The sequence below is a fragment of the Arachis hypogaea genome, chromosome 6, assembly GCF_003086295.3.
Source record: "Arachis hypogaea cultivar Tifrunner chromosome 6, arahy.Tifrunner.gnm2.J5K5, whole genome shotgun sequence".
Lineage (NCBI taxonomy): Eukaryota > Viridiplantae > Streptophyta > Magnoliopsida > Fabales > Fabaceae > Arachis > Arachis hypogaea.
In genome coordinates, this window is record NC_092041.1 from 97,329,581 (window position 1) to 97,401,669 (window position 72,089).

Sequence of the window (72,089 nt, forward strand, 5' to 3'; positions counted from 1 at the left end):
ATATATATATATATATATATGTTTAAGACGGTCTGACAGGTTAAATAGACTATTGTATAAGTCTAAATTTGATTTATTAAAAAATTTAGGCTTTCAAAATAATATGGATCTAAAATTATTTTTTATCAAGTCAGGACAAATCAGGCTAAACACAGGTCAGTCCGCAAGTTTCTAACAAGGTGTTTGACACTTTAATCTTTTCTCATCCCTAATCACACTGATATGTATGACAATTCTAAATTTTGAATCTTATTGTATTGCTAGATAGTCAAATATTATACTATACTTCTATACAATAGAATTTTGGATGCCATCTAGAGTTATGATAATTTAGTTCCAATCCATACAAAGTTCATCATCTTCAATGGCAACTACACAAACACATCCAAATGTGGAGCATAGCTCAAGGAAGTGACATCTTTTTTGCAACTCATTCACATGAATATCGGCATCCCTACCTAGATCATATTCTGCATCCCTACCGAGATCATATTCTGCAATTAAGGACATTGCATCTTCTTCAAATAGGTTGCATGGAAATTTGTAGGCTTCAATGGATAACAATTTTGATGTAGTACTTTATCGAGAATAGAGAGAGACCCGTCCTCTCCCATGCAACACTAGAGACTGTATTGATATGGATATGCATAGCATCTTCGTACAAATAAAAAAAAATGTTTATGCCAATAATTAAAGCAATATAAGGTATTTGTATATGATCTAAATTATTTAAATAAAATTTATCACTTAAAATAAATCATTATGAATTACTTTATTGCTTTTATTACATCTTATGAACACTTTGTAATTCTTCACAACTTTGACAGATTTACATAATATATTGTAGAAATTTGGTAAGCATAAAATGACATAAGGACTTATAATTTATAAACTTACATGAGTAAAGATTTTTTCCTTTTTTTTTCATCCACTAATGTTCTCTTCATTGTTATCCTCCACCAATCACCGCTACTATCTCTTTCGCTTTAGGTGCCCAAAATTTTTTCTCACTCTGAATCCTCTCTTTTATGCCATCTTTCACCAAGCATTGTCATTGTCTCCTCTAAATTTTTGGTACCCAAAATTTTTATCTTTCAACTTCTCCCTCAAATTTGGGGAGATTTTTTTTTAAAAAAATGTTAGAATGCCATTAGAATTTATTATTTTTGGCCATCACTTTTAGCCATCAATCCAATTCCTTTAGTTTAATAATTCAACAACATACTTTATTTCATATTTTTAAATATTAATGGCCAATTGATGGTTAAAAATAATAAATTCTGATAATCCTTTAGCATTCTTTTTAATTTTTTTGTTATCCATCTTCTTCACAATAGCCAAGTGGGTCTTAACTCACTCAAACATGAATTGTGACAGAATTTGAATGTATGGTGCTCTCTACAAGTAAATCATACTAAGGTGATAAGGGATTGCCCCTAAATGTAAATCACAAGAATTCGAGGTTATTTACACTTTAACCAAAATTTAATGTCTTCCAATAATTTTTGTGAAAATGCGTATGAAAGTTAATTTTGTCATAAATCTACAAAATTAGCTAAAGTAATGATATAGGTAGAAGAGACAAAATGGTTAGAAGAGGGGTCATAACGAAGAAAACACAAATACAAAGAATCTAACTAATTAGTGAAAAAGAATAACAAATAATGAGGAAGGGGCAAAGAGCAATGTATCATGCAATGTGAGTATTCTTTTCAATGTTATCTTTTTTCATTCTTCTCTATATGTTCTCTATCTGTGACTGAACTAGTACCTGATTGTGTAGGTGATTGAAGACCTTTGGTCATCATACTTTATTTTTCTTCTTTTTTTACTTGATATGCGCCCATTTTTCCATTTGAACCAGAGAATTGGTTACTATTTTTACTTACATATAATTTTTTCATTTTTATTTTATTTCCCAAATCAACAGTAACCTCTATCATTGGTGCTTTCATTGAGAGTTTGATGCTAGGAACATGAGAATGCAATCGATGCAGGTGGCTATTAACTGTTTAGCCGAGCTATTCGATAGTAACCAGGAGTAACTCGCTGCCATTACACACTCATTGGCGTCGATCCAAGTCCAACCTGCGTAACAGCTTGAGGATTCTCCATGGCTGCAGCCACATCAGTCAGTCTTCATTCTGCCACGTCACATGAAGGTCGATTTCGCTTGTGTTTTAGGCACCGAAGATGTTCTCTAGTGAATTTTTCGGGCGGAGAGGTTCTTCTAGATCTATGACATTCTAGAGGAACAAAAGCCGGATTTGGTGGCTGTCAGCTTAGGGGGAAAGCTTTGGCTTGGTTTCAAATTTGGGAACAACTCGATCAAGTAACCGATTGATTCACTCTTTCTACTGCAATTCAAATTCAGTGTGGACCTTCACAATTTGAGAATCCTAGGGAAGAATTGATGAAATTGAAGCAGTCTTCTTCTATAAAAATTGACTTTGATTGTTTATGATTTGGCTGCTAGAGTTTATGATATGAATGACATATGGCTGTTAGATTGTTTTAGTGACGGATTGATTCTAGATCTTAAGAGGGAATTCAAGTCCTGATGTCTCGCATCCTTAATGCAGGCAGTGTCCCTGGTAAAATTATTTGAACAAAAGTTTATTCCTAGTTTTTATAGATGGTGAAACCCAAATGTCTCGCATTTACCCCACAAAACAAAGCTAACACCACACAACCTGCTAAACTTAATTTCCTACCAACATCTACTCAATCCACCACCCAAACTTCAACTCTACCTCTATTACCTGCATCAAATAAGACTGGAAACTCTCTCCCATTGAGAAACAAGTTCAACGAGTAAAGGGTCTCTATTTTATTTGTGATAAACAATATTCACCTGTGCATTGATGTCCAGCCAAACATTACTTCTTTATACAATCCTTGGAGGAAGTTTCGAGTGAGGAGGTGGTCGAAAAAGAGAAGCCGAGCTCAAACAACCTCTTGTGCCTACAGTAGATAGTTGATGAGCGGATAATTTATATGCTTTTTGCCATTGTTTTTAGGTAGTTTTTAGTAGGATCTAGCTACTTTTTAGTATATTTTTATTAGTTTTTAAGCAAAATTCACATTTCTGGACTTTACTATGAGTTTGAGTATTTTTCTGTGATTTCAGGTATTTTGTGGCTGAAATTGACGGACCTGAGCAAAAATCTGATTCAGAGGCTGAAAAAGGACTGCTGATGCTGTTGGATTCTGACCTCCCTACACTCGAAATAGATTTTTTAGAGCTACAGAAAATAGTGTTTGGAAGTTCAAAAGCATTAACAGTAAATTTGGAATATTAAAGACAGGCAGATAAATAAGTTGGGAATAAAATATTGAGAGAACAGTTAAAGTTTCAGAGTTATCTATTTTTCCAGATTGATTTTTCTTACTAACTATTTTAATCATGCAAGATTTAATTCATGGCAAACTATATGTGACTAGACCCTAATTCCTTAGACCTTTCTAGTCTCCTCTAAAATTCATTAACTACAAATTCCTTGGTCAATTAATTCCAATTAGAGGGTGATGATCAATTTCTAGTTTAGATGCCACAAGAATCCTAATTATCCAAAAATAAGGGGATTATATGTCACGTATCCCGTTAAATACAAACAATTAGAAATTCAGTATAATATATTTTCAAGCTGTTGTTCAAGTAAAGAGCTTTTCCAAGTTTTACAAGAACTCAATTAGAACATGGGTCATACTTCCGTTCCATCCATATTCATAAAATAAAGAACGAAAACAATTATTGAAATATAAATCAAAACATGGATTAAATTAGAAAGATCAAACGAATCAATCCATACAAATAGACAGAGCTCCTAACCTTAACAATGGAGGATTAGTTGCTCATGGTTCAGAGAGAAAATAAGGATTGTCAAAATGTACAGAGTTCCCATCTGATGGCATCTAAATTCCTATTTATAACTAATCCTAATAAATTTAAAATCTAATTATCTAAAATTAAAAATAATATCTTTTCCTAAAAATAAGATTTGAATTTAAATTCGAATTAATTAACAAGTTTTCAACTGATGAGTGGGGACCACTTGATTTGTCCATTCTGCAGCTTCTAATCTGTGTTTTCTGGGCTAGAAACTGGGTCAAAATAGCTCAGAAATCGCCCCAGTGTTTTTTTGCATTTTCTGCACGTGGCGAATGTCACGCGTACGCGTCGCTGGTCTTCTTCGCAAGTCACGCGGACGCGTCGGTCACGCATACGCGTCGCTGAGCAAATCTTCAAATCACGCATACGCGTCAGTCACGCGCACGCATCACCATGGAAAGCTCCAAATCACGCGTACGCATCAGTCACGCGTACGCGTCGCTCTTCGCTACCATCTCCTTTGATTCTTGTGCTGCAGAAACTCCATCAAATCTAGCCGAGTGCTACCTAAAATAAATAGTATTGCACAAAACTCAAAATAGCATCCATAGTGGCTAAAATATAATTAATTCTTGATTAAACTCAACAAATTAGATGCAAATTCACTAGGAAAAGGTAGAAAAGATGCTCACACATCACAAAACCAAACTTAAACTATTGCTTGTCCTCAAGCAACCAAAACTAATATAAGCTTAGGATGTGAATTTGCATGAGAATGAGAGTTCGATTAAGCTCATGTCTCTTCTTATAGTGGGGTTTACAACTGCAATCCTGAATAGTTTTGGCTTTTCACTTTATCCTTTGAAGTTCAGAATGATTGGAATCCATAGGAACTCTGAATTCAGATAGTGTTATTAATTCTCCTAGTTCAGTATGCTGATTCTTGAACACATCTACTTTATGAGTCTTGGCCGTGACCCTAAGAATTTTGTTTTCCAATATTACCACCGGATACATAAATGCCATAGACACATAACTGGGTGAACCTTTTCAGATTGTGACTCAGCTTTGCTAGAGTCCCCAGTTAGAGGTGCCCAGAGTTCTTAAGCACACTCTTTTTGCTTTGAATCACGACTTTAACCGCTCAGTCTCAAGCTTTTCACTTGACACCTTCACGCCACAAGCACATGATTAGAGACAGCTTGATTTAGCTGCTTAGGCCAGGATTTTATTCCTTTTGGGCCCTCCTATCCATTAATGCTCAAAGCCTTGGATCCTTTTTACCCTTTGCCTTTTAGTTTAAAGGGTTATTGGCTTTTTCTGCTTGCTTTTTCTTTTTTTCTTTTTTTCACAAGCTTTGTTTTTTTCACTGCTTTTTCTTGCTTCAAGAATCAATTTTATGATTTTTCAGATTATCAATAACATTTCTCTTTTTTCATCATTCTTTCAAGAGCCAACAATTTTAACATTCATAAACTTCACTATAAAAAATATGCACTATTCATGTCATACATTCAGAATTACAGAAAATACCACCACATTTAAGTAAATAAGACTACTCTTAAAATTAACTCAATTGCTCATGCAATATATCACTTATATATATATATATATATATATATATATATATATATATATATATATATATATATATATATATATATTGAATTCAAGCTCAGTGGGTAATACATGAGACATCTTTTCAGAATTAAAGCATTTAAGAAAAAACTAAACTAGACCTAGGATTCTCACTAATAAAGGATCATGCAACAGACAAAGCAAAAAAGTAGAAAACCGAAACATAACATAGAAAAAGAGGGGAGGAAAAAAATGAAAGGAACTCAACCACCTTAGTTATCCTAGTGGTCGCTTTATTCTTCAGGTTGTGCTCCTCCGTGAAGATGATTTGCCTCCCTTTTGTGCCAAAAAACCCATAAGCGCAGCGTCAACACCAAACTTAAAGGTTTGCTTGTCCTCAAGCAAAGAAGAATTGAAAATAAAAACAAATAGTGAGAGGAAAAAAATATAAAGATAAAAGAACAAGAGAGAATTAGGATTGGGAGAGAGAGAAAGAAAAGTGAAAACTGCACGGCGAACAAGTGTAGTAGTGCGGCGAAGGCGACGCGTACGCGTGCAGCACGCGTACGCATGGGTCGCGAATTTTTTTAATGACGCGTTAGCGTCAAGCATGCCTCCGCGTGCCATGGGTTTTGTGTAATTCGTGCGAAGCCAGCCGTGCGCACGCACAACTCTCTGTTCGCGTGGCATGGGAACCAAGAATTTCATACGACGTGTTCGTGTTATGCACGCGCACGCGTGGAGAACCATTTTTTGCAAATGACGCGCACGCGTCAGAGATGCGTACGCGTGAGTAAATTTGTGCCTCTGGCACGCTTCTAGCCTCAAGGCTGCACAACTCTCTGCCCAAACACTCATTTGCATTGATTTTTCAGGTCACGCGTACGCGCCCGCGTGGATGCCGATAATTGCAAACGACGTGCACGCGTAGAGTACGCATACGCGCGGTCATGTTTGTGAGCCAAGCATGGGTCCATGACAAACCCCAATTTGACGGTTTGTTTTGTATTAAATTTAGAGTGTCTTGATAACCTTTTGTCACATTTAGCCTATGAATTAGCATGGTTTTGTTATCTCTCCCATATTCGTGCTTAAGTGTAAAAACATGCTTTTTGAGCCTTATTTTGATGAATTCTAGTTTCTCTTTGATTCCATAAGATGCCTTGATGTGTTTGCTAGTAATTTCAGGATTGAAATAGGCTAGGCGTGGATCAAAGGAAGCAAGGAAGGAAGCATACAAGTGGAGAGAAGCACAAAAAGCCAAAGAATTGCTCCAGACCATGCACGCGCACGCGCACAAGGCGCTCGCGCGCACATTGCGAAACAGGCAAAGGACGCGCACGCGTACCGTGCGCGCACGCGCCGATAATGGCACATGACCTCACTAATGCAACACGTGCCTGGCGATTTTGGAAGGTTTCAGCAACCAACTTTGGCGCCAAAATGCATATAAGAGCCAAGGATTGAAGGGGATTGATATACATTGACACACATTCACACCCATAGACTAATGAGGGAATAATTAGATAGATAGTTAGTTTTAGGAGTAGTTTTCTAGAGAGAGAAGCTCTCACTTCTCTCTAGAATTAGGATTAGGATTAGGTTTAGGATAATCTTTCTTCTTAGATCTAGATTTAATTCATGCTTTGATTCAATTTTCTTTTATCAATTCTTAATCTTCTCATCTCTCCCTTTCTAGTTATGTGCTTTGATAATTGTAATTCTTCATTTTGTTTTGGATATATTGTTGTTCCTTTGTTTTCTTCCAATAATGCAATTTGAGGTAATTCATGATAGTTGTGATTTCCTTGATTGTTGTTGTTAATTCTTTGCAATAATTGTTGTTAGATTCTCTTCTTGTTGTCAATTTGCTTTGCTTTTCTTTTATGCCTTCCAAGTGTTTGATGAAATGTTTGGTTGGATTTTAGTGTAGGTTTTTGTTCCTCTTGGCCTAGGTAGAGTAATTAGTGACTCTTGAGTTATCTAATCCCTTTGTTGATTGATAATTAGAGGTTGCTAATTGATTTGAATGCCTCTAAAGCTAGTCTTCCCCTTAGGAGTTGATTAGGACTTGAGGAATCAAATTGATTCATCCACTTGACTCTCCTCCATGGTTAGAGGTTGACTAAGTGGGAGCAATGGACAATTTGCCATCACAATTGAGGAGGATAACTAGGATAGGACTTCTAGTTCTCATATCTTGCCAAGAGCTTTGTTAGTTGTTAGTTTATTTTCTTTGCCATTTATATTTCTTGTCTAAAATCTTAAAAACCCCAAATATAACTCACAACCAATAACAAGACACTTTATTGTAAATCCTAGGGAGAACGACCCGAGGTTTAAATACTTCGGTTTATAGATTTTAGGGGTTTGTACTTGTGACAAACAAATTTTTGTATGATTGGATTATTGCTTGGTTTAGAAACTATACTTGCAACGAGAATTCATTTGTGAAATTCTAAACCGTCAAAAATCCGTTCGTCAGTCCAGCGCCACTCCCGCGCAACTCTCTGTCAATTTGGTTTTTCATGCACACATGATTGACGCGTTCGCGTTATTGACGCTGGTGTGTCGTGTGCTCTTTTTTTTACTTGAGGTGTTCGGTTCCTGGAATAACATAGCTGCATGATCAGAAAATTAGTAAGAAATCAATAAAAATAAAATAACTAAGAAAACTACTACTACAAAAAATAGCTAAGGATACAAATTTATCGGGTTGCCTCCTGACAAGCGCTTCTTTAACGTCACTATCTTGACGGTCAGCTCTGCTAGTTCAATAGATGAGTGGACCTCTGGTGATCAATCTCGCCTCCAAGATAGTGCTTTAACCTCTGGCCATTCACTGTAAATTTTCTGTCATAATTCACTTCTTGTATTTTCACATGACCATATGGTGAAGCTTTGGTAACCACAAACGATCCTGACCATCGGGATTTTAGCTTTCCGGGAAGGAATTTGAGCCTTGAATTATATAGAAGCACTCTTTGTCCTGGCTCAAAGACTCTGATGGAAATCTTCTTGTCATGAAGTAGCTTGGTTCTCTCCTTATAGAGCTTGGCTTTCTCATAGGCTGAATATCTGAATTCATCAAGCTCATTCAACTGAAGCATTCGCTTGATTCTTGCAGCTTTTGAATCAAGATTCAAATACCTAATTGCCCAGTAAACTTTATGCTCCAGCTCAACTGGCAAGTGACAAGCTTTGCCATAGACCAACTGATAAGGGGACATGCCAATGGGAGTCTTGTACGCTGTCCGGTATGCCCAGAGAGCATCATCAAGCTTCCTAGACTAGTCCCTTCTTGAAACACTGACGGTCTTCTCTAGAATCCTCTTAAGTTCCCTGTTGAAAACTTCAACTTATCCACTTGTCTGAGGGTGATATGGGGTTGCCACTTTATGACGGACTTCATATCTCTGCAGAAGAGAGTCAACTGTCTGTTGCAGAAATGGCTTCCTCCATCACTAATGAGTGTCCTTGGGACACCAAATCGGCTAAAAATATATCTCTGAAGAAAGCTCATTACCACTTTGGCATCATTGGTGGGTAAAGCCACAGCTTCTATCCACTTGGACACATAGTCAACTGCCACTAGAATATAGTTGTTTGAATGTGAGGGTGGGAAAGGTCCCATGAAATCAATACTCCACACATCAAACAACTCAACCTCAAGAATCCCCTGCTGTGGCATTTCATGGTTGGCAGGGAGATTCGTGACTTTTTCACATTTGTCACAGTGCTTTACAAATGCTCTTGAGTCCATGAAGAGAGTCGACTAGTAAAACCCGCTCTGAAGGACCTTTGTAGCTGTCCTTTCACCACCAAAGTGGCCTCCATACTCAGAACCATGACAGTGCCAAAGAATCTACTATTTTTCTTCATCTGGGACACATCTCCGGATGATTCCATCTGAACACCTTTTAAAAAGGTGTGGTTCTTCCCAAATGTAGTACTTTGCATCAGTCAATAGCTTCTTCACTTGTTCCCTACTGTACTCCCTTGGGATAAAATTCATGGCCTTATAATTTGCAATGTTTGCAAACCATGGAGCCTGCTGAATGAGGAACAATTGTTCATCCAAAAATGTCTCAGTCACAGCTGTAGGTGGTTGTACTCCTGCTTCAGGCTCAATTCTGGAAAGATGGTCAGCTACTTGATTCTTTTACCTTTTCCTGTCTTTTATCTCAATATCAAACTCCTGAAGGAGCAACACCCATCTGATTAATCTTGGTTTAGAATCCTGTTTGGTTAGAAGGTACTTCAAAGCAGCATGATCAGTATAAATAATAACCTTAGAACCAAGTAAATAGGACCTAAACTTATCAACAGCATACACAACAGCTAATAATTCCTTTTCTGTAGTTGTGTACTTCTTTTGGGCATCATTTAACATACGACTGGCATAGTAAATGACATGTACAAGCTTACCATGCCTCTGTCCTAAAACAGCTCCTATAGCAACGTCACTAGTATCACACATTAATTCAAATGGTAGATCCCAGTCAGGGGGAGCTATAATGGGAGCAGAGGTAAGATTTGCTTTCAGAGTTTCAAAATCATGCAAACAATCAGAATCAAAGACAAAAGGAACATCAGCAACCAAGAGGTTGCTTAGAGGTTTCGTAATTTTAGAAAAATCCTTTATAAATCTTCTATAAAATCTTGCATGACCCAAGAAACTCCTGCCTGTCTTAACATTAGTTGATGGTGGTAATTTTTCAATTACCTCCACCTTTGCTCTATCAACCTCAATTCCCTTACTTGAAATCTGGTGTCCAAGAACAATACCTTCTGTAACCATAAAATGACATTTTTTCCAATTTAAAACAAGGTTTGATTCTTGACACCGTTTCAAGACAAGAGATAAATGCTTAAGGCAGGATTCAAAAGAATTACCAAAAATAGAAAAGTCATCCATAAATACCTCAATAAACTTTTCAACCATATCAGAAAAAATTGAAAGCATACACCTATGAAAAGTAGCTGGAGCATTACAAAGTCCAAAAGGCATTCTTCTGTAGGCAAATACTCTAAAGGGGCATGTGAATGCTGTCTTCTCTTGATCTTGAGGGTCCACTGTAATTTGATTATATCCAGAATATCCATCTAGAAAACAATAAAATGCATGACCAACTAACCTCTCAAGCATCTGATCAATGAAAGGTAGGGGAAATGATCCTTCCTCGTAGCAGTGTTGAGCCTACTGTAGTCTATACACATTCTCTTTCCTGTGACTGTTCCTGTGAGGATAACCTCATTCTTTTCATTCTTGATCACTGTCATCCCTCCTTTCTTGGGAACTACCTGTACAGGACTTACCCAAGGACTGTCAGAAATAGGATCAATGATTCCTGCTTCCCATAGTTTTATTACCTCTTTTTGGACCACCTCTTTCATGGTTGGATTGAGTCTTCTTTGTGGTTGCACAACTGGTTTAGCATCATCTTCAAGGAGGATCTTGTGCATACACTTGGTTGGACTAATCCCCTTCAAGTCTCTAATGGTCCACCCAAGAGCTATTTTATGACTCCTGAGCACTGAAATAAGTGCCTCTTCCTCTTCAGGCTTCAGAGAAGAGATAATAATCACTGGATATGAGTCATTCTCACCCAAGAACACATATTTCAGAGAAGGGGGTAAGGATTTGAGCTCAAACTTGGGGGCTTCCTCCTCTGCTCTAGGTGTGTGAACCATAGTCTTCTGGGGTGGTAAATTATCAACTTCAACTAATTTATACTTAGAGATAGGATCCAGAATGTCATCAAGCACCTCAGCTTTCAATACCTCTTGAACAAGTGGTTCAATAACATCTATTTTCATACACACTTCAGAATTATTAGGGTGCTTGAGAGCTTCAAAAACATGAAGGACTACCTGTTCTTCATTGACCCTCATGGTTAATTCACCATTTTGTACATCAATCAGAGCTCTACTTATAGCTAAAAAGGGACTACCAGGTATAATAGAGGATTTTACCTCCTCTTCCATGTCTTATATAACAAAATCAACAGGAAAGATGAATAGTCCTACTTTAACAAGTAAATCCTCAACAATACCCACAGGTAATTTAATAGAAAGATCAGGAAGTTGAAGAGAAATACGAATAGGTTTTACCTCCTCAATTTGAAGCTTTTTCATTATTAAAAGTGCCATTATATTGATGCTAGCTCCAAGGTCACATAAAGCTCTCTGAATGGTGAAATCTCCAATGGTGCAAGGAATGACAAAGCTCCCTGGGTCTGGCATCTTTTCAGGAAGGTTGTATTGAATAATTGCACTACATTCCTTGGTTAACACCACTGTTTCTTGTTCCTTCCAATTCCTCTTGTGGGTCAACAGTTCTTTCATAAATTTAGCATAGAGAGGCATTTGCTCAAGAGCTTCTACAAAGGGAATGTTGATCTGTAGCTTCTTGAAAATATCTAAAAATTTAGAGAACTGCTTTTCTTTGGAAGCCTTCTGAAGTCTCTGAGGATATGGCATTTTTAGCTTGTATTCAGGAGCCTTTGGCAATGTAGGATACGTGTCTAGAGAGTCAGGGAATGGGTTGTCTGCACACTTTGGAGGGGCGTGCTCCACTTCTTCCTTTTTCTCCTCTGGAGCTTTCTTTTCAACTAGCTCTTCATTGGCCCTTGTCTCAGAACCAGCTGTTTTACCACTTCTCAATTGAATAACCTTGCAGTCTTCTCTTAGGTTCACCACTGTATCACCTGTAAATGTACTTGCAGACCTCTCAGATATTTGCTTGCTCAGCTGGCCCATTTGCACTTCCAAGTTTCCAATGGAGGCTCTGGTTTCCTGCATAAAATTCCTCATCATCTCCCAATTAGAATCTTCCTTGGATTTAGAGTTACTCTGCTGAGGCTGAGATTGGCGGTTATTGTAATTGTTCTATTGGAAACCGTCATGAGAATTATTGTTGAAATTCTGAGGTCTCTGGGGTTGGTCCCTCCACCCAAAATTTGGGTGATTTCTCCATCCTTGATTGTATGTTTGAAAATAGGGGTCATTATTGGGATTTCAAGAACCACTCCCCATGTAATTGACCTGTTCAGAAGAGGATTGAGTATAATCATAATTATCATTTTGCACTAAATTTCTTCTCATGTCATAGGAGATCTCTTGAGGTAGATTTTGGGTGTTGATAGCCGAGACTTGCATGCCACCCATGTGTTGAGTGAGTATATTTATTTGCTGAGACATAAGCTTGTTCTGAGCAAGAATATCATTAAGAGCTTCCACTTCCATGACACCCTTCTTCTGAGGAGCCTCAGAGTTCACAGGATTCTTTTTAGACGAGTATAAATATTGGTTGCTAGCAACCAATTCAATAAGCTCAATAGTCTCCTCCGGTGTCTTCTTCTTGTGCAATGAATCTACTGCAGAATTGTCTAAGTATATCTTGGACATTTCACCCAAGCCTTCATAAAAGATATCTAGTTGCGTCCATTTAGGGAACATGTTTGGAGGGCATTGCCTAATCAGTAGCTTGTATCTCTCCCAAGCTTCATACAGAGTCTCACCATCCTTCTGTCTGAAGGTCTGAACCTCCACCCTAAGCTTAGTCAGCTTTTTTGGTGGGAAAAATTTAGGGAAAAACTCAGTAACCATCTTGTTCCAAGTATCCAAACTCTCCTTGGGTTGGGAATCTAGCCATAGCTTTGATCCATCCCTCAGAGCAAACGGGAAGAGCATGAGTTTGTACACATCTGGGTTTACTCCATTTGTCTTCACAGTATCACAAATTTGAAGAAAACTTGAAATAAATTGATTTGGGTCTTCGTGGGGAAGACCGTGATACTGGCAGTTTTGTTGTACCAGGGTGACTAATTGTGGCTTCAACTCAAAGTTGTTCGCAGCTATAGGAGGCACCACAATGCTTTTTCCATACAGATTTGCTGTAGGAGCAGAGAAAGAACCAAGTTCTCTCCTTTGTTATTCATTCCCATTCGGGTTTGCCACATTGACATTATCAGTATTATTCGGATCCATAGTGGATTCTACAGCCATGTAAAGTCTTGCTTGTTGTAAACGCCGCCTGAAAGTCCTTTCAGGTTCAGGATCAAAGTCTAAGAGATGTTCTTTTTCTTTGTTCCTGCGCATAAACAAACAGAAAATAAGAAAGAATGGGAGTCTCTACGTCAGAGTGCAGAGAATTCCCAGTGAGGTAACCTGTGTAAAGAGATAAAAAATACTAAATAAAATAAATAAATAAATAGAAAAAATTAATAAATAGGTAACACAAAACTTAATTTCAGAAATTAAGAAAAATATTGGTGCTATTTATTTATTTAAATTTTTTTTTCAAATTTTTTTAAAAAAATAGATTTTAATAAAATTAAAAATAAAACGCCTAATCTAAGCAATCAAACAAATGATAGTTGTTAATCACTATCAATCCCCGGCAACGGCGCCAAAATCTTGGTACGATATTTTACAACCCACAAACTAACCGGCAAGTGCACCAGGTCGTATCAAGTAATACCTTACGTGAGTAAGGGTTGATCCCACGAGGATTGATGGATTAAGCAACAATATTGTTTGATAGGCCTAGTTAGACAAACAGAAAATAGTGTTTGGAAGTTCAAAAGTATTAACAGTAAATTTGGAATATTAAAGACAGGCAGATAAATAAGTTGGGAATAAAATATTGAGAGAACAGTTAAGGTTTCAGAGTTATCTATTTTTCTGGATTGATTTTTCTTACTAACTATTTTTATCATGCAATATTTAATTCATGGCAAACTATATGTGACTAGACCCTAATTCCTTAGACCTTTCTTGTCTCCTCTAAAATTCATTAACTGCCAATTTCTTGGTCAATTAATTCCAATTAGAGGGTGATGATCAATTTCTAGTTTAGATGCCACAAGAATCCTAATTATCCAAAAATAAGGGGATTATATGTCATGTATCCCATTAAATACAAACAATTAGAAATTCAGTATAATATGTTTTTAAACTGTTGTTCAAGTAAAGAGCTTTTCTAAGTTTTACAAGAACTCAATTAGAACATGTGTCATACTTCCGTTCCACCCATATTCATAAAATAAAGAATGAAAATAATTATTGAAATATAAATCAAAACATGGATTAAATTAGAAAGATCAAATGAATAAATCCATACAAATAGACAGAGCTCCTAACCTTAACAATGGAGGATTAGTTGCTCATGGTTCAGAAAAAAATAAGGATTGTCAAAATATATAGAGTTCCCATCTGATGGCATCTAAATTCCTATTTATAACTAATTCTAATAAATTTAAGATCTAATTATCTAAAATTAAAAATAATATCTTTTCCTAAAAATAAGATTTGAATTTAAATTCGAATTAATTAACAAGTCTTCAACTGATAGGTGGGGACCAATTGCTTTGTCCATTCTGTAGCTTCTAATCTGCGTTTTCTGCACGTGGCGGATGTCACGCGTACGCGTCAGTCACATGTACGCGTCGTTGGTCTTCTTCGCAAGTCACGCAGACGCGTCGGTCACGCGTACGCGTTGATCACGCGTACGCGTCGCTGAGCAAATCTTCAAATCACGCGTACGCATCAATCACGCGCACGCTTTGCCATGGAAAGCTCCAAATCACGCGTACGCCTCAGTTACCTATACGCATCGCTCTTCGCTGCCATCTCCTTTTATTCTTGTGCCGCAGAAACTCCATCAAATCTAGCCGAATGCTACCTAAAATAAACAGTATTGCACAAAACTTAAAATAGCATCCATAGTGGCTAAAATATAATTAATTCTTGATTAAACTTAACAAATTAGATACAAATTCACTAGGAAAAGATAGAAAAGATGATCACACATCAATAGCCTGCTACCATTACTTCAACAGGAGCTTCAAACATTTTAGGTTGAAACTAAGTTTTCAAAAGCTGAACAAAATTCAGGTAGACTCCGAAGGTGCCATTACTTATGGTATTGGGATGATAGGCTTGTTATACCAGTTGCTTCACCTTTGATTCCTTGCTTGCTTCATGAGAGTCATGATTCCACTATTGGGGTACATAAGGGTTAACAGAAGATACTTGCTTACTTGACTGTCTAATTTTTTTGGAAGCATATAACTAAACACATTAAAGAATATGTCAATACTTGCTCTATTTGTCACCAAGCAAAGTATAGTACTCAAACCTCAGCTAGATTATTAGAGGTATTTCCATTCCCAATCCATATTTGGCATGATATAGCAATGAATTTCATCACCGGTCTCCCTTTATCTCATGTTTGCTCTGTTATCTTGGTGATTGTTGATCGGTTGTCTAAATTTGCGCACTTTATTCCGCTTCTTTTGGATTTTATGACTCCAAAAGTGGATAAAACTTTTGTGCGAGAGGCAATGAGTATTCACGGTTTTTCTCATTCCATTGTTTCAGATCGAGACAAAATTTTCACGAGCAAATACTAGGAACAGTGTTGTGGAAGTCAGGGAATTATGCTGGCTTAGAGTTTCGGATACCATCCAGAGTTTGGCGAACAAACAGAGGTCCTTAATCACTGCTTGGAAATGTACTTCCGCTCTTACATGCAAGAGAACCCAAAAGACTTGTTTAAGTTGCTATTGTGGGCCGCATATAGTTACAAAACCTCATACATTCCACTATTAGCATGTTCCCATTTAAGGCTATCAGTTGAGACCCTTCAACCTTCTCAAGTACGAACTCATGTCTGCTGGCACACTAGTGCTACAGGAATAGCTACTACAGCGCTGGAATCTCTCAAAAAGAATTTACAAAAGGCACAGAATGAAAATCCAAGCGAATCAAAAGCGAAGGGAGTTCGAGTTCAATGTGGGTAATTTTGTGTATGTTAAGATAAAGCCATACCGTTAGAACTCTGTGAGCTTGCGAAAGAATAAAAAAAATTATCTATGAGGTATTTCGAACTGTTTAAAATCATGTCACGCATTGAAAATATGGTTTAAAAATTGGAATTGCCTACCACAACCATGATCTACACTGTTTTCCACATTTCTTTACCTAAGAAATGGACTGACAATCCAAATCCTCCTACCATTTTCACTCTACTTTTACTAGATGACCAAGTGTACAAACTCTAACCCCATTTGATACTAGGGCACCGAATAGTCAAGAGACGTGAAAGATGGCAGGAGGAAGTCCTTGTACAATAACAATCTACGACAGATGAAGAAGTTACCTGGGAACCATATCAAGCTTTCAAACTGCAATACCCTTTCTTTGTCCATGAGAACAAGGTTATTTTTTCGGAAGGAGTAATAATACATACAGGTAGAAGAGGCAAAATGGTTAGAAGATGGACTACAATGAAGAAAGATGAAACACAAGGAGCCTAACTAATTAGTGGACAAGAGTAACAAATAGTGAGAAAGGGATAAGGAACAAAGTATTGTCCAATGTGAGTATTCTTTTCTATGTTATCTTCTTCCATTCTTCTATGTGTACTCTCTATTTGTGCTCTCTATCTGTATTGATAAATGGTCAGAGGGTATTTTTGTCATTTTAAAGTTAAGGGACAGAATGGTAATCTCGTCACATTCAAAGATCTAAATACTAGAAAAATTATACCATGCCGGTCTTGGACATCACGAAGATAAAAAGTTCATCTCTGGTGCTGAAATGACGGCAACTTATAAAGCCCATGGGCTATATCAGTACAGCAGGAGGCCCAACAGTGTTTTTCAAGTCCAGTGAAAAACACAAATTAGCTATTAATTTTCGAAATTATTAGGCCTTTATTTTTGTTTATTTTGCTGTTAAAATTTGTTGGAAGATTTGATTTGCTTCTAATTTACTTATAATAATTTTAGGAATTTTAAATTTAAATCAAATCTGATCTAATCTGATAAGATTAAATCTGATTTAAATTTGTTATCATATATATATATCTTTAGAATTTTAAATTTAAATCAAATTTGATCTAATCCAATAAGATCAAATCTGATTTGAATTAGTAATCTTATCTTTAAGAAATTTAAATTAAGTTATCTTATCTTATCTTTTAGTTAGTTTGTTAGGGACCTATTTAAACACCTTTGGTGAGATAATTTACACAATTTTTAATGAATAAATTTTCTTAGTGCTTTATGCACATTTTTTTAGTGTGATTAAGAGAGGTGAGTGATTTGCTTCGCTTGTTGCATGAAGAAGATTGAAAGATCCAACACTATGGTGATTCTGCATGGTGGTTTCTTCAACTTCATCTCTCTGATCTAGGTTGTCAAGGACAAATTCTTTGAAGGTCTAGTAGAAATTCCTTCCGGTGACCTAGGTTGCTAAGAACAGGTTTCTTAGAGGTCTAGTAGGAAAACCTTATCTATCTTTTATGTTTTCGCTGTCTTTTCTGTTGCGTCTTTTCTCCATCTTTTTCTTATTCCTTTATTCTTCGTTCTAATTTTTTCTTATCATCTGGTATCAGTTACAGGTCGTAGGTAAATTCTTATTTACCTATACGTTCCAGGATTCTTGTTTAGTCTCTTTAATTTTTCTCTTCAATTTCTACAAATTTACTTCAAAGTTAAAAAAAAGCAAAAATTTCTTCTTTAAATTTTGTTACTATAATTTCTATATATTAACATCAGCATCTGAAAAAAAAAGTCCAAAAAAATAGTAAGAAAAAAGCAAAAATTCAATTTGTTTCAGCTTTGTTTTAGCTTTTTAAATTTCTTTTGGGTTCCAATTAGATTTAATTTTTCTAGTTTCTGTCATCTTAGTATTACTTATTGTTTTCCTTCCTTTGTTACATACATTGGTTGTCTTCTTGTCAAGTTGAACGTCTCTACCATTCAGATTATCTTAGTTTGGTGTCTCAATTCCTCATTTTCTGAAGTGCAACTTTTTAAAGCAATCTAAAAGTGAAAAAAAGGCAAGAGTGGTGAGCTCAATAGAGGATAAAAATCACATGTTAAGTGTAAACACGAGTGTCCTATTCTGAATGATACACGTGAGAAGAGTGTTGTGAGTTTTTTTTTTCACAAGTTCTTCAGTGATGGCCAACAATGAAGGGAACCCTGATTCACAACTGAATTCCCGCATCGACGCATTAATTGGCGCCATTGCAAGGATTGAACAAAGTCTTAATGACTTGGATTCCTGAATTAATTCTTTTCGAAGAGCGGTCCCAAAAATCTGTTCATATTCATTCTGCGGAGCCTACGGAGGAGGCTTCCTCTAGATCCCAGCATCATAGACAACGGGAAGATGTTGATAGTAACATCAATGCTATCAAAATGAGCATCCCAGAATTTAAAGGCAGAAGTGACCCTGAGGCTTACTTGGAATGGGAACGGAAAGTAGAGTTCATATTTCAGTGTCACAACTACTCTGTGAAAAAGGTCAGACTAGCAGCTGTAGAATTCTCAAATTATGCCCTTGTCTGATGGGCTGAGTTAGACAAAAATAGAAGATGGATTGAAAAATTACCAATTTAATTTTGGGCGAAGATGAAGAAAATCATGAGGAATCGATTTGTGCCATCATCATACCACAATGACCTTCTTGCACAAGTTCGTAAGCTGAAAAAAGGTTCCAAATCTGTAAAAAAGTACCACAAGGAGTTTATGTATTTGATGACCAAGGCTAATATTGCACATTATCTTGATGTTCTTGTGAGGCACTTTCTTATTGGACTTAATAAAGACATTGCAGATAATGTCAAATTTTACCATTGCACAACCATGGAGGATTTAGTCACTGTTGCCATTGAGTTAGAGCAGATGAAGAAGAATATTATAGATCGACATAAGAAGAAGATTTCTTCTAAGCCTATCTCTCATTCTTCTTCCAATCTAGTGACGGAAGAATTTGTTGAGTATATTGTAGAGTTGGAACATAAATCAGATTTGATCTTATTAGATTAGATCATATTTGATTTAAATTTAAAATTCTAAAGATATATATGATAACTAATTTAAATCAGATTTGATTTAAATTTAAAATCCTTAAAATTACTACTAAGCAAATCAGAAGTAAATCAAATCTTCCAAAAAATTCTAACAACAAAATAAATTAAAATCAAATATGCCAATTTGAGTCTTCTACTAGACTTGAAAAACACTGTTGAGCCTCCTGCTGTCCTGACATAGCCCAATAGGCCTTATGAGTTGCCGTCATTTTAGCACCACTATTTTTTAGACGAACTCTTAGTCTCCTTGATGTATGTCCAAGATCGGCATGGTATAATTTTTCTGGTATTTAGATCTTTGAATGTGACAAGATTACTATTCTGTCCCTTAGCTCTAAGATAACAAAAATGCTCTTCTAACCACGTATCATGTACTCTCTATTTGTAATTGAACCAACACTACCGGATTATGTAGATGATTAAAGACTCTTGGCCCTAGTACTTTCTTTTTCTTGTTATACTTGATATATGTCCACTCTTTCATTTGAACTTAAAAATTGACTACTATTTTTACTACATATACTTTTTTCTATTTTTGATTTATTTTCCAATTCAGTTGTATCTATCAAGAAAATACAATATCCAATAAATAATTTATATAAATAAAAAATAGGACATATATGTCTTCATTTTCAATAAGGATAATCTGGTATATTTATATTTTTTATCTTAATTATGTAAAGAAAAATTTTAAAATCACAATGACATCATGTGTTTAATTGATGAATATAAACTTACAATCAATCTGTTAGATAATTAACAAAGATCTAACCAACAATAAATTACAAGTATTTTTAAACTGTACCCCATACTAATTAATTAGGGTTAAGTATGATTTTGGTCTCTAACGTAGAGGTCAAAAATTTATTTCATTCCCGACCTTTTTTTCGTTACAAAATGGTCTCGAAGATTTAACTTAGTTTTGAAACCATCTTTCGGACCAAAGTGCCCCTTTCTCTTCTTCCCCAAAATCAAGCATAAATAGAAGCACAAGCAGAAACAGAACCAGCAGAAGCAACAACAACAATGGATCAACAATGGAATCAAGCAGGAACATGAGCAGAAACAGAAACAGCAGCAGAACAATAACATCAACAATGAATCAACAATGTAATCAAGTAAAAGTAGGAGCAGAACAACAACAATAATGAAACAATGTAATTAATCAGAAGCAGAAGCAACCAAAAGCAACAATAATAAGAAATCAACAACATAATAGAAGCAGAAGCAGAAGCCGACGCGAGCCACCCGAAACCGCCATCACAGCCATCCCCTGTTCTTGTCTTGAACCAAAATTCACTGCCATCGAGCACCTCCGCCGAGCCCAGAGGAGCAGCGGCGAGATCCAGCGACCGGACGAGATCTCTTTCCACGAGATTTCCTTCCATGCCTCGAATCCTAACGAGCGAGTTCGTCATCGCGGATCTACGCGCATTGAGACGGTTCGGTGAATACGGTGCCGCTGCGGTATGCGATGAGGCAGAGAATTCTTTGTGGATGCTGCATCGGAAGGAGCCAGGGTGCGTAGGGAGAACACATGCAGGTCTGATTCTGCTGGCCCTGCCTCTTCACGGTCATCAGAGCACCAGTACGAGCCGCTACCGAGATGGAACGGTTCGAAGAAATCGACCGGTCAAGGAAAAATCAAACGGACAAGGTCGACGCAGAGGAGGGACCGCATAAGTTGGCACGTGTGAAAGAAGGTGGTAATAGAGCGAGAGGTGAAACTGGAACTGGAAGAAACGAAGCCAGAGGAAGAATAAGAAGGTGATGGAGAGTGGGAATTGTTGCAATATCTAGGAGATGGTGAGAGAGATCGGACCAATGGTGCTCTTGATTTTCTAGAAGTTATCGCCATTTTTTTCTGCAGAAAAAGCAGCTAGCTAGAACGAGAGAGAAACAAGGAAAGAGAAGTGAGAAGAGGTTTTTTTGTTTCTTAATTAGGAGTATTTTTGAAATAAAAATTAAAATTTTGATAAAAATGACGATTTTAAAACAAATTGAAACTTTCAATACTATTTTATAGTGAAAAAAAGACCGAAGACGAAATAAATTTTCGGCCTTTATATTAAAAACTAAAATCATACTTAATCCAATTAATTATTATTAATTAGTGATTATTAATTACAATTATTTATAATTTGTTGGTTAAAAATTATTTATCTATACTTTTTCTCTAATTAAATTTTCGTAATCAACGAACAATATCAACCAGTATCATTTGCTTCTGAACAAATTGCTTGTCATGCTCAATATAATTCATTTCACGTGTAGATATATAGATAGATTATTCGGCAACCAGATTCGGATTAATGATCCTTCAAGAAAGAGAATATGTTTATTTGAGAGAAAATTTATAGTGACAAATGCCCAACACATATATAAATGATATTTTCTGTAATCAAGTTGGCCATTATGCTTTAACTGAATTTTGATATGTGTTTGTCCATTCAAGAAAGAAAGAGCAACCTATTATGCTATATCTGATCTATATATATTATTTTGCTTCTAATAATTAAAGAAAATCCATATTAAGCACCGACGAATTATAGACCAAATAACCAGTTTCAACCAAAAAATTATTTGAGAAATTAAAACCTAAAATTTTGAGGTCTATTTGGATGGCTTGATCAAACTAGATTTAACAGGACAAAATCTATTTATATGAGATTTGATAAAATTTTAACCATGTGGAGCTTTTGACATATCACTATACAAAATATTGTATTATAAAAGAAGCATATAAAATTAAATTATAATAAATAAATATAAAAAATGTTAGTTTTAAATTTATTAAATATAAGATATTTTTTTACCTTAGCTTACACAATTTCATGTAAAGTTTATATTAAATGTATGATATTAGTTATTTACTTATATAGTTTTAATTTGGATTTTTTTAATAAATTCAATATTTACTCATATATAGATTTTTTTTAAAATTATTTATATTTTTCCATATTTTATTATTTATCTCATTTATAGTAGGACTGAAACAGGTATATATACACATCTCTTTTACATATAAACGAAATAAATAAAAAATTGTGTTATATATTTTCTTGTGTATGTTGTTGTATATATATATTTCATTTCCAGTAACAACGAGATCAGATATTTGTATAGTATCTCAGTTACTATATAAACAAAATTGTAATGATTAAAATTTTATATCAATATAAGTAGATCAATTATACAATCATACATTTATACTACACCGTCACCAATTTCTCTGATCTCCTTCTTTTCCTCTTCTTCGTACAAATGACCATTAGAGATGGTGTATATCTAAATGCCATAAGGATGGTGAAGACGGGTCTCTTTTGTTTTTACTTGGATTGATGATGAAACTAATGGACAAAGGAAGAGTGTACAAGAAAAAGGATGTGGTGGGGGCACACGAAAAAGATAAAATTTTAGAATTTCGAAAAGAAATTATATAAAAGATTTTTTTTTTTGAGAAAATTGTATACTCTTTTTTTAAGAGGTGCTAAAATAATATTTCTCTCTCTTTTATTTATAAAATGAATATTTTTCTCTCATACAACTTTTAAAAAATCTCCTCTTTAATCAATTTTAAATTTTTTGTGTTAACTAATATTAACTTTATCCACTTTTCAAAAAAAATTATTTTTACAAAAATACCCTTTAGCAAAAAATTTATTTTTTTGTCATTAAATTTTACTTTCCAAAATACTCTTTAATAAATTATTTTTTATTGATTAAATTGTATTTTTGTCAAAATATTTTTTTTTAAATTTTTTAATTATTAAATTATAATTTTACCAAAATTTTCGTTAACAAATATTTTTATTTTTTATTATTAATTTTCAGATATCAATATATATTATGTTAACATTAAATAAAAAAATTTCTTGGTAAGATCATTTTTCGCTATCAATATATATTAATTATTATACAGATTAACAATGGTAAGATTTTTTTAGGGATAAATATTTGTTTTGGTCCCTAAGATTTAGGGTCAAAATCAAATTTGTCCCCAACGTTATTTTGGATTTAAAATAGTCCCAAACGTTTTATTTGTATTAAAATCGTCCTTTGAACTTTTTACGAACAAAAACACCCTTCACCACCACCACTTTTACCACCACCACTACCTCCTTTACTCCCATCAAATACTAATAATCAGATTCAAGAACACAATATTCAACACCAACAATAACACATTATTCAAATTCAGAAACAACAACATCAAATGCAACAACAAAATCAACACATAACAACAACGAAATCAGAAAAATAACAAATCGAAATCAGAAAAATAACAAATGAAAATAAGAAGAAACAGAAGTAGAAGCAGACGTAGAAGCGGAAGAAGTAGAAGTCGAATCGGAATAGAAGCCGAAAAAGCAGAAGCAGAATCGGAAGAAACAGAAGCAGAATCGGAAGAAGCAGAAGCAGAAGTCGAATCGAAAGCAGAAGCCAAATCGAAAGCTGAAGCTGAAGTAGAAGCCGAAGTAGCAGCCGAAGCAGAAGCAGTGAGGTGCAGCGGCGACGAAGACAGTAACAATGCGGCAGTGGCGAAACGCGACAAAGAGTTCTCTACCTGGCAATGGCAGTAGCCGGTACCGTCTCCCCTTCTCCCTCTCCTCTGTTCCTTTCCCCTTCCTTTCTCCCCAGACGCTCTTTCTTTTTTTATTTTATAATTTTTTTATTAGGGATAGTTTAGTAATAAATTAAATATTTTATTGAAAATGACGATTTCAATGCAAAATAAAACGTTATGAACGATTTTAAATCCAAAATAACGTTGGGGACGAATTTAGTTTTGATCCTAAATCTTAGGACCTAAATAATACTTATCCCATTTTTTATTTAATATTAAAACAATATATATTGATATAAAAAAATTAATAATAAAATGTAAAAATAATTGTTAAAAAAATTTTGGTAAAATCACAATTTAATAATTAAAAAACTTTTGAAGGGTATCTTAGAAAGAATAATTTAATTATTAAATTCTTTTTAAAAATATTTTGGTAAAAATACAATTTAATCAATAAAAAAATAATTTATTAAAGAGTATTTTGGTAAGTAAAATTTAAGGGTAATTTATCTAATTAAATAAATTGTGTGAATCGTTTACCTGTATACACAAAACAGAAACTTCTTCTTACGTGCATATCAATTTCATTTTTATGTAAACCGTGGGAGCTAACCACGGTTTCTAGTTTCAACGTAAACCGTTGGAGGCTAGGAGGGTTTATGGTTGGAAGGGATTGGGTATAATCCGTGGCTACCTACCAGGAAGAAAAAAACTTAGGCATAAACCGTGGTTGCTTCCCACGGTTTATGAAGAGGAGGCCTTGAACGTAAACCATTATTCCAACTCTCATTTTTGTTTATCACTTTAATCCATAACTACCATTGTGTTAACTTTTGAGTTATTAAAAATTTGCTAAAGGAACTTTTTTTTCTTCTTTGATTTAGATATCTAGATGTATACCTATTATATAGATCCTTATTATTTTTCAGACTTATTTGTTAAGTCATATTTTATTGCTTTCAGACAAAATTTAAGATATCAAATATTCAGATTTTTTGTTAATCAAATTATAAAATTTGCCAACAATTATAAAAAAATAATATCAAATATTTTATATCTTCTTAAAAGAGTAATATTATATGGACACTACTATTTTAACTACTATTAATATATACAATTGAATATAAAAATATTATATTATTGTTGAATATCTTTCCTATTCTTAACACTTATTTATAATAATTCTTAATATTTCTCTAGATCTAATATGTCAACTTCTATATCTCTAACTAATAAAATTATTAAGATTTTCTTAAAATTTCATTTAATTTCAAAACAAAATTGTAATTTTATATTTTTTATTTTTTTCTAATATTTTTAGGAAATTAATTTTTATGTTTTTTAAATTATAAATTTGAGATAAAAAATAAAATTTTAATAAATAATAAATTATTAATAAATAAAAAAATAAAAATTTTATAAGTTATTTATTTTTTAATGTATAGAATAATAAAATTTTAAGATAATTTAAGTATGATACTAAAATTATTATGTTGTTATTATATGTAATAATTAAGATTAAAATTTATAAATATTTATAAATTTATTTATTTTTTTAATTTTATTTAATTTGAAGCAGATATAAAAATTTAAATTTAAAAAACTATTTTTTTTGCATAATTTTAATTGTTAATTTTTTTTAATTTTATATTTAATATGTTAAATCATTGTTCTATTATTTTTTAAAAAAAATTATTTTCATTTTTATTATATTTTACTATTCTCCATACACATATTTATTATTATTTTTTTAATTAAGTAAAATAAAAATAAATAGAGTATACTACATGTACTCCATAGAACAGAGAAAAAGACAGCATGAGTAGAAGTTATGTGTAGAATAAAAAAGTAACTGTACAAAGAACAAATAAAATTAACTTATAATTACATTTTTTTACTAAATTTTAAGACGACAATTATATTAAACACTATTTATCAAGAAGATTGAGATGAAAAAATGGAAATTGGACACCAAACTCTCCTATTCACTTTATATATTGTTATAGATTGTTATTGTTAGTAGAATTATTCCTGTTGGTATTATTGTTATTTCTATTGTAACAATAATCTCTTCACCAGTTCGAATCTCACTCACATACATATAGAATTTTTCTTCTCATAAACCGTTGCAGTTAATAAAGATTTATGCCTACTCAAACTTCTTCATAAACCGTTATGCCTACTCAAACTTCTTCATAAACCGTTGCTGCTTACCATGTTTTATGTGCATTTGCTTCCCTTAGTAAACCGTAATAGCTTGCCACGGTTTATGATACATTCCATTCACAAATAAACCGTGTCTAGTAGCCACGGTTTATGTATTAAATTGAAACCGTGGTTGGCTTCCATGGTTTACATAAACATAAAAATACACATGCATGTAAGAAGTTTTTGTTTTGTGTATATAGGTAAAAGATTCACTCAATTTATTTAATTAGGTAGATTGCCCAAAATTTAATGACAAAAAAATAAAATTTTTGTTAAAGGATATTTTTGTAAAAATAATTTTTTTAAAAAAATAGATAAAATTAACATTAGTTAACACAAAAAAATTAAAATGAATTAAAGAGAATATTTTTTAATAATTACAAAAGAGGAGAAGGTATATTTTATAAATAGAGAAGAGAAAAGTATTATTTTAATATCTTTCGGAGGAGAGAAAAGTAGATTTTTTTTTTTTCATTGCTATTTGAACACACAAAAACGCATCACAACATTATTATTATTATTATTATTATTATTATTATTATTATTATTATTATTATTATTATTATCAACTGTCTCTATCTCGTTTCGAATCACTGTCTCTACATTGTTATATTTTTTTGTCCACATACAACTTACTATGCAAATACAACCTGATCATTCATAATAGGATGGTAGCATTATCATGTGTTAGGTTGTGTATCTAATCCCTTGTGGGATATGCACTATATTAATACTCCATTCTTTTTTCAGGAAAGTGAATTTGACTACTCCCAACAATATCACAACATTCACTCATATTACATATTCACACACTCAATATTAAAATTGTCATCCACGGTTAGCCACAGTCAAGCTTCGAATCCAAACACACGTATTGAAGAAAAAGTTCATAATCACTAGATTAAGATCTTGCTTGCCAGTTGCCACTATATTAATACTCTAGTTTCTCCAAGAAATCATAATTGGGCCACATTTGGTTTTGAAGCACTAGTCACACCTTGCGTTATTTCAACCTAGTAACATGAAAAAATAGTGACCGGAATAAATACTTAATATCTAAGTGAATAAGTAAAAAATATTGGTCAGTGTAATTAGAAGAACATAAAGAGAAGTGTTTAGTTACAAAATTTGGAGTGAAATAACATCAATTGAGATGAACCATGAACCATCATCGAACCGACAAGTTAAATCCGTTACCTTTTTTTTTTTTTGTCTTCAACCGGTTAGTATTATTATTGGTAAAAGAGTTTATTGTTTGAGTGAACTACCAATCCGGTTCTTGTCTATTTTTTTGAATGACAATGCGACCCCTCACGAAAAAAAAATCTACTTCAGCCCTTGTCCCTTACTTCTGTGACACAATGCAGTTCCTGCGAATGTTTCTTTGTCAACTTCAAACGAAAAACGCTGACCTATCACAATAAAAACGTTGCCGTTTTTCCTGTCCTCTTCTTCTCATACGTTGCCCTCTCATCAATTTATAACTCATTTACTCATATTCATGGATGAACATCATGATCCTTCAGAAACTAACAACAATAATCACAATCTGAATCTGAAAACTATGCCAATTGTCAAACATCATCGGAATCGGAACAACAAAGCAATGCTTGGAAGTGGCACGTGGCTGAAAAGGAACGCATTAACAATCTTACCGCCTCTTCCTGTCTCATCGGAGCACCCTCTTTCTCCACAGCACTGTACCCAAGATCTCATCATACCCACCCCAGCCACCCGCCACGAAAGGACACATGCGACGCATTGGCAGCCTCCAAAGCCGCAATCTTTAACTTCTCATCATCAATGACCGTACCATGTTCATCGTTGCGGTTCATTCGGGTTCAGGTTGTGAGCCTCAACCCATTGTTTTGGGATTCCAAGAGAAAAGGAGAACCTTGGGAAGAAGTCGGAGAGGGGGTGAATTAGTCATTGTTGACGGAGGTTATAAGGATTTGGATGTTCTCTGAGTCGCAGAGCTCCTGCACTGGCGGCAGTGGCCGCAGGGTGTGGCAGAGACGACGAAGGAGGTAAGGAAGCTCTCGCCGTTGAGGAGGAGGTTGGTTACGAGGAACTATTCGGCATAGACGTATGAGAGGAAGAGGATAACTAACCCCCTGACCATTTTGAGGTGTACACGTATGCAGCAAACATCCATCTCAGCAAGGAGAGGTGCCAGCACACATGGTTATTATGACAGGTCAGCATTTTTCGTTCGGAGTTGATGAAAAAACCCCACAGGGATCGCGTTGTATCACAGAAGTAGCAGACAAGGGCCAAAGTGGATTTTTTTCGTGAGGGGTTGCATTGTCATTCGAAAAAATGGACAAGGACTGAGTCGGTAATTCACTCTTATTGTTTTTGCTCAATTAGTTGGTTGTGCAAGTAAATTTATTTCTTTTTTTCTGGTCTTGACATTTATTTCTTTTAATGACTAAATAAAGGAAAATCAATTTATTTTGCCATAGTTATCAAAACCAACTCAATCTAGTCAGTTAAATTGAAAATCTGGTCACTCGGTTTTCTAGCCGAATCAAATCATTCGTTGGACCGTCCAAACATCATACCCACCAAAAATCGGGTCGATTCGGTCAGTGCTCAGTGAAATTGGTGACCCAGAGAGTTTATATAACCCGAATCAAGTCATGTTTAAATTTTTTAATTTAAAAATAAAAATCGAAAACGGCGTCCTTTCCAGGTAAACCCCTCTTAGTGTCCTAATTTGATGTTGAGCGCTTAGTGTCTCTCTTCTCTCTCGTCTCTTTCTCGTCACTCTCTCTTTCAAGCTCAAGCTCTGTCACAGTGTTATATATTTTACTGTGGCTCTCGCGCTTAAGCTCTCTAGTCTCCGATCTCTTTCACTATCCCAATCTCGCACCTGGTCGTCATTGTCGCTCTCTGTATCATCACCGTCTCGCACCAAATCGCGCACCTTCTCTGCAATCATCATCACGGGGGGCAGAAGTAGTAGGTTTCGGGGCTGATCATTGTCATCGCTCTTTGTCTCGCACTTAGATGCGCACCTTCCCTGCGCTCGTCGCCGCTGGCAGTAGAAGTAGCAGGTCCCGGTGCTGGTCGCCGTTGTCATCTTCCTATTTCGAGCCTCGCCGTGAGCTTCCTTTGCACAACCAGAAGCTGGTATCCGGTTTGGTGTGTTCCAACAAATTTTTCTGTTCTTTCTGTTTTAATTTGGTTGCTGTAATTCATCATTGCACTTTAATTTTGTTGCTAAATGTTAAATGTATTGCTAAAATTTGTTACTAATTATCATCGTTGAACTTTGAATTTGTTGCTGTCTTACTAAAATAATCACTTAAATTAAATTTTTTGTCGTTAAAAATCATCACTAAGTTGAATTTGTTATTGATTATTATCAGTGAACCTTGAATCGTTATTATCTTGCTAAAATAATCACTTTGTTAAATTCTTTTATTGTAAAAAATTATCAATGAGTTGAATTTGTTACTGTAAGAATAGATTTGAATTTCGTTTTTAGTTAGTTTGTTAATCATGAGGAAAATGTTGATTAAGTTCTAAATTTATCTTATACATATAGATGTCGACTTTCAGAAAATATTTTATATTAGTGACTAATTTATTATCTTTTTGTATATTATTAGTTATGTCTAATACTCGATACTTGATTGTTATTAATAAATTTATGAAGACATATATTTGATTTTAATTTTATTTTTATAATTTTATATTTTTATTTAATTATAATTAAATTAACTAAATAAATTAATAATTCACCGGTTAAATGACTGGGTCAATTATCAGTTCAATTATCTTATAACTGTAAGTAGAGCCCCATTCGAGATCATTTTGGTTTTTTTTTTTTTCTCAGTTATTCATTTTATTATTTTTGTTGCTTTCGTCAATAGTTTTATTGAATTGACGAGTTCTGGCCAAAAACTTTTTGACAAGTTCCATTATAAATGGGTTTATAAAAACATTTAACCCAACGATATTATTACCTACCACTCTAAACTCTTATCATTCTCCTACTCGTGTGGCTCTCAATTGGGCTAGCCCGACTCGTTTAAGTTTACAGGTTAAACGAGCCAAGTCTATCCTGTACCAATTAGTTTTGTGCCTATAATTTAAAGACCACCTGTTCAGTCCCAGCATAATAAGAAATGAGTTGTACAAAATATTATGAGGAAAAAATTCTATTGTGATAAAAAAAAAACGCATAAACACCAACTTTGTTTAAATCAATATTGGACTAGTCACAAAAAACTATCGATATTGGACTATTGATTAAGGCTTTTTTTTATCTTTTCGGTTGCATTAGATCTTAAGTTAGAATTGGATTGAACTAACTTTTGAAGATACAATTTTCTAAAAAAATAAACGGATTATCCGTTGAGTCCCAAAATGCTTGTTCATCCTGCTTTTTTCGGGTTAATTAAATTGAGCCCGTTTAATTTCTCGTTTTACAGGTTTAATTCTATAGACAAAAATTCATTTGTTTTAAGTCGGGTAAACAGATTGATCCGACGTATTTAGTCTATTTTAAAGGTCTTACTCAAGTGTACTTATATATGATTGGATAATAAAGTTAATAAATAAATAAAATGGTGTAAAATGGAAATTTAACCGTAAGCAAAATGAAAGTTCCTAAAGTAGTTGAATATGTTTTTTTTTTTCCTAACATGTGGCATAACTGTTTACATCAATATGTTATGTTAATATGTTGTTAATGGAAGACATTCGATAAACTAACCTAGGTAACGCAGTGAAAATTAAGAATCTAGGCAATTGGAAACTTTTTGCCCAATTCAATGATATGGTAAAAATTCCGGACCATTTAAAGCTTAACTCGATGAATTATTCACATAGTTTTTTTAAGGGTAAACTATAAAAAATACATTCAAATTATTTTGGTGTTAATAAAAATATTTTCAAATTTTGTTATCGATAAAAATATTTTTAAATAATTTAAAAATATGCTAAAAATGTTTGACCATAATCAAAGATTTACTCCATTAATAGAAAATTATTGTCAAATCAAATCACTCTTTCATTAATGTAGAACATCTCAATTCACGAATGTGTAATTTGTCATATTTTAAAATGATTTAAAGATATTTTTATTGGTAATAAAATTTGAAAGCATTTTTTCTGCAATATAATTTGGGTGCATTTTTAAAAGTTTACTCTTTTTTTATTTAGTACCAATAGCTACTTTGGAATTTGCTTGAACAACAACAACAAATTAAGGCCAATAGAAAGAGGGATCTTGGCAAAAAATCGTTGGTGGGTTAGGAATAAATTTGAAGATTCATTTCTTTTTATATTGTTCGTATAAGTTGTATAAACTTATTGCATATTTATTTGCATTCCATATAAAAATGCTTCCTATAAATCATGTGACCCTACATGCAATTAAAGTAGATATATAATTCCTGAAACATAAATTGTTCTCTTGAAATGGTAATGACAACACACAACTGTATGAACATTTATTTATCAACATGAACTAATCTTATGATCAAGCAGTAATTTCTACATACTTTGGGGGGAAAAGAAGACTACTTAACTGCTATCATTTCGGTAGTACTGTATCTAGCATAACAAATCAAGATATAGTTTAATTTACAAAAAGGAATTAGAAAACAATATACATTAAAGCTAAAACGCTCTCAGTAACAACCTCCAAAGGGGTGATGAATGTAAAATATAAATGAGGGAAAAAATGGTGAAGGGAGAAAAAGACACTTCTCCCATTACTCTACTCTGTCTTCGTTCGTTCGTCTTCAGTTTCAATTGTAGCAAGTTAATTTCGTTAATTGAAAAAAATTTACATAGTTATCTTGTAGTGTATCCAAGGATGTCTTAGTCTTCCAACGCGTCAGCTTCCAAGCATGGATCTGGTAAACTAAAGTCAATGTAAATTGATGGCAGATTGAAGTCTTCAAGCATGGTGGGAGCCGGTAGGAATGATATATTGACTGCAAAACAGTATATAGACGCAGTTATGAGATGTTTTTCGTAATCGATTTCATAGTTGAAGATCAAAACCAAGTTGGAGCCAGTATAAACCCAAAGAAACTAGTTAATTTCCAAAACAGAAAATTATATTGATATCTCCCTTTTTCAAAAATTGAAAGGTGATATGTTTACTACTTATTTCCCTTATTTCCCTTACCTATAAAATGTTCATCATCTACCTCTCCTAGAACAACCAATGTTTCCTCCTTGGTGGTTGAGGCGGTGGTGCAGCTGCGAAAAAGATACGGAAAGAAATCAGCAATACATTTATTTTATTCAATACCCAACAGAATTTAAACTACATATCCGAAGAAGGACAAGATTGTAAGGGAGAAAACCTTGAATTGAATAGAGTGAGTTGTAATGAACCTCAGACCAAAAGCTTAACCACAACTCTGCATCATTAAAAAATGAAGGGAAATAAATAAATAAGAGGATACTCCCATTGACAATGTCAACATAAAATGTCAAGAAGTTTTTAAAGTTCATGTTCAAATAACATCTTGAGGATGCAAGTGTTCGTTTGTTCCAGTTGAATTTCATAATTCACATGAAGGTCTGCAAATTCTCATGTTTGTTCTTTCTGTATCTAATCTTGGTATTTTTGTTTATTTATTTATTTATTCTGCAATTCTGTCCCACATCATTGAAAAATGTAAACTGGTTTTGGAACTATATGTTACTAGATTTAAAATAATTTTAGAGAGGGCCATTTACAACAATTCTAACGCACTTCCCTGAAACTATGTATTAGAAAATTTGAAAAAGTTTTAGGCTGATTTCATCTCGGTTAAGATCTTGATGTACATATTCCTGTAAACTCCTAACCAATTAAAGTTATTGAGGTGAACAATAATGATGACAATCGTACCGCGTTTCGGTGCTTGGTGCAAAGGCATAATTTCAATGAAACAAGTGTCTCTGAATGAAGTCAAAAGGCATATTTTTGCTGCAAACTGCAATCAAGATAAAGATAAGAAACAATATATTGCATGTTAACATTAATATGCAAGAAATGTGAACATATCTTAATAATTCAACAAAAATAAGAAGCACAATTAGTCCAACTATTTGAAGCAACCACAGAAGAGAAACTTGAAAAAGTAACTTTTAATATCTGTTAAGAGATATATCCACATATACTACCGAGTTAAATGTCACTTTCTTGTCAATGAGGTTCATGATAAATGCATTTTGACCAAATCAGCACATGGTTCTGAGTATGCAATCATTTAGTAAATTTTTATTCAAATCTAGTAATTCATATGCATACTCATTTCATTTCTTTAGAAACCAATATATGGTTTACAATCTAAATGACATATATGCATAAATAAGATCTACCAACCTATAAAGCAGATTACAGAAGTAGTTTTTTCAATTCATAGAACAGATAAACCAAATTCACATTAACTAGACAAGTCCTCCACAAAAAGGGGGATATATACAAATTAATAATTTAAGGGACTAGCCATTGACCCCGAAGAAGGAATCTCAGGCATAATAACGTTTGAAGTTATTTAATTCCATGCAGATGTATCATTTAGTTAGCTACTGCCAGCAACAGTTAATCATAGATGCAACTGTGCCATCACAAACTATAAAAATTAATTCATGCATAAAACTCAATCATCACAATTAGCAAAAATTATTTCAATACAAAAATTATAAAATAAAAAGAGGTATTAAAGTCTGGTACACAAGCATCCCGCATAATGCAGGGTCCAAGCAAGGGGCATGCTCAAAGAAGAAAGGGAAAAGGATAAATTAACAATCAGTTGATACTTGATAGCATTACACAGGAAAGTATTGGAACACAGCAACAAACCTTATCAGCAGCTGCCTGCAATGTCAAATGATCTCCCCATTCTCCAGACCTGTTATAGTGGACAGAAGATGAATGAGTAAGTTGGAGGAAAAAAGCCCACTAAATATGACGACAAAGGTCACTCATTGCATATATATATATATATATATATATATATATATATATATATATATATATATATATATATATATTACAACGAATAGTTTGTTCCAAAGATACCTACTTTGCAATTTTCTTGCAATATTTTTTATACTTCATCGGTACATAGCATTCATACAGGGAACGGTGACCTTTTAGCTGGCAAAGAAAACCATTATGCAAATTAGCATCTAAAACCATCAATGTCTATTATTCAATACAACTAATAGATTGCAACATTTTATCATTTATCATTTGACCATCTAACAATTTTATTTATTACAACGCGTAGTTTGTCTACTTCTCTTGAAGACCATATTTACTCTATCAATAGTTAATATTTAGTTATTGCAGGCGACCTTGGTAAGCAAATAAATACTTATCTCAGACATTTAAGAAAGAATTAAAATCTACTACAATCCATACTCCCATCTCACCAGCCAATTTGAGAACACACTCATCATGTATTCATTCATATGTACCTGTTTTACAATATCTTTTCGAACATGCTTGTGATGTTCAGGTGACCTAAAGAGCTGATCCGAAAGTGCACGGAACTGCAATGTAGGTAAAATAATCAAATATAAGTTCAAAAATGTAATGCTTGCAAACTGTTGTTGTAATACACTAATATCATACCTGACAGTTCCCATCTCCAGAGACTTTAACTTCACAAAGACCATAGATCTGCAACCTTTGAAAATGGAAAAGAGAGAGTGAATGATGAAAAGGTATACAATTAAGAAAAGGTATACCTAAGTTAATATTCATTGGAACAAACTACTTTATTTTTCAATTAAGAAAAGGTATACAATATATTTGGAAGCCTACTGATGCTACATACCTCTGAAGAAGACGCTGATGATCCATACTGGCATCACTTGTGTTTGGGATGAAATTGTTTATCCGGGGCACATGCTGAAATTTTAAGACGGAAAGGTGAAAAATTCAGAAAAAATAAATATTCAGATATTTCAACCTCCAATATTCAGAAATGGTCAAAAGCAGTAGCCATTCAAGGAGAGCCTACTTCAATACGACTGATAATGCACAAGATGCAAACCACAGAATAAAATCAACATACCAAAACATGATCCTTTTGAAGTGTTAAATTACTCTCCTCCAATGTAGTTAAGTGATGTAACTATAACCAATTAGATGCATAATTTTGTAATGTATCAGTTGATTATGACCATACCATAATTAGTCCAAAAATATTCAGTAGTTTTTGTCAGACTATTTAAGGAACAATAGAAGAGCAAGAACTCTTACCGGAACAGGTGCCAAGCTGGAAAGACGTCTACCAACTTCACCATCTAATTTGGCATACTCTTCGGACAACACGAGAGCTATCATCCGGTCATCCTCAACATCTTGCGGACTGCTTAGTGACGTCGAACTGGAACTTTCACCCCAATACTGAATTCCGTTCATCATATTCTGACCTCACAACCACTGCTTCAAACTAAACTTTTATTACCAACCCACAGCAACAAAGCCTGAAAAATAATTGAAATTACTGTCATTAGAATCTCAAATAGGAAAATGCATCTATCAAACATGTTTTCACAGTTTTAGTCATCATAGGCTTAGAGCATGAGTACAACAAAAGTTGTACGTGCCGCACAACCAAGAAATTATTAGTCAGCTAAAAAGAGTGGAATGCAAAAGTATAAGGTAAAGATCATCAGAATCTTCTGGAGTAGTAGTAAGACCATAAAAAGTTGAATGGCCAATCAGTTCAACGATTCAAATATGATAGCACTATGATATGGAAAAAGACCTAAATTGATAATCACATAAAGCTTCAATTGAAATAAATAAATAAATCTTTGGTGAATAAAATTACACTTTTTTTATATTGGGTTGATAATGGTATTTTATTGGATTATAGATTGTTGGGGTGTTATTCTCAAATGTAGTTTCGTTTAATTTGGAGTACATAAATAAGAGGGTTCGATTTTTGGGAGTGCAGAAATCAGATGGTTCGATTTATAAAATCGGACCATCCAATTTTTGGATTACAAAAATCGAACCTTTTGATTTCTGAAATTGGACTGTCTTTCAAAAGAAAATTTGAGGTACACAAATCGAATCCTTCCGTGGTATAAAAAAATACCAAAAATTACAATATTTAAGTTCATCACTCATCTCACTTCCGAAGAGAAAAAAAAAAAGTTAAATTATGCTTGAACATTAAGCTACCACAAGACATAAGCTTAGTTACGATGATAAATTATTAATCATTAGTCAGTAGAATAAAAAGGGGATTAAATTGAATCTTCTGATAAAGCCTTTCAGCTAATCAATTAATAAGAGTCGGCTTCTCAGATATACACAATAATTAGATCGTTGTTTTAATCAAAACCAAATGAAGGTTAATTCATTGCAAAACAATGGCGGATAATCAACACAATCCAATGCTATGAAATAGACAGAAACACAAAAAATAAAAAGGAAGAAGAAAATACCTGCAGTTGAATGGGTAAATATGCAATGAATGAATGGGTTTGGGTTTAAGAAAAAGAAGGAAGAAGAGAAGAAATTGGGTATAAATAGAGAGAGTTTAAGAATGGCGGTTTGTGAGATTTGGGAAAATCAAGAAGGAAATCGGGAAAGGGGAACGAGGTTGTAACAGACACAACGATCAAGCTAAGAAAGATTGCCTCTGATTTTCATATTGGATTTCTTTCCCTTTCAATTCTGGGAAAGAAAAAATGAATCTTTCCCTTTTTATTTATTTATTTATTTTTTGTTATAACTAACTTGTGAATCTGTTCGATTTTTATATAATGTAGTTTAATTTAATTTGAGTTTAATTTAAATTTTAAATACAGGTTTCCGCGTTAATGACTTAGATGATATATGATGATGATGTTTTTGTTTATGGCTGAACAGATTATTTAATTTAAAAAAAATTTAAGCTGTCAAAAACTCAATTTAGATTAGAAATAATAAGATCCTATTTTGCAAAGATTTTTTCTTTTTAATAAATGTTCGTTAGTGAAAAAAAGGGACATGTTCCACATATATGTCTTTTTGACTTACAAGTCTTACAAGTTAGTACAAGCCCAATAAAAAACACGCATTATACTCCCACATTCAAGAGTAAATAAACGCACCACTTCCTGTTTTCAAAATGCGCTACTCACCATGCATTATAAATTACTTTTCTTCTTCTTCCTCCATGAAAATGAGTTTCTTGCCAAATTTGAAGATAATGGAACTTCAGAAATACACTCAAACGATTACAAAAATACACTCAAACGATTACAGAAATATATCCAAACGGTTACAGAAATTCACTCAAACGATTATAGAAATACACCCAAAGAATTACAGAAATACTGCCAAAGAATTACAAAAATTACACCTAAAGGATTTAAGAAATACACCCAAAATTCGTTAAGTACACCTTATGCATAATTCAGTATTTCTCCTCCTTATCTTCTGCTGCTTCTTTTTCTTCAAAAACGATTTCAGAATTTGATGTCAAAAAACAATGGAAATCGAGAATAACTAAGAAAGAAAACAGAGAGAAAAGCACGTAAATGAAGAAGGAGAAAGAAAATGCAAGAAACGAAAGAAAAGAAGAAGAAGAAGAAAAAGAAGAAGAAGGTGCAGTGAAAACGTGCAGTAACGGTTAAAGAAGGAGAAAGAGAAGGCAAGAAACGAAAGAAAAGAAGAAGAAGAAGAGCAGAAAGAGGAAGAAGAACGTGCAGCAAGAAGAAAAAGAAGAAGGTGCAGTGAAAACGTACAGTAATGGTTGAAGAAGGAGAAAGAGAAGGCAAGAAACGAAAGAAAATAAGAAGAAGAAGAGAAAGAAGAACGTGCGCAAGAAAAAAAAGAAGAATGTGCACTTATAAAGACTTGTATAAAAAAACGCTTGTATGCGGAGAATTTCTCGTTAAAAAAACTAATGCAATTAAATGAGTGTGTAAATTAATTTACATTATCAATACAATTAAATTAAATTCTTTAATTCATATCTTACTCTTTTTCGTTTCTCATAAGTCATAATTATTTTCCTCTCCATTGATTAATTAAACCCTTCTAACTAAAGTGTGGCTTATTACTTACTAGAGATATCTAATTACACTATAAGCAACTTAACCGAAAATGATAATAATAATAATAATAATAATAATAATAATAATAATAATAATAATAATAATAATAATAATAATAAATAAGTTATAATTTAAATGATATATTCTTTTTATCCTCACTTAACAGATCGCGAATTCAAATTTTTCTATCTTTAGTTTAAAAATAATAATAATAATAATGTAAAACAAGAAAATATGTTTCTTTTTTTCACTAACAATGTAAACCATATTTAATTAATTTGAATGAAACAACGATCAAGTTTCATTATTTTAACGAAGATAAGATTATAATATATATTATCATTATCTTTTATCTTTTATATGATGTAATGGTAGTTTAGTGAAAATACGAGTCATAAGGAGTTATCCACACGGTTGGATATTTATCAATTATCACTCATATCTCGGAACTTAAAATTCTTTCGCCTAATCTTTAGTATCAAAATCGTTATCTTTTGTAAATTTGGTGTTATGAAAAATCTAAGCCAAATGTTAATATTGTAATGTCAATGTAACCAAAAAAAAATTTGTAATGTCAATATAAATTTATATATATTTTGATAAATTTAAATTTCATATATTATAATATTAATAAAAATATTTGATTTAATTATTTATCACGTTAAATATCATAAAAAAAGAAAAGAAAAGAAAGAGGCTGTTGCTATAATTTTTTGTGACTAATGCTACACGTTATCTAATTAATTTTAGCTTAAAATAATATTTGTTTAATACTAACAACTCATATTTTATGTTATAATAACTCCATAAAAAAAAGTAATAAATTGAAAATCGTCGAACAATATTTGTTATTGCAAATATTTATCTCAAACACAACTATTTATCTTAAGCATGATAAATATATCTAAATAGCATTAAGATAAACTTGTGTTGTTTAATTTAAAGTTTATTTTTTTTCACATTATTACTAAATACATGATAAATACATTAAATTTTTAATTTTATATTTTTTAATAAAACTTTTTAATTAATAACCTTAATATAAACACGTATTAACTAAACAATAAAATGGATGTAACATTAACTATAAATACAGTGACAATAGTCTCTCCCAAAAGAAATTAAATAAATTAAAGAGAAAAAAGGGACGAGGTGGAGAGTGGTAGTTGGCAGAGGAAAACGATGCTCAGTTGGACTAATTAACAACAATGAATTGAGAAATGAGATTACGCGGTTTTACCCCCAAGAGAGAACAACAACCCAATTAACAAAAGAATAAAAAATATCTTAAAAACTCTAAACACGTTATAAACACAATAGATTTGAGTCTTCTATATTTGTGAGAGAATTGTATATAGACAATTTGTAAATATCTTCGCAAAACCATTTTGGTAGGATGAAAATTTAAATACAGTTATTCTTATTTAAAATTGATAATTAAAAATTGTTAAATAATTTTATAGATTTAACTAAATTATAATAAAATTTTATATTTAAGTTATTTAATTAATTAAGTCTAATCAAGTTGTTATAATCTAATTTAGTTTCACGTGGCATTATTTTTAATAACCTTTTGACTTAATGCGCGACTATGTATAATTACATTTTTTATGCAAATTTTGTTTTTTTTTTAACTCTCAATGTTTTCTGCGTTTTTTGTATTCTTTTTTTTCGCATTTTTTGTCCGTGTTCTTTTTGTTCTTTGCGTTCTCTTTGTTCATGATCAATGCTCTTTGATTTGATTTGAAGATTTAGATAAAAAATTTTAAAATTAAGATGTGAAATCAGGTTTAAACATGTATTTTATTTTCGAAGACAATGAATAATGTAAGTTCACATTGTGAGTTGAACCAAGACAAATTGGATTATTATTTTGAAACGAAACAAATGGATAAGGTTTGGTTCGAATCTCGTTAATGTAGCTCGTTAGTAGTTGATACTGGTGTAGTTGTTTTCTCTACAAGTTGAATAATTTTGTTTTTTTTTTTTTGTCAAAATCAGCGTTCATAGTTGAAGATTTGAATATGAATGGAATGTTAAAATTTTGAATTATTTTTTCGATGAATTTATTTATGTTACATTTAATTGTAGTTTCGATGCATTTTAAAACACATTTTGGTGTAATATAGAATTGTTTTCGGTATTGTACTTATAAGTTTTCGGTATTTTTTGTGTCCGTTTGTTCTAAAGGTTTGGATGATTTTCAACACACTTGAAGAAGAAGATGCTGCTATTTTTTCTTCTCTTCTTTTTTCATCATTTTCTCTTTCGTTATTGTTATTGTCATCATCGTTGTCTTCTTTTTATATGTATAGCAGTTCAAATGCAGAATGCTCCAAAATTTCTTAATGGACACGCAAACAAATTCATTTTAAAATAAGTTTATATCACAAGTATACCTTATTTAAATCAAGAATGCATCACATACGACACACAAATAAACTCAGTTCAAAACAAGTTCAGACCAAAATTGTATCTTATTAAAATTCAGAATACACCGAAATTATTTAATGATAACTCGTTAACTCAAAACTCCTCCTCATCTTCTTCTTCTTCTTCTTTTATTCAATTTTTTCTTATTTTACTTTTTAATTTAATCTCTTAACAAAAAAAATCAAATGAAGAAGAAAAGAAATTCATAATGATACAAAATCACTAAAAAGATAAAGGAGGAGGAAAAGAAAAAAAACACAGCAACAACAATAAAAAAACAACGATGAGAAGAAAACACGCAAAAAAGAAGAAAGAACGCGAACAAAAAGGAACTCAAAGAAGAAGGAGGAGGAACACGAAGAAGAAGGAGAAAATGAAGAAGGATGAGAAACGCGAAGAAGAAGGCGAAAAAGAAGGAGGAGAGAAATGCGAGAACTGTTTCCGTAGTTGGTAGGGATTGCAATACCACCCAAACCCGCGGGTATCCACCCCGCCCCTACCCACTCAGGGCGGTTAATTTCCTGCCCCGCGTCGGGGCGGGTTTTTAGCGGGGCGGGAGCGGGGTCGGGTTTAGGTAATACCCACCCCGCTATATATAAAATATATATAATTTTAATATATAATACGTATAATATATGTAAAATAATTAGTAAATAATTAAAAATATTGTATAATATTTAAATTTTTACTTTAATTTATGTTATGTATGTGATGATGGTTATATAAATTTTGAAATTTAATTTTATTTATTGGATTTTAATTATATAAATTTTGAAATTTAATTTTATTTATTGAATTTTAATAATTATAGAGGCGGGTAGGGATGGGGCAAGTACCCGCAGGAACGAATTAGGGTTCAACATTTTACTACTCACGGGTAGAAATGGAACGGGTTCTATGTGGGTTGTTGTACGGCAAGACGGGGTCGGGTAGAGCAAAAACCTGCCCCTATCCACCCCATTGTCACCCCTAATCTTAGTTGGAATGTGTATTCACGTTCTATTAATGAAACTAATTTTTATTGGGTTTAGACCAACTTAACTAAACTTAATTATCAAAAAAAATTTAAATATATAATATAATTAATTAAATTATCATCTAATAATTATTAATTATCAATTTCACATATATGAAAATTCTCATCTTTTGTTACACCTAAATATTATGTCTTCACATGGAAAGACTAACTATTATCGAATTTACCAAAATAATTTTTAACACCGATAATAAAGGATAAAAAAAATATAATTATGTTAAATATACATAACAAAATATTTATTAAATTATTTATTTATATAGAATATATATAAAAATATAAAATAAATAAAATAATACATATATTTATAAATATATAATAATTAATTTAGCAGTTAATATATTACAATTTATTAAAAGAATATAACACATCAACACCCAAGTTGTGGGGTGACACGGTGAAGGTGATAGCAACGGGCAGGGTCAGACAAAGCATGGGTTGCATTACTGCTGAGCCACTCTCAACGCCCATGAAGCCCTTCTTTTGTTCTTTTCTTACTCTCAACTTTCCTTTTCTTTCTCTTATTTTATGTTCTTTAGTTACCAATGAGGTTCCATTGTTTAGAAGTTCTATTGTTCCTGTTGCATGAAAATGAAATATGAAATATCATTGCCTTGTTTTTTATTTCTTCGTATTCTGCAGGTATCTTTTGTTCCTTCTTTTGTCGGTGACTACCTATCTACCTCTATGCTCTTCAACTCAGACCAATTCTATATTTTCGTCTAAAAATTGTTTTCCCCCCTAGATATTTCATAGGTAAACCATATTTGTTTTTGTTTTTTTTGGACATAAGGTAAACAATATTTTTTTTTGTCATACAAACAATATTTTTTATTGTGATACAAATTTTTATGTTATGTCTCTACCAAAAAAAGTTTTATGTTATTTTTGTGGTCGTTTCTGGTGAATTTGAGTCCCTTTTGTTCTCTTGTGAAACTCCATCACTACTTTTGGTTATGTCACAAGACTCAGTTTTTTTTGGGACCGAGACAAGACTGTGATTCGAAATGCATTTTAGAACGATATGGATCATATATGCACTGGCCTATTTTCATTTATCAAGGCCCAAATAAGAAAGAAGCAAGCATGTTGGCCCAAACTAAATAAACGGCCTGAATTCATTTAACAAATATATATGGACAAGCTAAAAAGTAGGGGTCGCAACATGCACCCTACCCGTGAATATTCAACCCAACACAATCCGATCGAGTAGGGTTCTCATACGAGTTTGGGATCAACTAACACTCTATATATGTATATGTTATAAATTTATATAAAAAATATGTTTCAAGTGAATGTTGAACCAAAAACCTCTCACTAAATACAAAAAATCGTTAGCCACTAAGAGAAAATAATTAATTAATAATTTCATATATTTTTTTACATATAAATCAGTTCTATTTTAAATTATTATCAAGTTATATAATACTGTTACATCTTTTTAGTAACTCGCGAGTAGGATCGGGTACCCGTGGGTTAAGAACGAGTTGGGTTAGGATTGGATCCAAACCTACCATATTCTATCTATTGCCACCCCTACTAAAAAGTAACTGGTCACTTGGTTGGTCCGGTTGACTCTCAGAACCGCTCTGGAAAACACAGGTAAAAAAACCAGTCGAATCGGCCGAATTTTTAAAAGTACCATTTTTTTACTATGGGTCCGAAACGGCGTCATTTTGACGCAAAAAAAAACCCCACTTTACCCACATAGCTGACCCGGTAACCCAACTCCCTACAATTTCCTCACTCACCAGCCACCACACTTCAACCCTAATTTCACTTTCAAGTTCCAATCTTCATCCAACTCCAACGAAGGCCACCGTCCCTCCCAGTCTACCACAATTGACGCCGCATTAGATCTGCTGTCACCGAGCAGAAGGACTTCCAACGGGCGGAAGGAAGTCATCGTCGTCGTGGATTGAAGCTGCTGTCAGCGACGTTGTCGTTTGGTCGTCTGAACTCCGAAGCTTCCGTGGTCGACGTCATCTGCTCGTCTGGTCATCATAAGCTTCTCTGTTAACGTCGTCGGGCATCTGTTCTGCCACTATGACCTAGATGCCTTCTCTGTTCTCTGCCGTAGTGAATTGTACTGGTTTTTCAACTAATTTTTTTTATTATGTTAACGAACTATATGAATTAATGCAGAATTCTTTATTTGGTTAATTATATGGATTGATGCAGAGTCCTGTATGTAATGACTGTTGTATGTAATTCAATTTTGGATTATTTGGTTAATTAATTATTTGGTTAATTATATGTAATGGCTGTTGTATGTAATTCAATGTTGGATTTTGAATTTTGCTGTAATTGTTGTAATTGCTACTGTATGTAATTCACTAATTTGTAATGCTTGCTATGTATGTAATTCAATTTTGGATTCTGAATTTAGCTGTAATTGTTGGCCTGACTGCTGTATGTTATTCTCTGAATTTTACTGTAATTATTGTAATGGTTGCAGTATATAATTCACTAATTTGTAATTTGTATATTGTATGTATTTTAGATGGAACAAGCACCAAGTGATCAACAACCACAAGATAATATTGTCCAATAATTTCAAACAGGTTCTTCTCGAGGAAAATCTAACCCAGCTTGAAAATATTTCATTGTGAAGTATGACAAAAATCACAAGGCGCAATATACATGCATCTTTTGTTTGAATACTTATAATGGAGAGGGTATATATAGAATGAAATATCACCTTGCAAAAATTTCTGGACAAATTAAACTATGTAACAAAGTTACTAAAGAGGTTGAACTTCAATTCAAAAGGCTTTTGATGAAAAATAAAAAAATAAAATGACAAAAGAAAATCTGAAGAGGAGTCTTATGGTGTGGAACCACAAGCACAAGAGTTTGAATCGCCTAACCGTGTAAATCATGTTGTCCCTACAACAGTGGGAGACAAAGAAAAGAGAAGAGCTGTTGTTGCTACACAAATTGGAAGTTATTTTAAAGAAAGGATTACTCCAAAGTCTCAACCGACTTTAAAAAGTGTTTTGGCTAGTAAAAAAAATTGTGCACAAGCCTAAGTTGAAATTTGCTAAATGGATCATTGATGTACGTATTCCTTGCAATACAATTCAATCATCTTATTTTTAACCTGCATTGGATGGTATTGCTGCAATTAGACCTGATTTTAAGGGACTATCGTATGATGAAATGGGAGTTCATTTGCTGGCCAATCTTAAGAAAGAGTGTCAATTGCTTGTTAAAAAGTATAGGAGCTCATGAAAAAGCACCGATTGTACGCTGATCGCAGATGGTTGGACTAATCAAAGATAACGAACCTTAATTAACTTCCTAGTTTATTGTCTGGCTAATATGTCATTTGTTAAGGCTGTTGATGCTTCTGATATGATAAAAATCGTCGATACCTTGTTTACTTTGTTTTCTGATGTTATTGAGTGGGTTGGGCCTAGTAATATTGTGCATGTAGTCACTGATAATGCTGCTAATTATGTATCTGCTGAAAATCTCATTCATGAAAAGTATCCAAACATTGTTTGGTCTCCTTGTGATGCTCACTGTATCAATCTTATTTTGAAAAGATATTGCAAGTATTCCTCAGATTAGCTGACCTCACTTTCTGTGCTTCCAAAGTGACTGTGTTTGTTTACAACTATATGATCTTCTTGTCTTGGTTTAGAAAAAGAAAGTTGGAAAGAAATTGTTCGACTATGAGTCACATGTTTTGCCACTATTTTTATTACTTTGAAAAGTATATATGATCACACAGAGGATTTGCAAGCATTAATGGTAGAAAAATATTTCACTTCTCATAAATTATCCAAAAGTGCTAATGGAAAGATTGTTAGTTCAATTTTCTTGGATAGTAAATTTTGACAAGATTGTGTTACTATTGTGAAAATTGTTGGTCCTCTTATTAAGTTGTTGAAAATTGTTGATGCTGATGAGAAACCCTTTTTGGGATACATGTATGACGGCATGCAAAGAGCAAATAATTCTATCAAGATAATGTTTAGAAATCGAAAAGCTGCTTATACGCCATACACAAGTATCTTAAAAATGCGGTAGGATAAGCATTTGAAGCGGGATCTCCATGCGGTGGTGTACTTTCTAAATCCAGCTTTTTTCTATAGTGAGAATTTTTTTAAGAAGGCAAATATTTTGAGATCTTTACTTGATTTGCTTGATGTTGAAACACTTTGCGATGACTTTGTTGCCGCAATGCAAGAGACACAATTGTATTGAGATTGTAAAGAAAATTTTGGAAGGGAAAGTGCCAAGAGAGCGACAACAAGACTCAAACCTGGTAAGTTATTTTATTTCCAAGTTCAATTTAATTTGAAACTTTAATATGTTGAGTGGTAAACATTAAATAGTATTTGATTTTTATATCTATGTGGGTAAATGGTGGAGGCTACATGGTCAGAGTGCTCCTAATTTGCAAAAAAATGGCAATTCGTCTTCTTCACAAAATATTTTTTTCATCTGGATGTGAGAGGAACTGGAGCCTTTTTGAACAAATTTATTCAAGGCGGAGGAACCGATTAGAGTATCAAAGGCTAAGTGACATTGTTTATGTGACGTATAACCTACGCCTTCAATCTAGGATGCATCGAAAGGAATTATGATCCAATTGACATTCAAAGTATTAACACCGTAGATTTTTGGGTAATGACAGATGTGGATGATTCTGAATTTACTAATAGAGAAGTTGAAGAGATTAAAAGTCTAATATATACTGATAATGCTATGCCTTCATATCCTAATAATGAGTGACATAGCAAACTTTGTTTCATTCCATAAAGATATATGTTGTTTATTTTGATTTCTTATTGAGTTTTTTTTTTCTGTTTTATTAGATGGATGAGACATGAAAATTGAAGTGGATATACCTAATGTTGTAATTGAATCCTCAAATACTTCTTTTGGTGTACTTCTGAAGATGGTGGCTTTTGATTACTTGTTTATGATAGAGGCATTGGAACACTTAATGATTATTATGATTTCTGATGAGTAGTGTCTTTGTTTAGTTGTTTGTTCAATGTTATTTCTTTTGGTAGTAGAACATTTTGTGTTTGTCATTTATGTGTGTTTTGATTTTCTTTAGTTATAAACTTTGATATTTGAAATTGTTTATGAACTTTTAACGATAAATTATGGATAATTTACTGTGTGAAATTGTCAAATTTTAAAATTTTTATTAGTTTAAAAATTATTGAATTTAAATATTTAAAATTATATATTAATTTTTTTATAATTTTATTCTATATTTAATTAAATTAGTTCAACTATGGTTCGACCCCGGTTGAATCATTTAACTATTGAACTAGTCACTCAATCAGTTCAATGACCGGTATAATTCTCACAATCTTACTAAAAAGAGAACTAAACAAGTTAGGAAAAAATAAAATAAAATAATGAAACGGAATAAATAATTATTTCTGACTGTGAAATATCTAAACACCAACAAAACTGACCATCGAAAATTTAAACTAACTCAATAACCATCAAAGTTTAGCTCTGTTTGACAATTCTAACTAAACGTTAATTTTAGAGTGATGTCATTAGTTAAATATCTTACGTGGTAAGATATATTCCAATACAAAAATAATTCATTTAATTAACAAAAATTTGTGAAATGAAATAAATATTAGTTTAATTACATGTAATTAAAATATCTCTATCTTCTTGCGGCTGGAGAATCTCGAAATTGGCGCATGCTTCATGGCCACTCGCGCCGGCAAAGAGAAGAGGCACTAAAGACCCCCATTATAAGTTTCTGTGTCGTTGACGTTATCGAGGACGATGAGAATCGAAACCTCATATCGAAGTCGCAAGAGCCGTGGACATTGATCTAGCATGGATGCAGTGTCGAGCACACACTGGTCGGTGGGCCTGCGAATATGGTTATGGTAGAAATCGTCATGGTTGATTAAAATAAAAAACTTCTCTTATTCTTCTCTTATTCTTTTTTTTTTTTTTGAAAATTAGGATTTTCAATAGTATAGTAAATAATAAAATTTTAATAGAGTAAAAATTATTTTTTTTAATAAATAAAAAGGCTTACAAAAAATAATTATCATATATAATAATATACATATTTTTTATAAATTTAATAAAAAATTTACCCTTCACCCCAATTTAACTCTTTAACAAAAATTTTTTCTGGCAATAAAACTAGTAAAACCTCCACTAGAGAGTGCGGTAGAGAGTAAAGTGAGGAATGCCCATGACAAAAAGAAATTTGAAGAAGCCTTTAAATATTTACTTAAACTTAATTGATGAACTAATAAAAACCTATGGATATAGAGCAGCTGGAATCCTTCTCAGGTTTCAAACAACAAAAGAGACGTTATAACTAATTAATTTCAGGGTCATGCTTTTCTTCTTCCAAATTCAAATCTTTATAAATAGAACAGCTCTTAGACTTTCTACTTGGAAAGCATACTGAGCTTTTATATTTATAATAAATTAATTAATAATATAGGTCATATCAAAAACTCACAAAACCTCAAGGCCTGTTTTCTAAGTGTCATAATGTTTGTATTCTTTTGTGATATTTTACAAAGTTGACAGCAACAGAATTGGAGCACGACATAATTAATAAACAAGAAACTAGAAACTAGAAACATCACCATACATAGGTACAGTATAACACACGATTATTATGTGTACGATACATTTGTGAATGTATTATTAATTATGTGAATGAGATAAATATAAGTCCCTAGAGAATGCTACAAAACCTTAAAGCAAACATGACTGATCCTTTCTAGTCCGCTTATTAATATATTATTGGAAGATGTTTACCTATGTTGTTGTATTTGCTTGAAATATGATATTTCAACTTTTATAATTATCGAGATTTATATTAAGGAGGTCACTCAAATAAAGACGCTTAAAACATCTTTTTTGTAAAGATATTTTCATGTTATGTTTTAATTGGTTTCTATATAGTTTATTCGGTGTTCCTCAATACATATTATTAAATTTCTCAAAAGATTTTCTTTCTAGAAACAATAAAAAACATTTAATCTGGACTAAAACAAAAAAGGTAATAAATTAACTATTATATTTTTTTAAAAGATTATTTACATAAAAAAATATATCACATTCATCAAAATATATATATAAAACAAGCTCTTAAAATTTTTATAAATAAAAAAATAATTAATTTATATTCGTACAATATATAAAATAATTACTATATTATTATTATATTATATATTAAGATTCACTAATTTAATTTTTTTTATTTTTAATATAAGCATTAGAAATAAATAAAATTTTTATAACTAAATGTAGTGTAACAAAATATATATAATATTAATTAGATTTTAAAAAATTTTAAAAAGATGATTTTTTCCAATAAAGTGTTATTAAAAAATTAACATTATAAAAACTAATTTCAACCAATATGATATAATAGGTTATTAAATATATTTAATATAAAACACATTGAATATAAATTTTTATTGAGTTTAAATTTTAAATAATTTTTAATTGAATTTCGAATATTTTTATTTTAAAGAGTTAGAATATTTTAACATTATTTTTTTCGTATCTTTTTAATTGAGTCATTGATTTTTTAAATTATAAACCTTATTTATAATTAAGAGTAATATTTTAACGCCACCAATTAGTTACACATATAAAAATACAAGAACAATTCTATTGTCATAATTATAAACTAACTTTATAAGCAATACAATATAATGAAACTATATATAAGTAATATAACTAAATTTTATCTATATCTATAGTCACATTTCATAAATAATATAATTAAATTATATTTATGTTTATAATTAAAATATGAATAAAAATACAAAAATTTATCAGGATAGTTAATTTTTTTCGTTCATAATTTTTTTTATTTTTGTTGTGAAAAGTTTAATTATTTTAATAATTAATTATTTTTAAAAAAGATAATTGAATAACACAAAAAAGTCTTATTAAGAGTAATTTATTTATATATAATTAAAAAATAATTGAATAATTATATACGGTTAAAAATTAATATTATTAAAAAATAAAAATAAAATTTATTTTAAAATTAAAAATAAAGTTTATTTAAAAATAAAATTAAAAATCATGTTTTTTTTCCTAAAATTTATCTACGAGTAATTCTATAAATATTTTATGATGAGTAAAAATATTAAATTCGTATTAAAATTTATTCTAATAAAATTTATTTATATTCTATTAAACGTTAAATAAACTATTGAAAAGAATTTTGTTTCCTCCATTAGAGAAGAATGATAAACTTCCATACTTCTATTATGTTATGGCAATAATTTGGTCTGTTAATTTTTAATGTACATAATAATAATAATAATAATAATAATAATAATAATAATAATAATATATCACAGTAAAAAAGGAAGCACGTTACCAAATAATTTATCATCCGAATTATATATGAATCAAATTGATAATATGAGGGCTAATACTACAAAAATTGATAACAAGGTTAGGGACTTATAAAACCTTTCTTAGGATCATAAAAAAATGTTTATATTTGTGTGATATATAAAACAATTATCATATTATTATTATTGAACTATATATATATATATATATATATATATATATATATATATATATATATATATATATATATATATATATGAGCAAAAAAGTCAAACTGTTTTAAAGTAAAATTTTTTTTAATATTTGATTAAATGTTCTTATATTTAGTACTTTTTTTTGCACTTCTTCTTAGTTAAAAATATAATCATTATAATTTTTTAGTTATTATTGCTAGGGTGTTTACAAATGAGATCTGGCTGAAATTTCGATCCAATCCGCACTAAACTCATTAGATCAAATTCGATATTCGCACTTTTTATGTTTGGATTAGATATCAAATATATCCATAAAATAAAAAATATTAAAAAATTTTATTTTTACAAAGAAAGTCAATAATTTTTTTGTTTACTTTTGTAAACATATTTACTTCTATCTTATTAGAGTGTGGATCCGATTCGATCTAATCCGATCATCTTACAAATCAGATCATATCCTCAAATTATAGATCAAATACGGATAAATACTGTGGATTTATATGGATATGATCTAATCTATGAACACCCCTAACTACTACGATAGGTTCATTGTTACAAAAGAATGCTTCTTTTATTATAAACCATTATTAGATCTTAATTACCATTAAAACAACTTAATTGTCAACAAAGAGATAATACTTATTGGTCTCTGAAATTATGTTCGTATTTGAATCCATAGTTGTAAAAATCGAACTGGATCGACTGGTTCGACCGAAAAACTAGTGAACCGAAGGGTTCGGTTCGGTTTACTCTTTAGACGGTTTAAGAAATAAAACCGGTGTGAATCGGTAAGAACTGGTCTAACTGAACTGGTCTGCTTGAAAAATTTTTTAAAATGTCTCCACAAGGTCTCGAACCAAGAACCTTGGAGCAAAAGCAATCTCTACTTGCAACTTAGCCATTGTACTTCTAAGTATTACATTTGACAAATACTAATTATATAGTATACATAAATATCTAATTTAATTTAATTTTTATTTTTTCTATTTTTAAAATTAATTATATTTTAATTATATACTATTATTAATATAAATATAAATTTCACTAAAAATTTATTAATTTACTTGATCTATTTTATTGCTAGTATTGTGATTAAGGTTATTTGTTTTGATGTTAGTGTTAAAATTTACTGATATTTTAGTTAGATGATAGGCTTTATGAATTAATTATTTTTTTATTGTGTCAAAATAAGATACTATTGTAGTATTAAAATTTTATGATTTTTTTATATTAGTTATTTTTAGAAGTTGAGACTTGATTCTTCATAAAATGTTAGTGAAGATATGTATTTCAAATTTTAATTTTAAGTTTTTAACTATTTTATATTTTATATTTACGTGAGATCAGTTTTATCAGTTCAACGAGTGATTTATCGGTTGAACCAATAAACCAGTGAACCAGTAGCTTGACCAGTTCGATCACTGGTTCGATTTTAACAACTATGTTTCAATCTAATTCCAAAAATTTTGATTTACTCAATTTAGTCTCCCAACTTAATAGTTATGACTCATATTGGTTCCTAATCTTATTTTTGTCACTGTCTCACAAAATCGTTAACCACATGCTGAGATGGACTAACAACTGTTACATTATACATTCTAGCGACATGCAACAATTAATTTTTTTTAAATTAACCTTTTAAATGCATGTGTTATAATGAATTTTATGAGATTGAAAGCTTATTAAAAATATACAAAATAATATTAAAACTCTTAATTTTGGTTTATTTTTATTTTATCTAAATTTATTTAATTTGTGTAAAATTTTAAAATTTATTATTTTATATATAATTTTCATATTTCATTGACAAAATAACGATATATATATATATATTATATATATATATATATGTATGTATATATTTAAAACTTTAGTCATATTTTGCAACTTTTTGTATGAAAAAGGTAAATAATTTACTTAAATATTTCATTTCTATATACCTAAAATATCACAAATTGAATCGAACTAAATAAAATCGAAAGTGTTAGAATATAATTAGCATCAATTAGGATTAGTTAGTATTATTTAGTATAATAAATATTCAGATATACTAAATAATACTAACTAATTCTAATTGATGCTAATTATATTCTAACAGAAAGAAAAAAAAACCATTTCAGTTCTCATTACAAAAAAAATTGCATTCCTATGTTAAATGTATTTTTTTTTATTTTTTATTTTCAACTGAGTCATTTCTCAAACATTATTACATCAAATAGCTTAAATTGATTATTTTACATTTTAAGATTAAATTAATCGAGTCATCCATTTTATCTTACAAATCTCAGCTCTTTCTTATGACTTTTATTTATTATTAAAACCTTTTCATAAGCTTATTTAAACTATTTTCAATATATATCTTGTGTTTAATACATATTTTTTATTTTTATTTTTAACTTATCTTATTTTTTACGAATAACAGATCTATCTTAATTAAAATATGTATTTAATATTAATAATTAATGAATATTCTTTTTATATAGAATTTGTTGATTTGTTAATTTTCTTTTATGTATTATAATTTATATATATGTGTATACACATGCGTGTGTGTAAATAAAGATTACAAAAAGTAAAGTTGTTAAACTCCCAAGTTTATTCTTAAATACTTACTTACAAATTTATGAATTTAAATAAACAAAACAAGTAAATGTAATAACTTAAATTTGAATAAACTCGAGTCAGTTCGAGTAAATTCAATAAATTCGTATAACTTGTATAAATTTGGTAATCCTTGTGTATACTATTTTAAATTTATTTTGGTCCCTTAAGTATTAAAATATGTAATTTTGTAAAAAAAATTAAAAATTAAAGATATGATATCTATATCTAATAAATTTTAGTTTTTAACATTATATATTTGTGATTTATTCAAAGATTTCAGAGAGAAAAAATATATTTAATAAAGTAAGAAGAGATTTTATTATTGTGTTTGCTTAATTAATACGAGAAAAATAACATTAGAAAAAACTTAAAAATGTTTTATAGAAAAATCTATATATATATATATATATATATATATATATATATATATATATATATATAAGTGAAAGAATTTGCATACTTCAAGGTGATCTTAAAAATAAATTCAAATTATTTAAGATATAAAATTTCAATTTATACCTATAAATATAATTAAAAAAAGTATAAGTAGGAGATTTTAATTCTTCTTTTTATTTAATTCATTTAAGATTATCAGAAAAGAAAATCACAAAATAATTACCACATATTGATAACATGTATCAAAAGTAATAAAATAATTTATAATGATTTCTTTTATATATTTAATTTTATTCAAATAAAATATATTAGATATAATACAGTACTTGAGAGACTTTTTTTTTTTGTCATAATACTTGAGAGACTGTAATTATTAGAACTAAAAATATGTTGTCCTCTGATTATACAAAAAATACTATCATAGTGAGGTCCGAGTTTGCTATTAATGCCTTGATCGATGAATTTTTTCGTTAAGCAAATTTTAAAACAGAATTCAAATCATCGATACTTATTTTAAGTAGATAATTGAGTTAATCACTCAATCAATTTAAATTAGTTATTATGATTCTAAGACTAAAATTTATTGTTGATAGTTAATAAATTTTTTATTGACTCACAAAAATTTAAATTATACTCAATATCTATTTTACTAAACCCCAAGGACTTAAGTGCTCAAAAATCAATAGTAAATATTTTGTTAATTACCATAATATATACTTACACATAAAAAAAATTCTAATACTAGATTTCTCGTAAAAATATTCTATTGACAATATATGATAATTATAACCATAAATAGTTATTGTTATGAATCAAGTTAATATTCATATCTCTTTATATATATAATTTAATAAATAAGATATATTAATTTTTGTTCAACAAAATTATTTATATATATGTAGAGATTTGTATTATTAATATCTTTTTTTTAATAATTTTATACTTAAAAATAATTTATATTACATTATAAAATATTTATCTCTCAAAAATATTATTATATTAATTCATTCGTTGAATGATATATATAATAATAACAATGAATTATTTAACATATAATAAATTAAATTATGGTCATATTATTAATAATGAATTTTACATTGTTAATATTATTAATAAAAAATATTTATTAAAAATTAATAAAATATTAAATTAAGAAAGACATTAATATTTATTAAAATATTGTTAATTAATATTTTTGGTGAAAGACATGCAATTAAATTAAGAAAGATATATTTATGTTTAAATAAATAAATATAAAAAGAATTGATTCGTAAATAGATGATAAAAACCCATCAAATAAAAAAAAAGTTCATGATGACAATAAGATATTTCAAAATTTCATCTTACAATTAGAGAGAAACTGCCCAGCATACTTAAAAATGGCAACGTTTCTTAGACACATTATTTTATTATTGTAATGGCTTTCAAATTTTAATTCAACTACCCAAATTTGACTTTTCAATGCTACTTTAAAGGTGATTTTAGTAATTTCAAGCCTCACTTTAAGATAAATTATAACTCACAACTTACCCGTACTCAGTAATATCATATTCCATTGTCGTAAACTGTACACGGGATAATTTTTCTATATTATTATTTAAAAAAAAGAAAAGAAAAAGTGGAGATGGTCACCTAAATTAGGGGTGTATATGGGTCGGATAAAATTAGATTTGATGTAACTTAAGTTCGGCTCAAAATATATACCGGATTTATTTATTAGATCCGAATCTCGTCCTAGACCCGATGAAACCTATACACTTTCGGATCATAATTATACCGGATAAAAATTGGGTGAAAATCGAGCCGTTAATATTACATTATCTTAATACCTTCGTATAAGCTAGCATGTGAAAATATCCAAATTTTCAAGATTTCAACCATTATTTAACATGGTAAAATTTACTTAAAAAAATATAACAAGAACCAACTCTTCTCTAATATTAAAGCATAACCATAACCAATACTAATATTGTCTAATAACACTAAATATTTAAATCAATATAAATAACACAATATTATAAATTAGTCTAAAATCTTATAATTTTAAACATAAAACATTAACTTATAATCTTATAATAACTAATAACACAAAACATTAAGGTTTACAATACTTAAATTTCACTTAAGAATAGTCATCATCTATCACTAATAACACAAAATATTAATTGTGTATGATGACCGAGCTACCAGACCGACTTCGAATGACTCGAACCATGACTCGGACCCGACTCAAAATAATGACCGGGTCTATTTTCAAAATCCTTATCCGATCTTAAATCCAGTAAAATTACACTAAAATAACCCTTAAAATATTTGAGGCCGAATCAAATCTTTAAACCGAATCGGGCCATACACACCCCTAGGCTAAACGATGGAAATGGTCACATTTCGAGTGTTGTGTTCCTAGATCAATTGCTATTATGAAATAAGAGCCGATGCCTTAATTTTAACGTGATAATTTGGTTTTAAAAATTCCCCACATTATTAGGTTGATAATTAACATAATGTATTTACTAAAACTAATTATATTGCTATAAAGTGGAAAATTAAACTCGTCTAATGTGAGGCAATTTATAAAACAACTATTTTTTACGTATAAACTATTTTAGATATAAATTTATACAAGTTATTTTTTTTAAATCATTCTCACGCACACGTTTTATGCACGCATATTTCACGCGCCTTTTAATTTAACAAATTTCAATCAACACGTGCACGTTTTTTTTGTATCATTACTACACGTTCTTTTCTTTTGTTATCGTCATCACTAATACCACCTTCTCCTCCTCCTTTTCTTTCTCCTTCTTTTTTTATTGGAATTTCTTCTCCTTCTTCCTTTTCCTCCTTCTCCTTCTTATCTCGTTGTTGAAGATAATGAATAATTTAAGTTTAGATTATCAATTGAACCAAAACGAAATGGGGAGTGTTAAATAATGACCATCTTGAACAATATGAACAATCACCAATCAAATAAAAATATAGTACATCCTAATTTAATGCTACTAATTAAATTTAAGATTAATTTACTCTTTTAACCCTATAAATTCATATTGTTCACATATTGTTCAAAAATGTTGTTGGTTACTTATACTTTTTCAAACGAAATTGATTATTATTTTGAATCCAATCAAGTAGTTGAGGTGTGGTTCGATTCTAGTTAATTTTTTCGTTAATAGTTTATGATTTTGTAGGTGAAGAATGTTTCATCGTTGATGGTTTGAATTGAATGTAATGTAAAAGTTTTGCATTAAAAAAAATATTTTTTTTTGTATTTGCAACAAATTTGAGTGTAACACGAAAATATTTGGGTGTATTCTTTAAGAATCTTTGGTGTATGTATGCTGATAAATTCTGTATAATTCAAAACTCTTTTTCTCCCCCCTCCTTATCTTCTGTTGCTTCTTCTTCTTCTTTTTCATCGTCATCTTCTTTTTTTTTATTCATCTTTTTTTTTAATTTTATCTTCTCAAGTTTCTTCTTGTTTTAATCTTTTAACAAGAATAAAAACAAAAAAAGTCAAACAAAAAAGAAGAAGAAACATATAATGGTACAAAATTATTTGGAAGAGGATGAACTTACATTTATTTAACTAAAAGAAATAAAAAAATAAGGAAAAAAAGAAGAAAAAAATGTAGCATTAAAGGAAACACTTTTCTGTATTTATAGCACATTTGGGTGTACCACGAAGATATTTGAGTGTATTGTTTAAAAAGTTTCTGTATATGTGTGCTGATAAGTTCTGCATAATTCAAAACTTTTCCTCTTCCTCTTCCTCATCTTCTGCTGCTGCTTCTTTTTTTCATCATCATCACCATCTTCTTCTTTTTTTCTTATTCATATTTTTCTTTTTTTTTTACCTTTTTAAGTTTTTTCTTGTTTTACTCTCTCACCAACACCTCCTCATCCTCTTTTTCCTCATTCTTTTTTTATTGGAATTTCTTCTCCTCATTCCTTTTTCTCCTTCTCCTCCATCATCAGTTATCTCATTACTGAAGATAATGAATAATTCAAGTTCAGGTTATCAATTGAACTAGAACAAAATTGATTATTTTGAATCCAATCAAGTAGCCGAGGTGTGGTTCAATTCTAGTTAATGTTTTCGTTAATAGTTTATGATTCTCTAGGTAAATAATGTTATTTTTGTTTGTGAAAATTGTTGTTCTTGATGGTTTGAATTGAATGTAATGTAAAAGTTCTGCATTAAAAAAATATTTTTCTGTATTTGCAGCAAATTTGGGTGTATTCTTTAAGAATTTTTGGTGTATATGTGCTGATAAATTTTGCATAATTCAAAACTCTTCTTCTTCCTCATCCTCATCTTTTGCTGCTTCTTCTTTTTCTTTTTCATTGTCATCATTATCATCATCTTCTTCATCTTTTTTTTTTTAATTTTATCTTCTCAAATTCTTGTTTTACTTTTTTAAGAAGAATAAAAAAAATCAAATAAAGAAGAAGAATAAATACATAATGGTACAAAATTACTTAGAAGAGGATGAACTTATATTCGTTCAACTAAAAGAAAGAAATAAAGAAAGAAAAAATGAAGAAAAAAATGCAGCATTAGAGAAAATATTTTTCTATACATTTTTCTATATTTACAGCAAATTTGGGTGTAATACAAAGATATTTGGGTGTATTATTTAAGAATTTTCAGTGTACGTCTACTGATAAGTTCTGTATAATTTAAAACTCTTCCTCTTCCTCCTCCTCATCTTCTGCTGCTTCTTCTTCTTCATCTTCTTATTTCATATTTTCATAATTCTTATTAGGGGAAATATCAAACAAACAAAAAATATAATATTACAAAATTAATAGAAAGAGAAGGAGGAAAAAATGCAGCAACAATAACAGTAATAAAAAACGACGATGAAGATGAAACACGTGAAGAAAAAAGAGGAGAAACGCAAAGAAGAATGAGAAGAAGAAGGAAGAGGAAGAAGAGGAAGAACGCAAAGCGCGCTATGAAAACTGTTGAGTAGCGCACGTGATAACACGCTCTAATGGGTGAGCGTCTTTTTTGTTAGGTTTGGCCCAACTTGTATGATTTATAAATTAAAATGACTTGTACGTATAACACTACTCTTTATAAAATAAGAAAGTGAGGATCTCATCACTACTCTTGAATTAAAGTAATAAGAAAAAAATATATAAATTTAATTTTTTTACGTTATTTTTCAATTCGATAAATCATGACTAATTTATCTTAAATTCGATAAATCATGACTAATTTATCTTAAATTCGAGTTTTATATAAGAATTTGTTATTGATCAATAAATTACTACATACACAAAACAAAATTTAAATTTCTAATATTTATTTATGTAGATAAATAAATTAATTACTCAATCAATCTAAGTTGATTAAAAATATAAATTTAATAATAATTAATTCTTCATTTTATTAATATTCCAACTTGAGAAAATAATTTTTCAAACGGAAAGCGTTGCAAATTCTGTAAAAGTAATTTTGTTCTCTTGCATATGTACATGTGTGTTGCAGAACATTCATGTCAGTCTGACACAATTACCACATCAAACTCTTAAATGACGAAGATTTCCACCTTTAGTATCATATAACTCCCCATAAAAAATACTAAGTTGCTAACAAGCTAAGTACCAATTACATGCTAACTTTTAACAATAATTATATTTAGCATAAAAAATTACACATATTTAAAGTACTATACACCAAGATGTTAAATCTATTAAATTGGAAGGCCACATCAACCAAATAAAACTCCAAAAGCTTAATTAGGAGACAAGAAAGAGAAGGAATAAAGATGAAAATTGGAAAGCATGAACTTTAGGAACTTTCAGGAAAGCATAATAAAACAGTTGAATCAATTGTTTGTTACTACAGCTACAAACTTTATTCATTGTTGTTATTTTGCTTGGCACATGAAACTGAGACCTTGCACCTTTTGATGCAAATATTCCCTGTGCCTTGCTTAACAATAATCAATCCCCTTTATTATTTTGGCGAGGTTCCTTCATCATGTGGTTCATGTGTTCCTTCATTTGGTTCATGTGTTCCTTCACTATTAGCTGTTCCTTTTCTCCTTTAATTTCTCCATAATAGAGGAGAGCCACTCCCACTTTTTCAAAGCCAAGAGCTTTAACTACGGATCACTTATATATACACACAAAAATCCTATAAAATTCTACCATTAAATCCGTTATATAAATACATAATTATCACATATATTTTCTATATATATTTATATACACGTAATTGATTTAGTAATTGATTTATATATATATATATTCTAAATTGGCACTAAGGTCAATTTTGTTAATTGTGTTGAAATAGAAATTTAAGCACGTACGTCAAAACAAAAGATATAAATTAATTAAAAAAAAAACAAAGTAAATGCTTTTTTTTGTCAAACAAAATTTATATTTTATCTATGAAAATTATAAGAATAAAAACAAGAGATAAAATTTTCTCTTATTTTATTTTTTTATTTTTAATATTAAGACACTTATCATCATATATGAATATACACCAACCATTGAATTAGCTTAATTAGCTTAGCTAGGCTTCATGACTGTGGTGCTTGCTTCACATGTTACAATAGTTGCAGATTTATACAATCCCCAAAAACATGATCTGCTGTATACCATTACAACATGTATGTAAAACGTTACATCTTCATCTTACATTTCTTGTTTTCTTTATTTAACTTTTATACAGAAGCACCGAAGAAAAAGAGAATTACAAATTAAAAAATGAAGAGAGAATGCTCCTTCTTGTCACCTTGCAACATTAACCTTTCACTACTCCCTTATTGTGAGTTAAAAAAAAAACCATGGCAAAGGGAGATAGCGGTTGCGGCTTATAGACTTAGCCAAGAATGAATGAGGGTTTTTTCATGCTGCATTGTTGGTGAGCTCTTCTTGCTGCCTCTTCAAAGATTCCTGCTTTTGAAGAATCATTTGCCTGCGGAATCTCTTAATGAAAAGAGCAGCACATTGATCAATCTCATCCTCCAACTTAAATTCTTGTCCTCTCTCTTCCTTCGAGTTCTTCACCAAATCAATCACCGATCCTTCAAGATCCAAATCCTCTGAATCAAACAGCGTGTGCGTCAGATCAGGGTACTTCTCATCATCATCATCACCATCACCACCATCATCGTAATTGTAGTAACAACCTCCTTCATCTTCCACGAACTGCGTCTCGCTTGGATTCGGAACCTTCTCGTAGCTCTGAGCGTTGTTCCGGAACAACACAATGGCGTTCTTGTTCTTGTTCTTGCGATTCTGATTCTGATTCTGATTGTGTTCGTTCTCGTTCCCATCTTCCAATAAGAAATTGTTGCTGTTAGCTTCGTCTTCCTTATTATGATGGCCCAACACGGAGTGGAACTTCTCCGAGATGGAACTCATGAGGAACTTCTTGTTCTTCATGAGCGAGAATATGATCAGACGCGCCTTTATGGCGTTTGTCTTCGACTTCAATGCGAGTGTCTTTGATTTCGCCATTGCGCTAAGACCGGCTATGATCTTCTTTAACAACCTTGATGCACTGTTCTTCATCTTACTAGTAAGTCTTAAAAACTTTAGAAATTGTATAGGAAGTGGTGAATAATTGTATTTTGATTGAGGATTTTTGTTGTTGTACTATATGACACTAAAATTGTATTTTGGCACGAAAGGATGCAAGGTGGGTAGATGGGTATATATAGCAGAAAAACAATGGTGGAAGGGGTTTGGATATTTTTTATTTTTAAGTGTGTGGCAACTAGCTGTGATGTGAGAGAAAAGAAAGATTGAGGGTTAAGAAAAGAGGAGAAAGCAGAAAAAAAGTTTTGAAAGTGAAAGTTAAAGGTGTGAGATAAAGTTAGAAATGGGGACACTTGGCGTGTTCTGATAGGGTATGTGAGGAATGGCTGGTTCACTGGTATACGAAGCTTCACAATTTTATGGTGGGCAGAAATTATTAGTGGGGTTGGGGGGTTACTTGCTTTTTTGAATTGAGTTTTCTAGGTTTGGGTTAAAAAATGTGGGGGAGCTGACACATGAGTTTTATTTCTTCTCTTTGGTACTGTTGCTATTATTTATTATTTAATGTTTAATTTAGGACAAGTTTAGTAGTTGTTTAATTGTGATTTTGATTGGAACTATGCAGTTTTATGAAAATTGATTGTAAAAAAGGCTAGTTTGCTTGTGCATATGTAAACTAATATTTCAAAGTCTAAGTGTTAAATGATCAATACTTAGCTATCTGTAGTTCTGTACATCTATCAAACCCCTTTTATATATGGGCAACAAGGTCATTTTTAGTGAAAAGAAATGAAAATTGATTGACTCAAATATGACATAAATAGAATTAAAAAATGTTAGATTCCTCCTCAGTATTTGTGTTTATATATGTTATAAGTAGTTAAACTAATTATTTAGAAATGGAATTTTCAACATTATTTTATAAACAAAAATTCGAAACTAGAAACCAATAGATTAAAAAAAAATTTAAATATCAAAATCATAATAGAACAATAACAATGAAAGACAAAATCAAACAAAATTAATAAATCAAAACAGAAATTAAAGACAATAGAATTACAAAATATCAGAATCAAAATTTAAGAATATCATTGACAATTACAGATTAAAAATATTAAAATATCAAAATCAATAAACTACATATAAGAGCATAGAGGTGAGGGAGCATGCGGAGGTTGGACGCGGTAGAACTAGAGAAGAAGTGATCCGGACCACTACGGCACTGAAACCGAGGAGGGTGGTGCACGGCGGAACTGGAGCAGAGAAGGATGGAGCGTGGCAAGAATGAAGCAGAGGAGGATAGAGCGTGGCAGAATTAGAGCAGAGAAACAGAAGAGGGGCTGCGCAACAGAGAAACGATACAAGACAATTTGTAGTGGAGACGATGACTTCGAGCAGTTGCAGGGAAGGAGGCTTCGAGCAGTTGCGATAGAAATTTCTAAAATTCATATTAATTGTTATGTATTTTTTTTTTGTCATTCACGGTATTTCTCAATCTGATATGTCAATAACTAATTTTTTACAGAATTAAACTCTATCTAAAGATCTATTACTAGTTAATGAGTTTTTGTAGTACAAGACAAGATTCAAACTCGAACACTTACTTTAATAAACAAAAAGCTCACTACTGGGTCAATCTAAATTGATTGTTTAAACTAATACCATCAAACTTAGAATAAATGATCATTTGTATTCATAAAAGATGAAAACACCACATTAAATCAAAAGTAAATTTGTCTCCATTTAAAATATTTTTTATGTGACAAAAATATCTTATGTGGCACTCTAACCCTCTAAAAATAGGATATTTTTATCACACGAAAGATAGCTTATATAGATATAAATTTAATTTTAATTTAGTATGAATACATATCTCAACATTTTTATTTTTCATAAATATAAATGGTCATTTATTTTTCAAACTTATCTAAATTTGTGTTCGGTTAAAAAGCATAGCGTTAATTGATATTCATGATTAAATTAAATTGAATTACGAAACCTCAAAATCTAATCCAATACTTAAAAAGAGCCTATTCTTTTCTGCCTTAGCCGTTTTCAATTTCATTTTGTTGCTTTCAATTATTTGACTACTGCTTTGGGGGCACCAGTACCTATATGAAGCTTTTGAGGTAACTGAAAAAATGAGAACACAAGCAAACCTATCTAACCGGCCACCAAGGTGGCAATACAACAATCACTGTTCAAGGCTTTTCAATTTAGACAGTGCAATAATTTTTTGGGCTCAAATGACCAAAATAACCATCAACCTCAGACTATTAATAATTTAATAATTGATTATAAATCTTCTTGTCCTTTGGAGAAAATGAAAAAAAAAAGGCAGTGGTACCACTGACATTGCACTTGGCCAATATTATATTGATTTATTTTGGATAGAAATAAGAATCTGATTTGCTTAGTGCATTCAAACGAAGAAGGTCACGCATTCTTGGGCACTAGCAGTAGTGATAATTACTGCACTAGTTTCAAAGTGGCGTGTGGAAGGTTGAAATGTTTTGAATGAGTACCAAATGATTGTGTCTCTCATCTAAAGAAAGCTTAGCGCTTAAGGCTACAAAGTACAAACACAACGGCTCCACATTTTTCATTTGGATCCTCTCTCTCTCCTTTTTCTTTTGTTTTTATGCTTGCTAATGGACCTCTCAAACCGCTTTGAGTTACGGAATAGCAAGTCAAAATTAGAAAACTAGTCCATTCGTCTTCTTTAGAAATCAAGAAAATCTCGATTTGATTCCTTCAAATTAACGAGTTAAATAGATTGATTTATTTGATTTTTATTTTTGTTGAAAACATTATATTAAAAATTAGATAGATTTAATATTTTTTAATTAATATAAAAAAATTTATTATACATTTATATATTTTTATACTAGACCAACTAAATTTAAAATTGTTAAAAAAGTAGGTTTTTATTTAAAAAAATATAATTATTTACTACTTTAGATTAGCACAGAAAAATATACGAATCTGCGTATGTAGTTCTATTTTTGTAGAGAATTGGCATAAAAATAATGTATTTTATTTTTGTAAGGATAGTTTGTGAAAATATGGTCAAATTAAATCACCAATTTTTATTTGATAGGCTAATGAAAATGTGAGAAAAAAAAATTAAATTATTTTTTGATACGTATTTTGGAAAAATATGGAAGAAAAACTATAATCTATAGACTTACCAAGCAAAGAAAAAAAAAATTTTGTAGGGTTCTCCCTCTCATGCAAAGGAAACAAGATTGAAGCCTTCTCAGGGTTGCCACCACCGCTTCAACCTGGGCTGCAATGATCTTCCTCTTTTCTTTTACTACTCCCTTTTCTCCTTGAAACCTCTTTTTATTTATTTTATTTTTTCGTTTCTCTTTTTTCTCTTTCTTCCTAATTCTTGTATTTCTCTTCTCAGTGTCTCACTCTTACTTTCATTCTCATCAACCACATTTTCATCATCTCTCTCTTTTTTCTCTTTTCGCCAGTCACAACCCTGCACTACCCCTCTTTTGCTATTACCCGCGTTTTCTTTTTTCTTTTGCAACCCTTTCTTTCTGCTCTTCCTATTTACTTTGTTGTTGTTTTGTTACTTGTTCGTTTTTGTTATTTTTCTGTTTCTAGATATCTAGATCTGAAGTTCACATCTAGATTTAAAATAATTCTTTTATAGTTATTTTTTTCTCTCTGTGGTGTTTTGGTCCTCTTTATGAGTGTTTTGGTTATTGTATTAGAGATTTGGAATGAAGATTCAACAAGGAGAGCTGGTTCACGAAAATATTTTAAGATTCGAGAGGCCTTTGGATCTACTTGAAGAAGAAGAGATGATATTTTCTGTATTGCAGCACTTTATGTGTAGAATTATAAACAAAAGAGATTGTGATTTATTTCTGTTTCAACCTTATAAGATTCTTTGTAATTGAACTTTGTGCCTCCTCTCAAACCATAGTTCAACATAAAATTTATTTTTTTTCTTAGTTTCAGATCTAATGTGTATTTCGCAATTTGTAAGTGCCATTTAGCTATTTCGTTGAATGAGAATTTTCTTCCGTAAAAAAAAAAATTACAACCTATTTTTGCATATAGTGCCTGCCTGCCTGCAAAAATGAAACCATCAATGTTTCGAGCCTTGTCTGTCACTATAAGAATTTGACAAATCAGCGACAAATTTTTGTGAAAATATTTTTTGTCACTAATCTATCACTAACTTGTGATGAGGAATTAGTGACGCATTAACGACAAAATTAATGAACGGTCACAAAATATCTAAACATGAGAAAAATGACTGATTAGCGAGAGATTTACGAGTAAGTTTGTTTTTCGCAAATTGACTTTTGTAGCTAAAAAAAGAACGAAAAAAGTTTTCTCGTTAATTTGTCACAAATTAATTAGCGAGTGACAATATTCTAGCAAATCAGTCAATTAAGAGTCAGGGACGGATGTATGTACATGAGCGTGGGGATAATCGCCCCCGCTACGATTTGAAATTTTTTTGAGTAGTATATAATAATAATAATATTTATGTGCCCCCATTAAATTATTAAATTTGACCTTACAATAATTTTTTACTCAATTTTTGGTACTTCATAGTCAATTTAAAATTTTCATATTAGATGTCATTAGAATGATCAATTCTCAATTTAAAAGAAATTTTTGTTTTTTTCTTAAAAATCAACTCGAAAGAGTGTTATTTATCTTTTTTTATATTAGTTTTAATTTTTTTCTGTAACAACTACATTAATTGAAAGAACTTTTTTAACTATGAATCTCAATAAGAATTGACTTCTAATTGTATAAGAAGTAAATTTTTAAATAAGTATTTACTTATATATATATGTAAAAGAAATACTACGCATCCAAGTCTTTTTATGAACTAAGTCTAATCAAGTTAAACAATAAAACTTAAAATAATATTAGTCATAACTGATTTTTGTTGTTTTAGACAAATTTGATTGGACTTGGTTAACAAAAAAATATGAATATGTAGCATTATCCTGTATAAAAAGACAGATATTTATAAGGGTAAAGTATATTTTTTGTCCTCAAAATTTGGCAAAAGTTTTTAAAATAGCCCTAAATTTTATTTTGTTTCAATTTTGTCCCAAAATTTTTTTATTTGCATCAAATATACCATTGGAGACTAAATTTTCAAAAAATTTAAGACCAATATAACAATAATACATGAAAATTGTGCTTGATTTACTTGTGTTGAGGGTTGTTCTTATGAAATTATTGTTGAATCGATCTTAAATTTTTCAAAAAATTAGCCGTCAAGGATATATTTGATGCAAATCGAAAACTTTTGGGACAAAATTAAAACAAAATAAAATTTAAGGATATTTTTAAATTTTTTGTCAAATTTTAAGAACAAAAAATATATTTTACCCTATTTATAAATGATTATTTTAGTATTTTAATTTGTAAAATTAGATATTATAAAAACTAATAATGTTATATTTACATCGAAAATAACTATATGTGTAATATACATTAAAAATAAATTAAACAATACATATATTTATATACAAATACATAATGATTAATAAATAATTTAATAACTAATTTTTATGTATATATAATATTTTTATTATAAAAATTATATATATATATATTTTTTTTCTCCACTATCAAAATTTTCTGGATCCGTCACTGTTAGGAGTTCAATCGAATAAAAGTAAAGTAGCGAGAAATATTATTGTCACTATTCCGTCGCAAGTGTTTGATATACAATTAGCGAGAAACAATTTGCACACTAGTTCATCGTTAAATAAATTTTGTGCAAAAAAGCTAATTACTGAGGAACTAATATTATTTGTATGTGTGTTATAATATTTTAGTTCAATGACTAAAATAAAAAAATATGAGGTTTATTTTAGCATAGCGACAAAATTAGTATTCTAACTAATATTCTGGAAAACATTAACGACATATTTGCTGTTGATGATGGTGACAAATTAAAAACTCTACTGCGACTGAAATATTTGTGAGATACCTATCGATTTGTTACTAGGTTAAAAGGAATTTACGATGACATTTGTGATAATATTGCAACTAATTGACTACATATTATTTTTTAGGAAATTAGCGACTACTTTGTAACTTTGATTTTTCATTTAGAATGACTTTGGTTTAGGGTTTAGGGTTTAGAGTTTAGGGTTCAGGGTTTAGGGTTTGATTAAGGATTTTCAAAGATTAGCTATAGATTTGCTACAAAATGTGACAGATTTGTGATCATATTAGCAGACAAATTGCGACGAGTTAGGTTCGGAAAAATTTCTAGTTAATTAGCGTCAACTAAGAATTCCATTTTGTCTACGAAATTAGCTTGCATTTAGCGATGAGTCTGCTACAGTAGAGTTTGTTGCTAATTAGCGACTACCGTTTAGTCTATTTCTTTTATGGAATTAGTTTTTACTTTAATGATGGATTTGTGACTATTTATTCGGTAGCTAAAATTTTTTTCGATGAATTAACGACTATTGTATTTATTTCACTGATATGTGACATGTAATTAGTAAAAAAAAGTATTAATTGCTAGACAATAACTAATCTGTTATAAATTATATTTTGTGTCAGATTAGCGATGATTTTACGACTCTTTTTATAATAACTAATCCACCATATTCTTTGTAGTGTGTAAATACGAGAGCACTCAAATCATTCTTCTCTTATCATATCTCACTCTTACAGTCTCATCCCCCTCTCTCGTTTAAATTTCTTACAAATGGCTACTTAATTGTTGTTGTGTATCCGAATGCAACAATTAAATATAATGACGACAGTGCATCATTTGAATACACTGACAAACGAGATAATAATAATAATAATAATAATAATAATAATAATAATAATAATAATAATAATAATAATAATAATAATAATAAAAAGAGATGAACTCACTAACTTATATATGCTCTATTTGCGAGTTATCCGAGTGGAGCCAAAATAATATGTTTTTAAATGAGTAATAGTTTTATTGACTCAAGCCATCATAACCAACTCACAAATTGTGGAGAATAAGACTCGGCTAACAGGAGAAAATATGACAAATTAATACGTGCATAACTAATTGAAGTGTGTATGAGTTAGTTATGTTGCAGTTGCTGCTAGCAATGATGTATCCAAAAAATTATAATAAGAGGGGCAAAAATAACATACAAAATAATAAAAAATTAATATAAATATAATTAGATATTTTAAATCTTGGAACAGGTTAGTTAGTTAAGCTTTTAATAAATAAATATAATTAAAATTTTAAAAAATATTAATTTATATTAAAAATATTTTTTTATTTTAATGTTTTTGGTATTATTATATAATACGTTTATTATTAATACTAGCATTTTATTAAGAATTTTATATCTGTCAAATTATATTTTTATTGATTATTTTTTATATAATACAAAAAAATTATAACTCGATAATTAAAAAACTTATAAAAAAATATAACTCAAATTAACTATTATTTAAATTTTTACAAAAATTGTGTGAGAGACAAAAAAAATTGTAAAAAAAATAAAATTTTAGATCAAACAACCACAATTTTCTTTATATATAAATATAAATAAGATAATGTCTCTTTTTATATTAAGAGAATATTCAAATAATTTTTTAATATTTAATTGTAAAATTGATATTTTAAAATATTTATTATAAAAATTTTTTTGACAAAAATAATTATTAGATGTAAGACCAAAAGTAAATTAAATAAAACATAAAAAAATAAATAAGTGATATATATATATTTATATAACTACTAAATGTTAATAATCTCATTTATATTTGAAAAGCTATATTTGACTTTATTAGATAACTAGCTAACTGAATTATTGTTATTTGTTTTAAATTTATATGATATAATAATTGTTATTATTGTATTAATATTTAATAATAAATTTTTCTTACGCATTCTTTTTTATTTAAAGTGGGGGCCGGGAGGAGGGCAAATGACTTATAACGATCGGAGCCATTATCTATATACGTATATATTTATTATTGTTTATTTTAAAATTTAATGAGGACAATTGCCCCCACACAAATCAACGTGGACCCGTTTCTGGGTGTTGTAGCTAGATATTTAAAAGTTAGTTAAGTTAACCTGAGTTAGAAGTAAACCTGAGTTTATTAGCTAGAGCTAGATATTAGTTACCGTTTCTGTTTTGTATATAAATCTCATTGTATAATTTAATTCAGTGAAATTCATCAATAGTCTTCATACTCATTTCTGATATTTGCATGCTCTAAGTATTCTCTTTCAACTCTTCTCAGTTTTCACTCACCTTAACCAACGCTACACTCGAAGCATGAGCTTGAACACAAGTTACAGCTCATTTTAAGGATTTTAATGTTAAACGAAATAAATAAAATAAAAAATAAATACCTTATGAAAAATATTAAATAGCCAAAATTTTAATAAAAAATTAATTAATATTAATTTAAATATAAAATAAATATAAAAATATTAATGAACTAATATTTATAATAATAAAATATCCCTTGAATGGCGTATTATGTAACGGAAAAAGTAATTCTAGTGTAAAACTCTTTTAAATATGCCTTGCCTTTCATCAAAAAATAATTCCATGTAATCTTTTATACCATAAATAATAATTAGGGATTAAATGTATCTCTCTCTTCTCCAATAAAAAAGACAAACTGTAATTCTATTGTAATTTTATTTGTTTAATTAATAAAAATAAAAATAAATTAATATAGTTATTAATGTTTTTATAATATGTTTAAATATGTTATCTAAAATTTGGTTTTAAAAAAATATATTTATTTTTAATTTATATTATTAAAATTTTTGAAATAAAAAACAATTCACAATTTAAAAAATGTAAGAAACAAACCAAAATTTAAAAATTTAACTATTAAATTTAATAACTTCATAACTAATAATAGCAATAGAAATAAAATATGAAAATACATATCTAAGTTATTGAAATCATAAAAAATAACAAAAATAATTATTAATAACTTCTTTATCTATTGTCACACTGCAAATATGCTTTTTCCATTTTTCTAATATTAAAAATTACCTGCAAAGATTTTGATAATTGATTTTAATATACATTTAAGATAATTGATCATTTGTAGTATAATTATTGAGTCTTGCTAAAGAGATAATGAAATATCTATACAATATATACAATAAAATTTTAAGTTAGCCCATTTTAAAACAAAAATGAAAATGAACTATTATTTACCCTAATTGAAACCCTCAATTTCAAATTATCCCCCTTTTACCTATTTTGACAGTCAGTAACCCTCTCCCTCCCCCAAATCCCACACTGTCGCTGCTCAACCTCCCCCAACCCTCTCGCCGCCGCCTGCACCCGCAACCTTCCGCAGCTCGGACGAGAATTGCATCGCCCACCCCCCTTCTGCAGCGCCCAGCTTCCGCACCTGTACCCGGTCGCTGGAAGCAACCACAGCGCACCGTTCTGGGCTAAACATCCCAGCCTTGCATCCCTTGGTGCCAGTGGACCAGTCATCGGTGCCGACCCGAACAACAGCACCCAGACCTGCTTCCCGCGCGTCATATCTGCGTCAGCCTGCTGCCACGATCCTGCCTCCTGCGTCGGAGAGTTGATGTCGTGACCATTCGACAGTCCAGGGTCTTGTTAGTGTTAAGGCCCCCATCTCCGACCGTCGTCAATCATCTACGGTTAGTGGGTTAATTTCTTTTTTTCGGAGATTCATCTTTCTGTTGCTTCGTGTTCTAGACACAATTTAGCCTACTGAGATGTTTGATTATATATGGTGGAAAACCGAATACATGCAATTTTAGTAGGTAGGAACATGATGAATAAGATGTTTGCTGAGATTGTTGAAATTGATTTAAGCATTGCCTGGAAAAGTTCGTAAAATTTAGGTAATCTGGTTCAAATAGCAGAATATTTTTTCCTCGCCTAGTTGTCCTTTGCATGCAGTGTGACGTAAGCAAGCTGACCATTGTCTATCTGTAATTGACCCCTAATTGGATGGTTATTTTAGCAAGATATCGGATGGTTGGTTTTGATGATAGTTCTTTTTCTTTTTCTGCATATATGCTGTCTGTTTGTGCTGTTGGTGGTGGTATTAGATTTTAATTAAGAATGTATAATTGAATAAAAGTTCTTAATTTGTTAGATATTTATTATCAATTAAAATGGATGTTCATTTTACTATGTATACAGATGGTTCGTTTATTCAAAAAGTGGATGTTTATTTTACTTATAATATTGATCTTTTGCATTGATTTGCTGAATTTTGTATGTACATGCTCCACTAGTTTCTTTTGTTAAGTGGTCTCGGAGTAATGAAGAAAATTTGGATTAGACTTAGTTTATGTTTTCTTGAATTGAAGTTAAGCTTGATTTAGGGTATTTAAACATGATGCACGGATGAAATTTTGGTTAATCTGTTAGATGTTTAGTATCAACTAAAACGGATATTCATTTCCTTTAGAATAAGTTAGTTGGCTGTAAAAGTGATTTGACTATCTCTTTGAGATTAAGGTACTATGTTCACTCTTAAAGTGAACAACAATTAAATTACATAAACAGAACAAAAAAATGATGTTTTTTCTCTCTCTTACAGCTATTGAAAATCACAAGAGACAACAAGGTATGATGCAATAATAAGATTGCTGTTGTATGACTTTAGTGGTCACAACCCAGAGTCTGTAGTCCTAGGAACAGTCTTAACACAAGGAAAAAAATTGCATGACACTCACCAAACCACACAATTGCACAGATGCATGCATTGGGTTGCATGCTTAGTCTTGTCAATGAATGCATGAAATTTCATGATCAATCTATTGGTTTATAATGTCTAATCATGCATTCAAATGATGTAGTGATCCATTAGAAGGTTAAAGGTCTTCAATAGAAAATACCATGACATATAACATGTCTCATAATATGATATTTTGAATTAAGATAAGAAAACAAGTTTAATTTACATATGTTTACAAGTGATATTGAGAATTCAAGATAAACCTGCCAGCATTAAAGAAGTCCTCGAGTTCTTGATGAAATATCTTGAATTGCTCCACAAATGCTTTGATTATATTCTCCTGGGTTAGTTCTTTGTGATTTTAGCAAGCATAGCTTCTGTTGCAACCAAATCTTCAGGACCACCATTTCGATGAAGCTTGTTTTGTATAGTGTGCTTAATTTGTAATTGCCAAAAAAGAGCATAAAACAGGCAATCTATCATACATTAAACTGAAATGGGATTACATACTTGAGATACTGTGGAAAAACAACCTTGAGGTCATATGGGATGTCATTCCGGTGAGCAATATCTCTAATTCGAGTCAGAGGAGCAGATTCTTAAAGAGCTTAGCCTTGAAGAGCCTAATACTATCATCATGCAGTATTTCTTGAAGATTCTTCTTATGTTAACACACTTTTAAATCTTGATGACTACTATTGACTTTCTAGTATTTCTCTAAACTATAAATTATATATGTCATGTAAATGTTATGT

The 72,089-nt window shown here is 30.8% G+C and overlaps 2 protein-coding genes and 1 pseudogene across 2 annotated transcripts; all 3 read right to left on the minus strand.

Annotated features, from left to right (window-relative positions):
* Positions 1-20,392: 20,392 nt before the first annotated feature.
* Positions 20,393-21,159, minus strand: LOC112805778 (uncharacterized; annotated as a pseudogene).
* A 10,351-nt stretch (positions 21,160-31,510) lies between these two features.
* Positions 31,511-37,049, minus strand: LOC112697052 (OVARIAN TUMOR DOMAIN-containing deubiquitinating enzyme 12). The gene is made up of 11 exons (XM_025750038.3): positions 36,508-37,049; positions 35,309-35,535; positions 34,881-34,954; positions 34,676-34,730; positions 34,519-34,593; positions 34,122-34,195; positions 33,899-33,947; positions 32,942-33,026; positions 32,409-32,465; positions 32,228-32,301; positions 31,511-32,030 (listed from the first exon to the last, which is right to left on the minus strand). The coding sequence occupies exons 2-10, from the start codon at positions 35,471-35,473 to the stop codon at positions 32,255-32,257; spliced, it is 681 nt and encodes a 226-aa protein (XP_025605823.1). The 5' UTR covers positions 35,474-35,535; positions 36,508-37,049; the 3' UTR covers positions 31,511-32,030; positions 32,228-32,254.
* Positions 37,050-59,697: 22,648 nt separating this feature from the next.
* LOC112697053 (uncharacterized) lies at positions 59,698-60,905 on the minus strand. Its single transcript, XM_025750039.3, has one exon. It carries the CDS (start codon positions 60,649-60,651, stop codon positions 59,983-59,985), a length of 669 nt encoding a protein of 222 aa, XP_025605824.1. The 5' UTR covers positions 60,652-60,905; the 3' UTR covers positions 59,698-59,982.
* Positions 60,906-72,089: the final 11,184 nt, after the last annotated feature.

Bases quoted from the DNA above. Each gene is read 5' to 3' on its own strand.
- LOC112697052 (XM_025750038.3), bottom strand. From the start codon at position 35,473: ATGATGAACGGAATTCAGTATTGGGGTGAAAGTTCCAGTTCGACGTCA. The intron at 33,948-34,121 runs GTAGGTATCTTT...CCACTATAACAG, and splicing joins TATTGCAAGAAAATTGCAAA to GTCTGGAGAATGGGGAGATC. The intron at 32,302-32,408 runs GTTTTCTCCCTT...TCTTTTTCGCAG, and splicing joins CTCACTCTATTCAATTCAAG to CTGCACCACCGCCTCAACCA.
- LOC112697053 (XM_025750039.3), bottom strand. From the start codon at position 60,651: ATGAAGAACAGTGCATCAAGGTTGTTAAAGAAGATCATAGCCGGTCTT.